The following is a 64,048-nucleotide window of genomic DNA, read 5'->3' on the forward strand; positions in this document are numbered from 1 at the left end:
CACACAGCGTCACACTGTTGTCCCATGTTTTGTTTATTCTAAACTCATCAAAATAACCATGATGTATCATATTAACAGGAATTTGAGATAAAACAAAGAATGCAGTCACAGTCACGAGACAAGCGTGACCCTCTCACGTCCTGTCAACACCCTCCCTTCAAACTGAGCCCAAAGGGGTCGTGACCTCTTAACTTAAACCGCCCCGAGGCAGAAGCTGCCCTTCTTCTGAACAGCAAGCACATGCCAATAAACACAGCCACAATGGAAGTGTGTTTTCTCTCTGAGATAACTGTGACAATAAGCTGCAAAAATGCTGACGCTGTTCAAGATCTACAACAAACAGTTGAGATCATAAAGTCAGCACATGCACAGATCGTTGAGTCAGAATGTTAATGCTTTAATTTACACTTTCTCATTAACTATTCATAGTTCTGTCCCGTTCCAGCAATTTATGTCTGACATCCAGAAATTAGATTATCAGCGTGATATGCTCAGAATTTGTCAGAGACAAATCAGTGGCTGATCTGTGGTGTACAACATCTAAATAGGATGCCTGGGATAAACCCTTTTGTTGAAGCTTTTTCCTAAGAGCATCCAAATGAGCTAACCACCGCTTTCTGCTGATAATAATCTGTGTTAGTCAGACACTTTTGTTGTGTTCCCTGGAGGGAGTGAAATACTGATGGTGAGGACTGTTATGCGATGATCTGTCTTGATCTCTTCCCTCGACAAAGATAATCCGTCTAGTTCACTGTGTACTGTGCCTGTTTGCCTGGGAGCCTCAGTCTGCGGGCCGGCGGTGGCACACTGGAGCAGAGCTGCAGGGAAGTAGGTAAAGGACAGGGAGGAATCAGCGCTCACTGCGCCTGGCGGTGCCAAGGGCGATCTGCCGACTGGGAAGCACGCCCAGAATATGTGTACAGATAGAAAACAATCTGAGGGATCTTTTCCCCCACACAGTAAGCAGGAAATGAGGGTGATGGCGTGGTGTCTCTGCAGGTGAGAGGAGGCAATGCAACTGTTTTTGTCAGAGCACAGAGGATTAGTTCAGTCTGGGCGAGCTATTAATGCTGCTTCTATTACTGCAACTCTTGGGAGGACTTTGGCAGCCCAGTGTTGCTGTGTTTAGGATGAACCTCCATCCTGTAGACACTCATGACAAACATGCATGAAAGACGCATTCATGTTCCTGTTTCAGTAAACTGCAGCTTGATTCTGATGCTGCTATTTTTTTGATAAAATGTTATTGGTTTATGCAAGTTTAAATGACATTAATTTCTTCTGCTTCCAGAAGAAGACATAAAAGAAAAGGGTTTTTTTCATATGTAAGAAGTTGCTGGTTTTCTTATTATTTATAACACTGTCAATTGAATAGCTTTGGGTTTTAAAATTTTTGTTGCACAAAGAATGAAGGGTGACATCCTGCAACCTGTGCTCTGAGTACACACAATTTAGGCTATGTATTGAAACCTCAGTGCTTTTTGAGTACCGTCTCCCTTGGATCAAGTATCAAAACCTATTATTAGCCTTTTATTATCCTCAGCCTTGTATCAAAAGTTGGATTCTTGGTCTTGAACCAAATATTTCATGATGTGCCAAAAACATTTAGCTGAGCCACTTTCTTTTTGTCTGGTCATAAAAAGAAAAATGTAGTTGCAAAATGAGTGTGTTCTGCATTGACGTAGAGCCTATGACAGACCCTGTGCCGTAGCCTGGCGTGCACCTCCCAAGAGATGTAACTACACGTCACAGCGACGCAGTCCTCCTGTTCAATTTTGTAGGCTGAAACCATTTCCCTCAGTAGCTTTAATTTAATTTACAGATTAGAAACAATAAATTGTGAAGACAATAAAGCCTCCACAAAATAGCATTTTAAGTCCTGTACATGATTTATCCTGGCTTCATATGAGCAGAGGAAATTTAAACAATGTAAAATGCCTAGGCTAAAAACGTTAGCATTTTGTATTTGTTTGGGAAACATGTTTAGTATAAGATAGTTGTTTTGTCAGTGAACCTTGTGAGTTGTAATGGAACCAAATTTTGTAACGTTACCTTTGTTAAATGTTGCTGTTATCCCTGGCTTCACAAGTGTAGAGGAAAAATCTGCTAGCCGCTAAGCTAATTTATACAATGTAAAATGCCATAGGCTTGTGCTAAAAACATTAGCATGTTGTATTTTGGGGGAAAATGTGTCCAGATAAAGACAAGTTCTTTGTCTGTGAATGTTGCGAGTTATGGTGAAGCTGATTTGTGCGCTTGTGTTTGAAACTGTCTCGATTAAGCCATGTTTAATGTGTGTTTTGGGTGTTTTGAATCAACTCAACTTTACAGTACTTCGCAGAAACCCTGCCGCTAACTAGTTACAAACTCTCATACAAGTCGGACAGTATAATCCAAGTCTCATATCTAGTCGTATATTCCATACATCCCAAACACATGGCATTTTTGCTAAAACACCTTTGCATAAACACTCTCATGCACGAATAAGTAGTGTGCCTGGCAAGCTCGTGCCTCCCAGCTCGTTCACTGGCAATGGGTTCTGCTGTCAGTCACTCACACCTATCACTTCCTGGGAAACACAGGGTGAGTAAAGCCCCGTTCCCACTGGACAAAAACCCACTTACACCTGGGTTTTGTATTTAGCAGGAAAGGTTACAATCAGCATTCACTCCCAAGCCAAATGACTATGCAGCAGTCATGGGTATTCATCAGCTACAGCTCCGATCAGTAGTGACAGAAATACAACACCCGGGTGAACGCGCTTATTTTAGCCTCGTTGCCAAAATACTGTCTCGATCCAAGCAACACTCGAACGTTGTCCGAAATTTAGTCTGCACTGAATTTGAGACACAGACTGAATAAATAGGAGATAAAAAAAAAAAAAAAAGTAACCTCCTTAACATGGCCTACTTGCTGCTTTCTACTATTTACTAGTCTATTTTCCAGTGTCAGGAAGAAAAGAGATTAAGAAGACATACTCGTCTGCAGAACCGTGTTCAAGGCTCTGGTCTACTGGTAATTAGAGAGCAGCCTATCCTCTATTTTTGACAGATTTTCCTACGTTAAAAAAACTGCATACACATGCTAATTTAAGTGTAAAAGGGTTGATATACAAATGATCATTTTGGGGGTGAAGTATTCCTTAAAGTGAAATTAAAAATTATTCCACTATTGATGCAGTTGCCAAATATTTTTTCAATGGAAAACGGTTTTATAGGACAAAATGTTTATATTCTTTAAACTAAGATACTGAAAAAAAGGTATTACGTTGGTATTTGGTTGTAAAAAAAAGTAGGTATTTCCACCAGTATATCCAATAAGCCCTACGTGCAGAGAGCACTGTTCCTTGACATTACTCACTAACAATTAGTACATTACATAATGCAAAAAATCATTAGCTGCAGCCCTCAGATTCTGCCCTAAAAATGTTGTATAACAGTGTTAGAGTCTCTTTCACGAGTGCACATAGTCACTACTAATGTGATTTTTACTATTAATTCTAATCCTCTAAAATCCCTTTTTTTGAACTACTATGAGTACTACATACAGCTTTGTGTTACGTCCCAGGCAGGGCTGGCTTCCAGGCAGCCAGTTAGCTGTGAATGTTTATCTGAGTGCGCTGCTTACAGCACAGAGGCAGCATGGGAGTCTGGCACAGATACAACGCTGTGAGCTGAAACTGTGACCGTGACGTCATGTGGGTGGCCGTTCCTATGTAGTCAGCACTTTGGACCCCTCCTCCTCCTCCTCCTCTTCGCCCTACAGCTGCACATCACACACTGACCTCTGGCGAGCCTCCATGAGGCCCAGGGGGAGGGGGCTCAACCAGGAGCCGTGCACACAGGTCAGGGGAGACGGGGGAGTTTTAGGGGGGGAAGGGTGGCGGGGTCAGTTAACCTCTTTCCTCTGCAGACAGGCTGACCAGAGAGCACGGCGATAAACGCTCAGTGTGTCTGGATGTCTGTGTGGTAGACTCACAGTGCCGTCCAGAGTGAGTGAGAGACAAAGGGGTGGGAAAGAGCGAAAAGTGGCAGCAGCAACAGAGAGTCTCACATGCTCCCCCATGTGAGAGTGAGCCAAGCAAGAACGGGAGCTGCTTTATGTAAGTATCTCCCAGCAGCCTGTGGGACTGCTGGAGAGCCTCACATGTTTGTGTTGTGGTCATCCCACATGGGTGGACGGGCAGGGCTCGGCTGGACCGGACCACAGTGCGTCCTGTCTCGAACCAGTTATCATTTGTCTCTGTCTGCTGCTCTGTTTGCGTGTCCATTCCCTGTCTGTCCTCTCTGTTGTCTACCCCTCCCGTCGTCATCTTTCCATTCCTGCTGCTGCTCCCTGCTTCACCCCTGGCTGCCAACGGCTTGCAGCTGGGGTGAGCAGGCGGAGCCAAAGAGAGAAGGGAGGGCGAGGAGGACGGATCAGAGGTGCTGATTCTGTTTCCCTCCGGACATAGTAGAGTTCAGAACCAAAACATAAACAGAGGCCGAAATCTACTCTATCACATAGGACTCTCAGTCCTGTACCATAACAGACACCGCTCGCAGTACTGTGTGTACTACGGCACACACCAAAAATATCTTAACTCATCAATTCCCATCCTATAAATAACACTGAGTGCACAACATCAACCACACACCACACACATTCAGCCTCGCAGCCACCCCTCTCCCCTCCCTCCTCCTCCTCCTCCTCCTCCTCCTCCTCCTCCTTCTCTCAGGGCAGCTGGCAAAATACAAAGGAGAGAAGTGTGCAACTGGTGCGATAAAGCTGGGAACATCTTGCTATTCAAGCGTCAGCATAATAAACTGGAGGCACAATTAAGGGGGGAAAAAAATCCCCTAAACCGCAAGAACAAGTGCTCAGTGCTGCAGCAGTGCTCAGCGCCTCAGTCCAGCTGCGGGTTGTCTTTAGGACACAGGAAAAAAAAGGACAACAGAGCTTTTCTGTTTCCCCCTCTTGGGAATGCAAATGATCAGACAGTGACATACTGAGAGACTACAAAGCATGTGTGTTTTAAACTCAAATGTGCTGCTATGATTCTATTAGGGAGGTCTGATAAATCGGTGTGTGCAAACATTGCTCTCTTTGTCCAAGATACCCAAAAGCACACAGTGGGATATTCATATAAAGTCGATTGTTAAAAGGTGTTTTAAACTTTACAGCTTAACAAAACAGAACAAAGAGTCCTTATTAAATCCACAGATTAAAAAGTTGCTGATATCTTCAAAAAATACACAACTCCTGTAGAATTAAGAGCCCTAAAAAAAGCATTAAGTTTGAAGGTTTTTCCCTGAAGCTTTTTTTAAAGACCCGGAGAGATTCCTCGCCCTTAAACCTCCTCTCTGTTCTCACAATCCCCTGAGGAGGCTGGTGCAAAGTCTGCCGCTGTCTGGCTGTTCCCATGGCAACCACCAGGTGAGCAGACAGGCTTGGAAAGCACGGCGAGGAACATGTGACTCCCTCCACATGCTCAGGCAGAGCACACACGCTCCGAGATAACAGGAGGCGAACTCCCTCCTTTATTCAAACTTGCAAGTACACAGTGTAGTCGCAAAAAAGGCAATGTTTGGTGAGTCTGAAAGCAGACAAGCAGATGACCAGTCTGCCAGTCCGTCTGTTTACCACTCTCGGTGTCTGTCTCTCTCTGTGACACATGCGCACACACACACACACACACACACATACACACAAACATACACACTGTATTGTGGAGTGCAGAAGAAGAGGAGGAGGCTGCCCTGGAGGGGGGCAACTGAGATGTGTCATAACTACTGAACATCACGTCCAGTTCTGCTACAGCAGCAAAAGGAGAAGGAGATGGGGGAGCAGCAGGAGGAGTTTGACATGGAAAAGTCACACGAATGGCTGAGGAGGAGAGGAGGATCACATTTGAAAGCAGATAAATATCAAGCTCATGTTGGCACTACAAGAAAGCCAGGCGGTCCCCCATAGGGTTAGATATCACTCACATTTAAACTGATATAGGTACTTGACAAAAATATAATTTTAGTTGTAAAAAATATCTCCAACTGCTGGGCAAAAGTAAGAGGAGAGTCTGTGGGATTACAAACCGAAGCAGAATGTTCTGCTCTCTGACTCTGTCCAGAAACAGCACACTGCTCCTCCTAAGCTGCAAAATGTTGAAATACATATTTATACAGTGCCTTTTTTTATTCAACCTTGACTTTACACGAATATAGTTGAAAAGTTAAAGAAAACCTCAGGGATGTGGTTACGCCCATGAGATGTAGCTGAGACGTGAACCTGCTTGAGTCGGTGCAGTTGCATAGCTTAAAATAAGCATGAATCTGCTGTGTGATGTGAGATTTACACTTCTACGTCCAATCGAAAGCGTACCTACGCAGAGCGTACGCCGTACCCTACATCATAGCCTGATGTGCACCTCCTCAGAAAGGTCACTGCACTTTGCGGCGATGCAAGACCTCCTGTCTATTTTTGTAAGCTGAAACCAGTTCCCTGAGTGGAAATGAAGCTTTTATTTACTTTAATTTCACAGATAAGAAACAATTAATTATGAAGACAATGAAGCCTCCATAAAAACAGAATTTTAAATCTTGTGTGTAATTTATCATGGCTTCATATGAGCAGAGGAAATCTGCTTGTCGCTAGGCTAATTGATACAATGTAAAATGCCATAGGCTCGTGCTAAAAACATTAGCATGTTGTTTTTGTTTGGAAAACGTCTTTAGTATAAGACAGTTGATTTGTCAGTGAACATTGTGAGTTGTAATGGTGCAGAATTTGTAACGTTACCTTTGTTAAATGTTGCTGTTGTCCCTGGCTTCATATCAGTAGAGGAAAAGTCAGCTAGCTTCTAGGCTAATTTATACAGTGTAAAATGCCATAGGCTTGTGCTAATAATATTAGCATGTTGTATTTGTGGGGAAAATGTGTCCAGATAAAGACAAGTGTTTTGTCTGTGAATGCTGCGAGTTACAGTGAAGCTGATTTGTGTACTTGTGTTTAGAGTTGTCGCTATTAAGACATGTTTAATGTGTGTTTAATGTGTGTTTTGAATGAACTCAACTTTACAGCACTTCACAGAAACTCCGCCGACGACCAGTGTTTTAGAGGTGTAACTGCAGAGTGACACAGACACACCACCACACATGTATAAATGCTCACAAAAGGGTAGGCTGCATAGAGGTGATGCATACGTATAAATCCTGCTTGAGATGTGCAAATGAAAAACGTCTTAGAAAGCTTGCGGTCTAGACACTGGTGCTACTGCACAGAGTTTTATCTGGGACCTGGTTTTGTTACATCTTCCATTGTCTAGAGTAGCCACGATAAGCTCAGACAGCAGCGTCGAGGTCAAAACACAGCACACTGTGTCATGGTGCAGCCCCAGTGTGCACAACCAATTTGCATAAAATCGCAGTGTCAACCCAGCTTGGTCTGCACTGCAGGTATTCCATCATCCTGAGTCCAGGTAATCAGTCACTTCCCATTAAATATGAATGTGAGTGAATTTTGTTGCCAGTGTGCTTGTGCACAGAAAATTTGGCACGGATTGATTTAACATGAATCGGTACTCAGTAGTAACAACATAATTTGGTCTGTACCCTTAAAAGTTCCAAGTTTGGTACACGATCCCCCAGTAGGCATCATCCTCTGGGGATCATGAATATAAAAACTTGATGTCAATCCATCCAGTAGTAGTTGAGATATTTCACCCTGGACCAAAGTTGTAGATTGATGGACCAACTGTAAGGCAATAATACATGTGCCATTATGTTATGCATTACATTTTAATCATTAAAAACTAAGTGTTGCATAGTAACATGTACACAAAGGCGTGTGTAGTTACTGGAAGGGAGAAGTAATTGACTGTGTTGATCACTAAGATATTGCCTGTGAGTAATCTGTGCTACCTGTTGTATTTACTCCTGCTGTACGTGACACTTGTAGACAGTGACAGTGGCTTCAGCCTCTGGTTCATATCCAAAAATACAAACCATCATCAGGCTGTAAAACTGTGGGCTGCCAAAAAACAATAAAATACGTCCACCGTCTGGCAGCCAGTTGTGATCAGGATGGTTTTGGAATGGAAAGATTCCCAATTAGCCAAATCAAATTGTTTTGTTGGGAGACAGCAACAAGCCTCGTGTGTGTCACTCCCACCTCTTATTAAGATGTCACCAGTGAAAAAGGAACCCAGTAGACATTGCTATACTGTACCCCTCCCGTCTTTTGTCATAGCTATGTCTGTGATTCCCATAATCCATCAGGTGACAGAGGTCAACATGCAGTCATGCTGCTTTTCATTATTCATCCCTGCCTCTTCGTTTGTGTCCAAATTCTCAGGAAGACACAGGATGCTTATGTGCCAAACAAAGGTCAATCCACCCAGCTGACCTGCCTCTGACACTCTTCTCTTCATTCTGCTGGTGTGTCATCTTTTACTCGTGTCTGATTCAAATCTAAATGTGGACTTGATTAAAAGCATGTGTAATAATAGTAACATGAACACACATTCCTCAGAGACTGCATCGCTGTTTTAAACACGTACATACTAGAGGTGGGGACTTGAGTCACATATTGAGAACTTGAGACTTGCTTGACTAAAATTAATAAGATTTGAATTTGGCTCAGTTTTCATAACTTGAGATAGATGACTCAAAAGGACTTGATATTTTAGCTGTAGCTCTATAGGTCGTCCTGTCAGATGGATTACAAAACTTCACCACCCTTTGGCAGACACAGTTTGCACCCTGGGAGGCTACAATTGGCATGAAGTTTGAGTGCATGTAGGTGTCTGTTAATGTTCATGTTAGTTGGCTAAAAGGGGGCATGGAAATGGGAGGGGCCTCTTGCAAAACGCACATAACTTCCAAAAGGAAGACTTGCACAAAATGTTGTGGAAAGATTGATCACAAACTAAACCACAACTGGTTAACTGTTAATGCCAACTGGCAAAAAGGAGCAGCACGTGGATGCATGCGCGTCACTGGCTAAAGCTATTGCTAACTTGCACTTGTTTCTATGAAATATTTGCATTTTTCTACATATTGCAACGTTACACTTTGTTTTTGAAATGTAATTGGGTGATTTCTGGCACCATATGGCAAACCTGGCAACCCGTTAGGACACAGGAAAGGCCAACAGAAAAGGCAGCTATCATGGCGGGGGCTAATCCAAAAATTAATAAAATTAAGCCCTGCACTGGCTAAACAACCAAAACTGGATTTTAATCATGTAGTAATGAAGCTTGTGGTTGGATATGTTGTAGATGAAATGTTGCTCCACGAGTGACTCTCCGTATTTCAGGCAGATCTTTGGGAAAATACTGGTCACAGGCAACTGAAGACCCCCAGGTAAAAAAAATATATATATATATATTTGCAAGCTATCTAGCCTCAGCTACACTTATGGCGATTATCCCAACATTCACAGAGAGGCACACATCTGAATTTTGGGGAGATATGCAACTACCAATTTTGTGGGGTGTAATGGAGAGGTAATCCCAGTGATGGCAGTGTAGGCAGCGGGAGTCGGGCCAGCTGATTCAGCCCAATTCGGGGGCATAATTCTAGGCAAGTCTCAGCCGAGTCAGGCAACCGGGTGCAGCCAGGCTAATTTCATCCGTCATGCTGAGTTTGGGCCGATGCTGGGCCAGGTCATTTCTGATAACGGCCCAGTGATGGCAGTGTCGGCAGCTGGAACTGGGCCAGCTGATTTGGCCCGATTCTGGGGCGTCATTTATAGTGAGTTTCAGCCGAATTGGGCAACCGGATGTGGCCCCACTAATTTCATCCGGCATGCCAAGTTCAGGCAAATTCTGGGCCAGGTCAGTTTGGCTACCTGGGATATAATGAGTGTAAAGAATTACTTATGGCAGGAGGTAAAAAGTAAACTTACATTATTTTTGAGAATAGTAATTCATTTTTTAAGTAATGAGCCCAACACTGCTAACAGGAAACCCCACAAATAAAGCTAGGTAAACGTGTGGTAAACTTATTTGCTAATTGGCAGTTCAAACGTTAGCTTGAGAGCTTGCCTTTGACCAGATCATGAGAATTTCATATGACTAGACTTGAGACTTGCTTTATTCTCACCACAGTAACTTGGGACTTGAAGGTTCAGACTTGACTTGCACATGTGTGACTTATTCCCGCCTCTGGCAGTGAAGCCCCTCACCGGGTTTGTGTGTGTGTGTGTGCATAGGCGCAGGAGAATGACACAGAGGGAAGCAAAAGTGCACACCTGCATGAATATTACATTACATGTGTTTTTGCTTTAACAGCCACACGTGTGCCTCTTTCATCTGTACAGTATTCCCCTCCCATGACAGCCACCGGCATTCTATAAGAAAAAAAAACAACCTCTCCCCACCACGGCCAAGATGTGATGCCGGCCCCTGGGCTTTGCAGCTCCTTTCCGCCGAGGCGATTTCTGTGGAACACGACTCCAGAATAGGCTGGATCGTGTTGCCGTGGATTCCGCCTGTCCGCCTGCAGGGTCTATAAATAGTGCCTGTCAGATATTTTCACTCCTGTGCTGAGCGCACTCAGTGGCAGAGCAGTGTATTAATATCCACGGTGACCAGAGTCGTGCCTCGGGAGGGAGAGTATGGTGCGGAGGTGTGTGTGTGTGTGTGTGTGTGTAGTGGAGGGACGTACAGACACAATTCAGCAGGACTACACACAACCAGCAGGCTGTCATCTTTCCTTCCAACCTCCCTCTGCAGACTGAAGCTCCAACAAAAGACCTCTTTATGTCCCACTCTCTGACGTCTCTCCACAATGTGTGCATACAGTTGACTTCAGCTTAAGGAGGACGTGATCTGAGTCACATTACCTTTTCACTCTGACTACTTTATGTTTTAACTGTCTCCCAGAGCCACGGCGCTTTCACTAACGTTTCTATTACGTAATCAGATGCGATAAACCACGCGAGTGAGAAAGGCCTATCATTTTGATCGTGAGAGTAAACAACAGGTCACAGATTGCAGCTGGATTCTGCAGCACATGAATTACATTACAGAAGGCTAATATCCCCGGCTCACTTTGTTAATCAGCCTTAAGATAGATAACCCCGGAGAGCTTCAGCTGTCAGGATTTAAACATGAAAAATAAATCAGAGGAACAACCACAGGGGTTAAGCAGAGGCGACACATTGAGTAAAAATGCAATAATCTAATATAAAATGAGTTGATTAATATGCAAAGAGGATTTTTAACCAGTTTGTGCAGCACGCGCAGATGTGCAAATAATAGTCTTTTACAGCTACAGTAATTAATCATTTCTGAGCTGGTCATGTGCATGCATACTCCCAAACACATGCACACATCCAGTGATTGCCTTGTGTAACAGGGGAGGACTCTGCATGTGCAGTTGCAAAGCATCACATGTGTGACTGAGCAACCTGAGGTCACATACAGCATTCATACCAACAAGAGTGCAGCTCAAAGTCTCCACACGTTTCAGGCAATTAAGAAATCATTTTAATCTACATGTATTTTTCTCCCACTGTTCTTCTCTGTGAAAGGAACAAGCACTCTCCTTCTCCGTACAGTCAGACATTATCACGGCCTTGATCATTAAAATCATGCACGACAAATGCATATCAAAGGAGAGCAACTGCTGCAACAGTGTGACGATATTCAACATGATTGCATCATGTGTCTACAGTAGCATCCTGCCCTTCATGAACAAGGACTGTGTGCTGAGAGCCTGCAGGACACTGCCTCCAGTGGAGAGGGTCGGTATAACCAAAACAGGTCCTCATGACAGTGGGTGGACAAAACATCAGCACCTGAATGTAATACAAGCCAATAGAGTTTAAAGTTCTCACACACAGTTCTCATTAAAACTGTTTCATAAGGGTTATCTGTGAGGCTGTTTGTGGTATTTGTGTATTGAATCACAGGACACTGCAAGATAGTCCTGTCATTATATCCACCCCTGAATGTTTGTAAAATGAGTATTGCAGTGAGTCTATGCTAATTTAACATGGCTCTAAAGCAGAGGTGTCAAACATACGGCCTGTGGGCCAAAACCTGCCCGCCAGAGGGTCCAATCCGGCCTGCTAGATGACTAGACTAAGAAGTGCCAGGTTTCAGGAGCAAGTTAAACAATGCTTAGCCTACTTCATTTAAAATTCTGCTTCAGAGGCTTTTCCACTAGGGCTGCAATGATTAGTCGACTAATCGATGACTAATCGACTATTAAAATAATTGGTGACTATGTTAGTAGTCGACTTATCAGTTTGAGTCTTTTTTCATAGAAAAGTTCTATAAAAATACTCTTATTGCAGCTTCTTACGTTCAGATATTGGAAGCTTTACACACTCTCTCTTTGGCGTGAGTATGACACAAGACATTAGATGACATAATTTTGGGGTTTGGGAGAGACAGACCGCCTTTTTTAACATTTTATCACATTTTTCGATAAAATGAGTAGTCGACTAATCGATGAAATAATCAACAGATTAGTCGACAGTGAAAACAATCATTAGTTGCAGCCCTATTTTCCACCCTGACCAGAATACAGTAACAATGAATACTTACTGTGACCATGTTTAAAGATATTGAACATTATTCAAAATACTGTCAATCAGCAGCTTCAGTTCAAAAGAATGTGTATCACGAAATGTGTGGATAAAGGCACATGTAATGGCAGTGAGAAGTCGACTGACTGAACGTGGAAAAACTGAGACATATGGTTGAAATTGCACTTATGTTTCTTAAGACATCTCAGGCCGTTCATCTGTTCTGTAAAAAGATGACAGAATGTACTTGTAATTCTTTACACAGAAAAGGCAAAATATTTGAGCTGATGGTACTTATAGGTCATTGTGCGATGGTTTTATTGGTTCGGCCCATCTGAGATCACATTGGGCTGTATGTGGCCCATGAACTAAAATGAGTTCCTTTTCAAAGCAAGTTCATATTGCACTTCATTTAAATCGGAGGACTTTCAAAAAACAAAAGGTAAAACTGTGTGCAACAGGCAGAAAAGTCACTGCTCCAACCAGCTGAAACTTTGCTGAAAACTGTGCAACACAACCCAAACTTTTTGTTACCACATATAGACTGTATCTGCATGACCTCACGCTAACAACTCATTTCAGTTGTAGAGCTATGTGAAATCTACAAACTTCTTTACTTCTGTTGTTGTTGCTATCATGTTTTGTAATCTAAATCTACTGGCATGGAGGCTAAATAATGTACTGTTGTAGACAGGGGACACAACAAAATGTATTTCAGCCACCAAAAAAAAAAAAAAATTTTTTTTATATAAATCAATATAATTTTAAGTATACGCTATATTTCGGGTATTTTCTACACTTAATCTTACACACTGACCAATCAAGGCAGCAGTAGACCAACAACCCCAGAAGTAGGTACAGTTTTTGTCAAAGGAGTCTGGTGGCTTTATGATAGCGGCTTAAATCCTGAGTCGCAAAGGACTGTGTGACAGCAAGGCAAACCGAGCTTGATTATTTTAGGTGAGCCTTTTTTTTTATGTGGATAAAACTAACAAGTTGAGGCAGCACTGTTTCATTTTATGTACATGATGCGGGAGGTTTCTATCTGGAAGTTATTATAAAACAAACATTGTGATTTGGTCTATATTGAGGTCAAGCTCCAAGAACACTTGATCCGACACTTCCTGAATTGTAAATCATCTTTTTGTTAGACTCTTCCTGTCTAGTAAATCCTTTAAACCCAACACCTTGTAAGCCAGAGTGTGTGTTAAACATGTGTTTCCAAACCTACACTGAGATAAAACCGATGACATCAGTAGGGAATATATATGTTTACAAAGCGCACACAGCTGTTCGTACATCAGTAGTGCTTCATATGATCAGTTAACTTATCTTGATTGGGAACTTGAGCATAAATACCCCCTTGACTTTAATCTAAAGTACAACACTGATGAGTACAGAGATACACTGATGGTGTCGTCACAAACTCTCATGGCATATTCTTTAAATGTAGGTTGGCATAAGTTCACTCCTGCTATGAGACGTCAATATTGTGGCTTCTCTCAGATAAACGCAGCAGATATGATCCCATTTGACGGTACTGCAGTACAAAGTGTCACAGCCAGAGATAAGAGATTACAGTTGGCCTCTGTTTGAGTTTGCTCTGTCTCTACGCAGGACATTCCAGGAGCCGCGCTGTGTGACGTCTCACATACACGGGATCACATTTCAAAAGGCACGGCTCCAGCGGCCCACAGTCAAACCACAAACCTCTTTCTGTTGCAGGCGATTACTCGCAAGCATTAAATAACTTCGGGACTGGCTTATTAGATAAAGGCGAGCGTACACACGGGAGCAGTTCATTCCTCAGAAACTAGCAGGAAACTTTGCAGATACACCCTCTCTTTCCTCTCTCTCTCTCTTGTGTTGCATGCCACGCTGCAGTATGTGCCTTTTCTCCAGCTTCATAAATTTACTCTAATATCCTCATATACTTCACTTCGCTCCCTCCGTACCCTCCTCCCCTTTCCTCCTCCTCCTCTTCCTCCTTCGCAGTGCCCAGCCTCTACTGGCGCCACAGCAGGGTCATCTGGGGTTCCACAGCAGAGGGGAATGCGTAGAAACAACAATCGTACATTTTCACAGAATGAAACCATGAATGAACCACACACAAAGCACAAAATATCTGGCCAGCAAAAGCCTGGCAGCGCTGACCAAGAAATTCTCATTAAACACTTTTAGGATTCATTGTTGCTCCTCTGCTACCAATTATCCAAATGCATACAAAGGCTGTTTTAACTCCCCATGATAATTATCTCCTGGCAACCCTAAAACCACTGGTGACAGAGTTTGCCAGCGGTTGGGCTGGTGTATCCTCAGAGAGCGGCAGAGTGTCCTGATGCGGTGCTGCTGTGTGCTGACAGAGGAGGAACAAAGGTGAAGCTGTGAGTACAAACTCTGCACAAAGGCAGGAAACCTGATATTCCAGCTCTCAACATGGACTGAATCTGGAGGGAGGGAGTGTGTGTGTGCTTGTGCGTGATATCAACAGCAGTGAACATAAAGTCCTGGAGCACACACTCTCCACAGGCACTGAATGTGTGTGTGGGTGTGTGTGCTTCCTTTTTTTTCCCTACAGTACATCTGCACTACAATTAATCATCCTGGACTAAAGTAAGTGGAGAAACTGTGTCAGTGCAGAGTTTAGCCTGCTTTCCCATGCACTCACACTTCAGATCTGAGGTGCAGCAAATATTTAAACACATGCAAATCACTAAAATACATCAAATTAATCGCATGCACTGTCAAAGCTATTCCTCCTCAATAAAAAGCAGCTCTTTCTTGCTTAATCAAGCAGGGAAAGATAAATACGTTGAGTTCCATTGACAGATTAACGCTGTCACTTTCATTGACTGTTGAACAAGAGCTGTGTTTGTGACCACGTACAGTTCAGTGCAGTGCCTCTGTGGGCTGCCCCTGACCCAGCATTGTTATGTGAAACCCTGGGCGCCATGCTCCAGTGCTCAGCTATGCCGTCACCCCCTCTAGGCATGTAGCAAACACAGCCCTTTGAGTAGCCAGCGAGCGGCTGCCCTCCTAAGCCTTCGCAAAGCAGCTTAGAGCTCCGGCCGCCTCCACGGTGGTCACACGTGTGAAACATGCACTCTCACTGACACACAAACACATGCACGCAAGGCTCGCTGCAGCCTGTGCGTGGCCAGAGTGAGAGGGGCGGGGACTTTTCAGCCTCATATGGACACAGAAGGGACGGGTTAGGTCATAGTCACTCCCACTCAGCTGTACCGGAGCACGTTCCCCCTGAGGCACAACACACTGCACGCACACACCTGCAGGAAAACATGCAGGGGTAAAGGGACACACAATGTGCTGCTGCACACCACGACTCATGTTCTCCCTAGGAAAGTGGGAGTGCTCCAACAAATCATAGCCATGTGCTGGGAGAAGCTGACAGTGTGTTCCTGGACTTTTTTTAGAGCTGGAAAGAGTACACTTTCCCAATGACACATAGATTCCCACTTAGAGCCTTCCATCAGGCACGGAGAACAAATGAGCTGAGAAATACTTTGGTGAAACTCAGCTTTAGTTTTCATCTGTTTTCCCTCACTGTTCTCCAAAACATGATGTAGCCCGGGTGAACTGCTCCACCTAATTAGAATTATGGGCTACGAAAACAGCCAAACAAAGTAGTTTCTCTGACAACAGAACAAAAGCGTGTTTAACTTGCATTATCTCTTTGTGGACATGGGAATATTACCAGGGTTTGTGTCGACTCCTGCTATTGGTTGCTTGTGATTTCAGTGATCTTAGAGTTTAAGCTTTTTATAGTCTGTTCTTATCCTCAATGAAAGTCAATTAAATCACTAAAATCTTACTTGAAAACGTGCTGTAAGCTCAGCAACCGCACATCAGAATCGGGGCTTCTTCTTGCATAAAGTAAGCTTTGTGATCCCTTTAAAGCTTTGGCTTTCCTCCAGTTGTTTCTTTGATTTGTGACTCAGCTAAAGGATAAATATATACACCTTTATCTTGCTCCTTTCATTCCTCCTCCTGTTATTTCTCCACCTCCTCCTCACTTTTCTCTGCTCGGGGAAGAATGAAGAACCAGCCAGTGGCGACCAGTAGCAGAGGGATTCACAAATATGTGAGGGTCTGAAATGTATCCTGAGCTGATATACCTGTCTTCTCTGCTGTCACAAATATTAATATCACAAAGTTTTTGTCTCAAATATTTAACAGGTTTTTCAAGTGTTGAAAGGACAGCTCAACCCAAAATCAAAAACGTATTTTTCCTTTCACCTGTAGTGCTATTTATCAGTATAGATTGTTTTGGTGTGAGTTGCAGAGTGTTGGAGACATCGGCCTTCTCTCTGTCTGCTTTCTGTCAAATATAATGGAACTATATGGCACTCAGCTTGTGGTGCTCAAAGTGCCAAAAAAAAAAAAAAAAAAAAAATTTAAAGAATGTCTCTTTGCAGAAATCATGGCGTAATTCAAGATAATCCACAGACCTTGTTGTGAGCAGTTTCATGTAGGAACTATTTTTCTCTCTATCAAACTACACCCACCAACCGTATCACCACGCGAAAGGAAGTGTGCATCTACTCATGGACGAGAGGCTCATGCAAACATTGATGGCGTCCTCCTCAGCTGAGCTGTAAGTTAGCTAGCTCAGTGGAGCTAGGTGAGCTAGCAGTAGATGCAGCTGCCTTCTGCACAGTGATACAGTTGCCGGGTGTATTTCAATAGGAAAAATACTAGTTCTCAGCGGTACGGTGGTGCAGTGGTTAGCCTTGTCGCCTCACAGCAAGAAGGAGTTTGCATGTTCTCCCCGTGTCAGCGTGGGTTTTCTCCCTGTACTCCAGCTTCCTCCCACAGTCCAAAGACATGCAGGTTAACTGGTGACTCTAAATTGTCTGTAGGTGTGAATGTGAGCGTGAATGGTTGTCTGTCTCTATGTGTCAGCCCTGTGATAGCCTAGCGACCTGTCCAGGGTGTACCCCGCCTCTCACCCAATGTCAGCTGGGATAGGCTCCACGATTCCCAACAGGATAAGCAGTTACGGAAAATGACTGAACACTTTCAATCGGCCTACGTGTTAAAATGTGGCGCACTACAGGTACCAATAAGCATCAGTTTTGGACATTCAGGGATGGCGTGTTAGTTTATGCTTGTTACATGCATTGTGTCTTTTCAAAATAAACTTTTATTTTCACAGGAAATGTACAGCTTCTGCCCGTTAAATGCATACAATCTCTTTTTAAAATATACTTAGAACCTGAGTAAAAATCTTAATTTTTGGGTTTACTTCTTAGGTTTAGGTAACAAAAGTGTGTCATTAGGTTTAGAAAAAAACATCATGGTTTGAGTTGAAATAAATAAAGTCAGGTGACAGACATCACTAGCATACTATAACTTGATTGATTTTGGTTTCACACGGGACACAAACAGCAGGCTCTTGGGTGAAAGTCTTGAGTTTGTTTCACCCGTCCACCTCCCCTTCTGCCCACTGTATGCCCAGGGTGTCAAAAAATGCTACCTCCCAATGTGTCATACAGCCACTAGTCTCACTCACCAGACCTTTCTCAAGAAAAGAAAGGTCTGGCTGGGCCGACTCTCACTTTGAGACTGGAGGAAAAAAACACCCTGGCTGCTTGTACTTCTTTCAACCAATCACAATCGTTCTGGGCGGTGCCACAGCAACGGTGCGCTTGCAAAAATATTGCCGGGGGGAAACAGGTTTTGGTGTAACACGCCCACAAAAATATCACCTACAGGATGCGAACCATGGCAGAAAAATGGCTACATCCCCGCAAGATCAAACACCGCAAAAGTTAGGACGTGTTGAAAACGGTTGAAAACTGCTACACAACTGGAGGTGGTAGGGCGGGACTTCAGCGGGTGGCTCGTTCCGCCCAATGAGAGGCTGATCTCTGCAGCAAACTTCTGCCCACTCACACTATACAGCCACTAACGGGTGCCTTGATGTCTGACACTGAGGGCTACTGACAAAGCATTGGTATTTGAGAAGTTGGGAATGAGGCTGGAGTCTGTGGATCATCTTGAGTAACTGGGTCATGATATCTGGAAAGAGGAAAGAGACATTGTTGTAATGTTTTTCAAATGTTGTTTTTTTTTTTTTTTTTTTTTTGGCGCTTTGAGCCCCACAAGCTGAGTGCCATCTAGTTCCATTATACTGGAGAAAAGGCAGACATCTCTGTGGCCGATATCTCCAACACTCTGCACCTCACACCAAAACAATACAGACAGATAAACAGCACTACAAGTAAGAGAACTGTCCCTTTAAGTTTCAACGTCGCTTCGATCAAAAACGAAATCATCATGCAATGCATCCTCTATATTTTCCCATTTGGCAGCAGGGACACGTTTCATCTGTTCTCAATGCACCTCTCATACAATGAACATTTGCTCTTGCGTCAAACATGTCGTGAGAGACAGATGAACGCATATTGACCTGGAGCCAATGTGCTCATTCACAACTGATAGTGTGTAGTATCTGACGTCAGGGATGCTGAACGATCTGATCATCTACGCCACTGTTTCTATTTAAAACACTGAGATGAGCTGAATCGTGTATGTAATGCATATGTATGATAGTCAATCAATGGCTGTACACACAGAGGAAAATACACTTTTACATTTCATCAGCCTGAGACTCCCTCTCTAAAATGTAAAGACTATCAAAGTGTATTTAAGTCCGACCTTCAGACTGCAAATTAGTACTTCGGACTCATAATATTCAGGCAAAAGAGTAATTATATTAAAGTATGCTTCCTCATTTGCTGGTTTTGTTATACGCTTCTTCCTCTGCAAGGGTGGTCTGATTCTGAAAGATCTCAACTACAGATAGGACATTTCTAACTAATTGGGCTTCATCTTGGCATCAAAGTACGCTGGCCAAGAAACGACTGATGAATAAATAAGATATTCTGTCATGTGCCAAAACTTATTTGAAGAATTGCTTTTGCTGTGTGATCACTGAGCAGCTAAGCTACACTGCACAAGTTTATTATTAACATTATCTCACAGCTTAAGAATTAAACCATTTAATTAACAATGTGAATTAAAAACAAAACATGTTTTCTCCCACAGTCACGAATGACAAATGTTTTTCTCCAAAAGGCTCTGAATGAACAGGATTACCTCAATTACATGTTGGGCAGTATCACTAGAAGCAGCAGCATGAATCACACACACACTGCTGAGTCACACACACACACTGTGCCTGCCCTCTGCGTCATGATGCGTGCATATTATCCACCGTGAGGCAAACTCATGACCACTGGCCCTGTGAGGTGCGTGGTGTGTGTGTTTGTGTGTGTCTGTCACTCACATCCTACAGGCCGTCCAACCAGTATCACACGCTCAGTAAAGCACTGCAGACCTCACATTGACCATTCTGTGATGCAGACAGGAAGGAAAAATAGATTAACTGCAGCAGGGTTAAACGAGGCAACGCCACTGTACGATAACAGAATACTCTGATACACGATGAGACAAATTAGTTCTGCATATGAATATATTTCACTTTGTGTGATAAAATATGCTTATGTATGCGTCAGTGGCCAAACATTATTAAGCAGCGTTGACCTTATCTTCCTCAACTGTCTGATCTCTGCTCTCACTGCTGTACATTCTGGGTTATTTTGGTGCACTGAAATAACCTAGTTTGGCCTTGAATAGCCCCACTGTAATGTTCCCACATAACCTCAATGTGGGTAAGACAATACAGAGCAGTGTGTCTTAGTGGTCTTTAACGCCCCCTGCTGGAGTATCTTATAATTATGAACAATATGAATCCATTCTCACAGTTGTTTCTACTCATTCAAACACAGGAAGACGCATAGATGTGTCTATGAGTTTTTCTCCATGCATCCAGTCATGGAGCGTAATCTGCAGGTATTTAAGCGTCCTTCCAGCCAGCCACAGATTGTCCCTCCAAAACAGCTGGCTGGTGTAAGCAAGTGTGTTTAAAAGGCAGACAAGGCCAGTAAACTTCCCCTAATAACACTGCACAGTTCACAGTTAAAGGCGGCGCATCGCATATTCCCTTTCATCTCTCCAGTGCCTTTGAGACAGAGACAGGAGTGGGGTTTTTGAAGGGAGGGATGAGGGTTGTAGTCAGAGGAGGGGCAGAGGAGGAGGTGGTGGTGGTGGTGGGGGAGACAGCCAGGCTGAATCTCTCATTTTTTGCCCCAGGGGTGTGTGCTGCTGCTGTTGCTCCCTCTCTTTGTCTGAAGACTGATTAACAGAAAGCAAGACTAAAGAGAGTGAATATGAATTGTGCGCGCTGACAAAAGCTCCCATTGTCTCAAACCTCTGCTGCGTTTTACAAGTGTGTGAAAACGAGGGAAGCCCAGATAAAGGATACTACAAAGATGGGTAAAAATAGAGATACAGCAATGTAGAAATACGCTCATTAGCAGCTAAAGCCAAAAGGAAAATTAGTCATTAGGCACAAAGACTCTTGTATGTTGTGATGTTGTTCATGTTTTAGCTGGTTGAGGTGACATTTGCTTTAGTATACTCTTTTCAATCAAGTAGTGGAGATAAAAAACAACCGGAAATATGTAGAAAATTACCTCAAATTTGTAACATCAAAAACTGTATATGGTGATGTTATGTCCATGTGTTTTCAGCTTGCACCACTGCACCCAAGCTGCCAAAAATTAATCACAGCGACAGAATCTCAAATGCAAAACCCACATGGCAAGAAAGCAGCATAGCAACTCTGATGGTCTGGAGGGAAATGGTATATGTACTGAGAGGCTGAGGGAATGAGATACAGGTGAGCAGGTGGGCGGGGACAATCAGGCAGGGCTAATGAGGAAAGTGTAAACAGGTGTGTTAGTGGGTGGGGAAGTCAGGTGATGGGGACAGGAGCGGGTCTGAGGGCATCTGGTAGATGGATGGAAGATGGCAATGAAGGGGGCTGGGGCTGTGGTGGAATGTAACTGAGTAGGGGAGACCGGGGATGGTTGTAACGTTTTTGACATTTATGACTGTTTCATGGAGCTTTTTTGAGCTGATGTGTTTAAAATGTGTCTGCTATTAAATGGTGTAGCTGTTGTCTCTGCAACACTCACAGAAAAATGCATGGTTTCATCTCAAATACAAGGAGTGAAATGTACAATTCACCCCATAGTCCGAGTTAAGGCTCATTTATACTCCCTTTACGTATGAAAATAGATGTGTCTGTTTCAAATGTTGTAAATGTCAATGCCCTCATACCTCAGTGTATCTTTTATGATGGCATAGTCTACAGATGGCTCTAGAAGGCGGAGTCAAAAGTTTCACACAACAAACGAGGGGAGAGTGGAGGAGGTCATCATTTCATACTTTTAATGAAGGTGGCATTGTAGACGGTGGTGGTTTGTGTGGCCATTATATATATCCCAGCATGTAGAAGGAGACATGTTTTCACTATATGACCAATTCGTTCTGTTACGCCATCATTTAAATTTCCCTGATGTCTCCTACTGTCATATCTCGCTTTTACAACACCAAACTGCCTCCGCAATTTTCAGTGGTACTGTTCTATTTTATCCGTATCCGTAAGCTTTCAGAAAACGAGCACAAATATGGATGAAATGAATGCAGAGTACAGACAGAAGGCTCCGTCCGTCTCCGTCACCATATGTAACATGGAGCATGAATGAACCCTTACTGGTAACATAACCCAGGGGGAAATGTGGCATTATGACCTGAGGATTATGACAAAAACTAAAGATACTGAAAGCTTTTTGTTCAGCAGTCAAATTACTTTTTAACATAATGTGCATGCGTGTGTAAAGTCTTCTGACCACTTTACACTATGAGTCACATTCACCCATTCACACACACATTCAAACACTGGTGACTGAGGCCACAGTACAAGGTGCCACCTGCTACTCAGGTTTTTACACACACACACACACTGATGGAACAGCCATTGGGAGCAATTTGGAGTCTGCCTCTACCTCTGAGCCACAGGCACCTGAGTCAGGTGCGTGTGAGTCAAGTGTGTTAAAATTTTGGTTGGGTTGGGTTGAATCATTTTTTCATGTTCACATGTTGTTAAAACTAACCCAGACTCTTGTAGCCATGAACTAGCTTAACTTACAGCTAACATAAACATTAGTATGGGCAACTTGCATTAAAGATATCCACACAGACACATAATAAACCTGATTTAAGTTTTTTGAATTTAACTACAAAGTAAAATAAAAATTACTTACCTCAAAAGTATTTTTTTTCCTTATATACTTGCTGTGTCTGCCACAGGGTGCTACTTCCTTACATGAGGAATAAGGACTAAACTGAGCAAGTGCAGAGTGAACCAGGTGATTCATAGCTAGTTTCTGATAGGAGAATTGAAAGTGTTACACTTATCCCATGTTCCAATCATCCCCGGTCTCCCCTACATTTACTCAAGTACTGTACTTAAGTACAACTTTGCTGTACTTGTACTTTACTTGAGTAGCTATTTAAAACTTTTACTCCACTATATTTTAGAGGCAAACATTGCACTTTTTACTCCAATACATTATTTAATAACTTAAGTCACTAGTTACTTTGCAGATTTTGATTAATACAATATAAAACAATTTATAAATTATGATATATTATTATAGATTTAGTTACTCCGCAGTGTATAAAGTAGTTCAGATCAGCTCCACCTTTACCAGTTTACTTTAACTTTCATTTGAGTAAGATTTTGAATGCATGACTTTTATTTTTAGACTAAAGTATTGTTACTTTTACTTGAGTAAAATATCAGAGTACTTCCTCCAGTGCCTGGGAAAAAGGTACTATAGCAAGAAAGGAGGGAAACAGAGACAGACTGTGACAGTAAGATCAGTGTTTGAGTGAATACACAGTTGCCATTTAGTCAGGTTTATGAGGTATACAATTTATTTCATGATGTTTCTAACTCTGATTTCCTTCTTGTATTTATTTATTGTTTGTTTGTTTTCAGTCATTGCAATAAATGGTGCAACAAATGCAATGAATATGGTTTTACTGTAGTACAGATATTTTATCACAAGATGGCATTATTATTTTAATCACCCTCATCTATCATTTCATTTACTAAGCAGTACCAGCCACAAACCTCAGATCACTGCAGGACTGGTATGTGCCTCACAAAACCAAATGTCATGATTAATAATGTTTTATTAATTTGTTTGTTTCAACAAATATTTAAACTGCATTTCATAATTTACTGATGGAAAAGCTGCCATAGGGTACACATTTCTTAATTAATGCAGTTTTTCTATATGATCAGTAATATTTTTTAACAGAAATAACCAACATCAAATAGGATACATCATATGACTGTATAAAAACTGAAAAATAAGATACAAGGACTCAAGAGGTTATACTATTGTACAGTTAGGACAGAGGACAAGGCTGAGACGAACTGACAAAAAGAAAACCAACAACACTAAGCAATAAAAAATGATAAATAACTAAGAAAATAATTGAATTGAATTAAATAATTACTGGCAGATGTGTAAATAACATGCTGCAGTTTTGCTGCTGCGTGTGTCACAGGGAGTCTGGTTAGTGTCGTAGTCAGCAAGGTCAAGAGGGAGCAGAGCTTCCTGCTGCTCTAACTTGATCCCCGAGGGTCGGCAGGTCTTGGAATTCCTGGGTGGAGATGAATTTCCACAACACTTGTTACTCGCTAGCTGTCTAGGACGACCTAACCCCAGCCAGATGAGATCTAATTTAAGAGCTAAGAACCTTTAAAAGAAGCAGTAAAAATATAATTGTTCCATTTCACTGGTGTTTCCAGGCGACTTTAAATGAGGCGCTCATAATGGGTTACAGACTTAAAAGAGGGTTGCACCAACCATGACACTTTGGATCCTCAAATTTTTGTGGTGAAGCAGTTTCCAGTAACGTGTGCCAGATTTGCTCTTTATTTCTTGTAGCTGTGATTTATTAGTAAACTGCTATACTTAACAGATACATGTGTCTCACAAAATCTTTGTTATTATCTTATATTGTCATTGAGTATTATTTTCTTTTGATACAGTGGAGTAGTGGTCAGCACTGTCGCCTCAGAGCAAGAGGGTTCCTGGGTGGGGGAGCACGTTCTTCCCGTGTCAGCGTGGGTTTTCTCTGGGTACTCCAGCTTCCTCCCACTGTCCAAAGACATGCAGGTTAATTGGTGACTCTAAATTGTCCGTAAGTGTGAATGTAAGTGTGAATGGTTGTCTGTCTCTATGTGTCAGCCCTGTGATAGTCTGGTGACCTGTCCAGGGTGTACCCTGCCTCTCACCCAATGTCAGCAGGGATAGGCTCAACTTAAAATGAATGAATGGTTGAACAGTTTTTGCTCATTAAATGCATGCAGTCTATTATTATTGAATGGCACTTGACCGTCAGGGGGAAACACAGCGGGACAACAACGAAAGTTAAGGCGGCTGAAGTCTGAGTAAGGGCCGTAATATACTTGCTGCAAACAACGTGACCGCATCATGGCTGCCATGCGTGATCTGCTTCGTTTGATGCGTTGGCTGCACACCTCACCTCAACGCAAGATGCAATATTGACATGACCGCTAGAGGCGCTCGTGCAAATGAACATGAAGTCGCTGTCGGAGCAATGGCGGAAACCTTTGAAGAGAGGCTGATAGACCTGGTGCAGGACTACCCGCATCGCTATGATGTTTCCACGCTGTTACATAGTGACATAGTTCTTCTTCCTCATCAAGCATATCAAGGCCATCCATGTTTGTTTACAACACCCGGCATGCACTACCCGATTTCCAGGTTATATTTCTGTTGTCTGCCCCAAGTGGAGACCACCAGCAAGTATATACACAGACACGGCGCATTGTGTACGCTTACGTTCGATCAAGCGGCAAGTCTATTACAGTCCTAAAGCAGGCAGGACAGATGGTGGATGGGTCAAAAAACCACCAACTTTCACCCGGGAGGCAGGTGTTCACTTCCCATTTGATTGTTAAGCCAGTTGTTTTTTCATAAACCCAACCACATGCTTTTGTTGCCTAAATCCACACATGCATGTGTTGGCAAAACGTAACCATGTGCATTTGTTGCTGAAGGAAAAAAACATTAGTTCATGGTGTTGCACTGACATAGTGCATTTATTTTGAAAGGGACTGTACGCAAACTGTACATTTCCTGTGAAAATGGAGGTTTACTTTGATAACACACAATGCATGTAACAAGCAGAACTTGACACGGCGTCCCAGACCATCAACAACCAAAGCACCCGGGGTACTTTGCACATCATATCTTGATGTGGGTGGGCCAGGACAAAAACGTCAATATGTGGTGAGGTCGGAGTGAGAATGTGTTGGCTTTTTGGGAACTGTCTAAGACTGCAAACATTACAACAACTTTGTTTGCATGGTTGAACTGTTTACATGATGCATGCCATTTCTTAATCACTGCTGAAACAATGGACCATTGGTCATTTGTCCAGTAAGAATCTATTCACATGCAATTGTTTACAAATGTTTAATTATAATTACAAATATAGCCATATTTCTCCAAAATAATGGAAGCATTTTGCCAGTATCTCCTGTACGCGTAGGAGTACTACAACAATGCACACTTTGAACATCTCCACTGTAAATTAATGATAGTGGATAGACAGTATTGCACATTTTACATCGCTCATATATTCCTTTGTTGCATTGTAAATCTGTAAATCTGTAAATCTGTAACCTGAGAGTCTGTGTTAATCAGTAGCTCCCAAAACTCAGGCCACACAAAATGCTGCCAAAGCAATACAACTGCACACAATCACAACTCTCTCATTTTCAATACATTCTATTTCTTGTTCCTTGTGTTTGTCCCACTCTTTGCTGCTGTAATGACCCAACTTCCCCTCAAGATCAATAAAGTTAATCTCATTTTATCTTAATGGACGCTGTGTTGTTGCTCAAAGATCAAGTAATTACATCTGAGCTTTAGGGGTTTGACCCATCAAGGGTTCTCCTGAAGACTCACGGAGGAGCCGAAACACACAATAACAACAAAAGATGCTCGATTTCTGAGTAAAAGGAAATGTTGGATAAATTATTTCTGACTTGACAACATGAGATTTTGAGTTTCAGATGAAAGCAGCAGCTGTGCTCTGTCTTACTGATTGTTCGGGGATTTAGATCCTGTTTGCTACTCTCGACATTTTTACAGATCATTTTACACAGTCTGTTGCAATGAGGAAGAAAAAAGGACTTTGCTCGGATATGCTTCACATCGTGTGCAGGTCTTGTGATGCTGCGGAAGTGTCTCTGATAGTGACAGGGAACAGACACTGACTGACGCCTGTAAGGTAACGATTCTGCTCCACCTTTTCTTTATATATATCCCAAAACCTTGCTCTTATTTCTACAGCGAGTAGTTATTGCACTCTTTTATATTGCTCTTAAACAGCACGTCAACCTCATAATCTTTGCATTATTGTTAAAACCTGGCATTTCTACAAGTTAGTGGGAAAATGTTTAGCTTTACGAGTAGATAAAACGCTAGTGTCGGTGTTAAGATGATGGTTAAAACTGTAGAGAAAGCTTACTGGAGATTATGTCACTGATTTTTCATCATGTATATTAGGTGATAAAGCTATTTGCAAACTGTTGTGTTGCTGTGACGTGATTGGTCATGGACTGGAAGAGTAACCTGAGGCGCACCCAGTCACTGAGGAGCGTCCCCTCGTCATGTGACAAGCCCACCTGGACAGAGGCAGGGCTTCGGGACAAGACAACATCTGTGTCCCAGCTTGTTGCAAGGTGAGGGAAACGTCATCTTCCTCACTCTTTCTACATATGTGACAACTAAATAGTACAACCCTCCATAACCTTCTACATGCTGTACTTGTATGTTAGTAGATGATTAAACAGCCCAGTTGGCAGATGAAAATATTGGCATTGTACATTTCTGCAAATCATGTTACATTTCTATGTTTCATCATATCATGTCAATGTTTCTAAAGTGATATGGCTTTGATTACGTGTATATGAGCTGATTTTGTCATGGGTAGGTGGAGGAAATGGTGGCTGGCACGACAGCTGCCAAGCTACAAACAAACAAACAGCAAAACAGGTTGATTTTTTTGTGAGATCTCACTGCATTTTCAGCAGAGGTGTTTTTTTTATTTGTAAGCCATCACTGTGTTTCCAGCAGTGATTGTGATCTTTCTTAACTCCTCCGATACGATACAATACGATACGGTACGATACGATACGATACAATGCAATACGATACGATACAATGCTGTGCGATATACTTTATTGTCCCATAAGGAAATTTGTCTTGGACTCAGGAGCTGCACAGGTGTTGCTGCCTTACAATAGTAGTCCAGAAGAAATGAAAAGCATACACCATAAAAAAAACCAAACATAACGTATACTATACATAACAGTATTGCACATCAGCCACTCATGTGTTGCACATTACACAGAGCACCATAAGCAAAACACAACCTCTAGGCAGAAAGCAGCAGCAACAGAGTCCGCGTTGCTAGTAGAGTAGCGCCACTGGATGTAAACATGTACACACATTAACCACAGCATTGTTGCAATGTAAATAAACACAAAATTTCAACATTAACACCTGCAGATCAACAAACAAAACCAGCTGATTTCAGCAAAACGTCATAGCAGTTCCAGCGGTGATTTTTCCACCAAAGGTTGATTTTTTTTTTAGTAAGCAAACACTGTGTTTCCAGCATTAACTGGGATCTTTTCCTAACCTTGATAAGCATTTTTTGTGCCTAAACATACATACATGTACCACAGCTTTGTTGAAACATAAAGAAATACAAAGTTTTCAACACTGACACCTAGGCGTGACAGCTGCCAAACTGCAGAGCAGCAGGCAACAAAACTGGTCAATTCCAGCAGTGATTGTGAACTTTTCCTAACCATAAACAAGTGTTTTTTGTGTTTGAGCATACACACATTAATCAGAGCATGAAACAAAGAAACTTGAAAAAACTCAAAATTTGTACAATTACACCATGGTGCGACACCTGCCAAACTGCAGACCAACAAACAACAAAACCAGTTGATTTTAGCAGTGTGTTACTGTGTTTCCAGCAGCCATTGTGATCTTTTCCAAACCCTGAACAAGTGTTTCTTGTGCCTAAACATAATCATAGAGGGTTACTGAAACACAGGGAAACATAAAGGTTTAACATATCCGCCACGTGATAATGTCCAAATGTCACAAATCTGTGGTTTTCAGAAACGTACCATGCCAACATTTATCCTGCTGACTGCATTGTGATTAAAAAACCTTTTGTATACATAACAGGTATCAAACTACAGTGAAGGGAAGCGCATCTATTCAAGAAACTTCAGTAAATAATGTTGAAGCAAAGACAAAGCAGGAGTTCAAAGAGGTAACCTCTGACTCAAACACAAAGCATCTTCAGTGTGGAAAAAATAATTAATACAGCTGCATGCAATCGTGTTTTTTTGTGTGTATCACTGTTAGATAACACCATCCCTTCTGGAGAGTAAAGAAACTCTGGAGTCTCTGATGAGGAGAAATGAGATGAGAGAACGGTCTCGAGACAAAACCAATCTGACCCGCAGTAAGTCAGTGGGGAGCCTTCATAGCAGCGCAGGGTCCATCGGGGCCCTGAAGGCTCTGTTTGAGTCGAAGGCAGCCACACAGAACACGGTGAAGAGCAGTGTCAGAGCTGTGAGTTTCACGTCACCTTACAGGGAAGCAGACATCATGCCAGTGGTTAACGGAGACGTTGAAGAGGCTCCAGCTGATGATGCTGAAACTGATGCAAAAGATCATGTGACTCGAAAGGTAAAGACAATCACTCATATTGGCTTAAACGTCCGATTTCAGGCCATTTCCATCATGCTACTTCCATAAATAGAATACATATTGTCACATCGACAGACGTGTGGCTACTTAGCTGCAGTGACCGTTTATTTGTCTCTCTCCAGGTGGTGAATCAGACCCGGATAGAGAGGAGAAAAACAATAGGGGGTATTGATTTTGAAACAATGGTATCCTCTCTAGCTGGTGAGTACCCGACAACTTTCATCAAAGTGTGCACTGAGATGAACCGCCGACTTGACCATTATGTTTTCCTGTCTACTGCCCAATAAAGCTGGGAAATAAATCTTCAAAGTGTATTTCAACATGACAGAGAGATCACTAAAGCATCCCTCTATTGAGTAGCTATCAATAACACTTTGACTGAAACTTTTTATTGTTCAGTGAGGGGAACTTGATCGGTACAGAGAGTTAACAATTTAAAAACACAACATAAACACATGATAAAATGTAACATAAACTACATATAGCAATCATAAAAAAAAATCTTAAAATCTTAACACAAAAGATACACTTCAAGGATAAAGACCAGTTGATGTGACTAACTACAGCCCTGATCAAGGCTGTGAGGAAACTGAAACTGGCATCATGCCCTTAGGCTACTCCAGACCTTGATATGCTTTAAAAGCTCAGATACTACTGAGCAAAGAAGTCGAATAACAAAAATATTTTTAAATGTTTAAAAGAGACTGGAATTTCTATTGAAACAAAAATGTAATTCAGTACTAATTACACAGAAAACTGAGACAGTGTTTGAATTTTATAAGCACACAAGATGTGATTAAAAACAGGTATATTAAAAATAATGATAGGGATTTTGCGGGAGAAGTAAGAAACACAAAGCGGCTTATGGTAAAAACTTCCCGTCCAGACTTTCAAATCTATTAACAAATAATATTTCTCTCCTAAACATGAGAATATAGCAGACAAAACAAGAAAGTATAATAATCATAAATGAAATGATACATAAACATGACTAATATGTTAACTACTACTACAGGAGTTTTGTAATATTAGATTTAAATGAGAGTAATGATGGACAGGTTTTAGTGAAGTGATGACTGTTGTTTCAAAGTACTGTAATGGCCCTCTGTATTTCAAAGCATATTGTCCAAGTGTTGTGCAGTAATAGGGAGGGTAAATATCTCCTGCTTGTTTTGTTTGTTTGATAAATGTTAATATTAGATTTAGATTTAATTTCTTGAACAGAGGAGCTGATGATTCCCAACGATGTGCTGCAGTTGCCAATTGGATAAATTTCTTTTGGATTAAAAGTAATTTTTGCAGGGACGAAGGATATGCACTGGCCCAAATGATGTTACAGTAGGATATGTGTGGATACATTAAACTATGGTAGAGTGTTAGTAGACAGGAGTGATTCACCATTGACTTTTCTAATGATGCCAAATGACTTCAAAATTGTTTTACACACCAACTCAATGTTGTATTTCCAAATAATTATATGAAATTCATCGCAAATAGAGAGTCGGTGCACAGGAGGTCAGCTGCAAAAAATGTATTGTGTCGACTGGAATGCATTCAGTTCAACGTACATAAGAAATTAAGTGTGCATACAAAAATTAATATTGTTTAAACAATCATTTATTTGGGTAAGTCATGATTTGCCTATGATTAGTGTCAAATTACATAGATCTATTTATAAAACATCAAAGGACATTATCAGGGAATACCTGACCTATAAATTAGGTATTACCCAATCATCTTTTGCTTTCGATCTACCACAATAGCAAATATCAGCCCAATTCAGTGTCTAAATCTTCATGCAACTGAAAAACCCCAAACAAGATGCCAGCTCCTGCTAAACACGCCTTGGAAAGCTGTCTCCGAGTCCAATGACTCAGGTCAAAGCTGTGGACGGTATGAATGAAAGGGACGAGGTGAAATGGAGATGAATATCAGCACAGTGACTGTGCAAGAAGCTGTGATTGACTCAACCTGGTGCGGCTATAGTAAACCACTCCAGAACAGGACAGAAATAGCCAGTGAGCTGCAAGTCCGGAATAGGTGCAGGAGGGTGAAAGGGTCAGCTGTCACCGGGGCAGGAATGAGGCAGAGAAGGGGAGCGACTGAGAGTGGCAGAGGCTCCATTAGCAGACACAAAGCAACAGGAAATCAGACCTGACTCGCTCACAAAGACTGAAAGAGAATAAGAAGAAAGGCAGGTCAGAAGGAGCTGGGAGCTGTTCATTTTCTGTGAGTATAGATTTGTATTTGAATGGGGCAAAAAGAGAATAATCTGTGTGTCTGCTCAGGAGTTATATGGCTTGGACATGCACTTAGATACTTCAAACCTTATGAAGCTTAAATAAATAGAATATACTGAGGCAGCTTATAAGACCTATGATGGATAGTTTTTGTAGCTATGTAAATCTTGAAATATTAGGAAGTTGAGACTAGGGGCTGACTTAAATGTTGCAACAAAATTTTACCAAATCCTCACACTAAAGAGTTCGGTCCAAATTGACAGCAGAAAGCAAAGGTGTAGGTTTTGTTTAATGTTGGGGGTTTGGTGGATCTTCATCAGAAAATTTTGAGCATCAAACACTTAATTTTCTGCATTCTGGTAAATTTCGATGCATCAATTTGTGTTTTTTCTGCATCAATTTATGATGTAAATGTCCTCTGCTACTTTCATATTTCATTTCATGGGGCAGCTACTGATCTATCAATTTATCATCCTTAGTTCTACAATGAATTTTACTAGATATCAGTGCTTATTTTGCTCTTGTATGCTTCGTCAACTGCAGCTGCAGTGACTTGCCTGTCCGTTTAACGCTCAGTATCTGTGTCAGTGGAGTCAGGTGTCTGTCCCTCTCCACCACAAGTGGTACATTTATAACTCGACCACATGCCAGCTGCTGAATATCAGCTCAGGAAGTGTTATTACCAGTGACCCTTGAATTGCAAACTATTGACACACAGTTTGCCGACATGGATGTGACGCTGAAGCCACTGAGTCAATTGTATAAATTCAGTTTCTCTCAGTCACGTGATGTTATGAAACTCTCCAAATATAGCATTTATTTTGATCCCAGCTGCCTTTTTAACAGCTGATATTAACAAGTAAACAAAGTGAGACAAAATCAGGCTACTTTTGTCTTTTCCCTGATATCCCATGCAGAGAATTTAATTGCACATTTGAACACAGCGAGTACTTAATTCCGTTATCAACATGGATCTCAGCCATCTTAGATTAGGCAATTATTCTCAGTACTACAGAGTATAGCTTGTGTCATGAATCAATTTAACACATTCAAACTGGTGTGTGTGATGTCTCTGCAGATGAAAAGAGGAGGTCAATTGCAGATTTTAGAGACAGCTCCTTCATCCAAACCAAGGAGACACTGAGCGTGTCAGTCAAAGCTATGTCTGCTCTCTATCTGTCAAAAGTGGCACCACAGGATTCGACACACAGCCCTTTAAAACCGGTGAATACCCGTCTACAACGTCTGTGTTCTCTCCTTTCAATCCTGTCTCCTAGAAATGTAATTGTAAGTTACTAAACTGCTTTCTTAATAATGTTCTTGTGGCAACCTAATCGCTGCCTGGATTATGATCAGAGATGTTTCTACTACATCCATGTACCATGTAGGCTTTGGAAGGAGGTGGTTGGGAAGGATGGTGGGCGTACACAGTGCAGGCTCCTGGCACGACAACTTCAGATTAGCGTCCAGACTCCTGTTTTAGGAATATAGATAACAAAAGTACTTTGGACCAGGTTAGGAAAAGATTGTGGTTTTATTTACATTTTAACAAGAAACATTATAAGAAAAACTTGTCTGGAGTTTCAAATATGTTCTTCTTCAACATTTTATGAATGACTAAAATGCGTTTTTTTAGTGAACATTTTGTTGATACATTCAGTATCACCATTAATGCAACTTGCCAGGTTCGTTAATCATGAACATTTCCTCCTCAAGTTAATAGAAAACATACTTAACTCAGCATTACGTTTCCCTCAAAAGAAATTTGCTGTTTCAAATTAGTTATATATAAGCGTAATTTCTAGGAGACAGGACTGCTCTTTTTTCTTCCAGGATTTTATTTCCCTATTTTATAAGTTAACTCTCAAAGATATGCACTGGGCTAAAGCTAAATCTTACAGACCAGTGGTTCTCAACTGGTAGGTCACGGTCCAAAAGTAACTTGCATTCTGAATGGACCGCAAGTGACTCAAAAACATACTTTATTTTGAAGTACAGTGAATTTCTAGCACAGACCTTTTATTTTGAAGTGCTGTTTCCTGCTGAAGAGTGAGTAACCAGCATATAACTTCCTGACAGAGACAGAAAACTAGCTCGACAACATGGCGACATCCAAGTATGACACTGAATATAAATATAAATAATATAAACTGTTTGGACCTTGGGCTAATGAGTAAGGAGCAATCTGGACCCCGCGGCTGGACTAGCTGGGAACCACTGTGATAAAGCATGACAAAAAAGACTACAAATGTATTCAAGCAGTTTCATCTTAAAATTTAAATTACAAGATTTTATTACACATATTAAGTAAGATAAGTCTATCTCAGCATTTATACAAAATGATGTATGATTATCAGATCAAATAACTAAATATGTTTTTGTTGTGACCTTTAAACTTCACTGTGGCAACATATTTTACGAAGTAGATTTATAGCTACACACTGCAGCTTATTATCTTTTTCAGTATCATGTAACACACTATAAAGTGTAACAACATATCATTTAATGACTCTGTCAGCCAACATTGCTCATTTCAGGCTAACCTGAACTGAAAAATATTGTTTCTGTCTAGGCACAAGGTCAGTCATCTGAATCTGGGAAGAGGGTCAAACAGGTAAGGTGTCATTTTACTAGATATTCTGCATGACAATGTGCATCTGATTTGCACTGCAACAATAACATCTTCAACACTGTCATACCCCATACAGCTCAATAACTAACTGCTTGTTTTCCTAAGAGATGAACAATTTTCTTTGAAAGAAATAAACAGATATTGGATGCCTTCCAGTCTACATTTCATTTTACTGTATTTGCCACTGTGGTTGCATTTGCTGGTTGCTTTGGAGCTCATCTAACCCACTGACACCTGGCGTGTGGAAAGCAAATATACTGGTATGATCTGGATGGTAATGTACCCCTTTCATTGCTGTAATCATGTCTGCATACTCTGGAGCATGGGTTTCACTGAATAGCTCACTTCTGTTACTAAGAACTCAATGATGAAAACACTACTTTGTTCTTCTAAGATGGCTGAAGACTCCCAACATACAAAAGATGACATCCCTCCACCTCCTTCTGGCAGACATCAGCCAGGACCAGAAAACATCCATGGAGCACATTACCTACAGTCCATGCCGGCCCAACTGTCCAAAGAAAAGCTACACCAACAGCGGCAGAAATGTGAGCTGAGAAGGCTCCTGAAGCACACGCACCCTGAGCTGAAGATGTTGGACGAAGTTGTGGATGAGGAGCTTGCTGAGGTTTTGAGCTCAGAGGCTGAGGTCACAGCTGGCGAAACTGGATATGAGGGAGAGGTCCTTTCAAGATGTTTGATATTTGAGAACTGTGCCCTGACCAACAAAGTATCTCCTTACACCCCCAAGATGCACACAGCAGAGGGAACAGCAGAAAGAGGCGATGTCGGTAAAATGTCAGCTGTATTTGGGAGACATGAAAACAGGCCTTGTAATGAAAGTGAGAAAGGGATTGTGGAGGATGAGAAAACACTCTGTTCTAGTCCAGATCCTAACAGAGAGTGTGAGGAGGAAATGAAAAGAATAGATGTTCAGGCTACCAGGAGGATGTTTGAGAGTCAGTCTGTGAACACGTCTGCACTAAATTCAGATAATAAAGTCCATGGGAAAGTTTCTGTTTCTGGGGATCAGACAGGGGTAGTCCAAAAACATAAACAGGTTTTTGACATGTCTAGCACAGAGAATGTACACAGCGAAGACAAAAGCAATACATGTACCAAAAGTCTTGATTTGATAGATCCGCCCAATGAACAAGACGAATGGGTCAATATCACTGACCAAAGCTCCGACCATGACTTTTCTGATTGGGAAGAAGTTTCTACTGGTGAAACAGTCTTTGAGGGTGAGCCTACGAGCTCTCCAGATCCAGAAGAAGTTGGGAAAATAATCAAAACAAGTACGGACCTTTTCCAAAACAACCCATTTATCCCAACAAACATAGAAAGAGAGCATTCCAGTGTGCATGCCTCAAATTCCCAAAGCCCAGCAGGAGACAGTGGGGCAGCTGAGGACTATATGATAGCTAATGTCAAGAACAGAGCCCACTTGTTTGAATCAATGCCATTTGACAAAATCAGGCATCAGAACAAGGACGAAATTGAGACGATGGTGGAGAACATCAAGGAAACACTGAATTCCCTTTATCATGTCAACGCCATACATTCAAATGGCTCAATCATTGAGGTAAATGAGACTATGATAGCCAAAAAGGCAAAATTCTCACTATCAGAGAGTGGGCCTGAGATAAAATATGATGAGGTGGCTGAGGGTGGTGCACAAAACTTCATACTTCAGTTGCTGCCACGGACAAACCTAAAGCCTCAGATCATTTACCTAAAGGAGGGTAGCAAAGGAAGCATGGAGGCCACAGTAGTGACTGTACCCTTGCACCAGCACCACTTCACCATCAACCAAGACACAGAGTTTAAAACTGCCAATGTGGTTCAGGTTGTTGAGGATATTCTCAATCAAGATAACTCTCTGCGGAAAGGAGTGATTATCCAGGAGGATGCAGACAGATATGCTGAAGTCATTGTTTACTCCCTCTACTATTACTTTGATGAGGATGATGTAAAAAGTTACTGTCCCCCACAAGGTGCAGAGTATGATGAACCAAAGCTAGAGAGAGGTGATGTGTATAAACCAGACAATCAAGAACTCAGAAAAGGCATTATCAAGTCAACCATAAGCTGCCTCTCAGAAGCTTCTAAAGATCAAACCTGCCAAGGATCCTTGAGGCCTGAAATCACAGTAAAAGGGAATGTAAAACTGTTCAAGAGTTGTATTGAAAAGGGAGATTTGGAGTATTTGAAAACTCTTCAGGCCGAGCCAACAGTGCAAGAGCAAGACCTTCCTCTTGATCAAAATGTGGCTGGACAAGAAATAGGTGTTCATCATGAACAGAGAGGTGATCAAGAAGAGGACAGTACTGCAGAGTGGGTCCCAGTGGATGTAAAGAGACTGAAAAATATGTTCTCTGGGGACCAAAGACCAGTTCAACCCAAGCAAAATGCTCCTGAAAAGAAACAGTCCTCTACAAAATGCAATGTTGGGGTTTTCTCCCATGGGCAAGCAAAGAATGCTTGTAGGGAGTGTGGTGGCCAAACACAAGAAGAAGCATGCAACACTGCAACTGCACCACAGGGATTATATCTACACCTTGATACATGGGATGTTGGCAGGATCCACCAGGCTGAACGAGTCGAGGTGGTGGATGACGTTGAGATCTCTAACCTCCAAACTGCGATTCATAGCCTCCAACAGGCAACAACCAAAGCCAAATCTTTGCATCAGTCATCACAAGAAAAACTGAAATTCCTTGTTCAGGAATCTTCCAAGGAACCCGATGTCTCAGTTACAGCAGGTGATGTCAAGAATTCAAGAACAAAGGCAGAATTACCTCGACAAAATGAGAGCCAAAAAGAGGACTTGTGCACTGAGCCAAGGTGTCATAAAATCCCATCTGCCTCCAATATCACCTCAGAACATAAATCACCCCCCCAAAATGAGACTACAGACACACGCTGTATAGACACTAACTCTGAAGAAGTACAAACTACTGAGACATGCATAAGAAAGTGTCAAAAAGGCACAGAGGTTGTCTCGAAACAACACTTTCAAGCTGCTTTGGTGTCTGCACAGAGTCCAGAAACATCTGCTACACAGCAAGAGGATGAGGAAGTTGTTTTTCAGGGTAAACTTCAAGCAGCTTTGGACTCCCTGGAGAGATCCAACATCAATGTCAGTAAAGGAGATTTCAGAGCAGCTATGATATACAGAAACTCATCCAAACCTCACACAGAAAGATCACAAAATGTGGATGCAGTGTCTGTTCAAAAGCCCACTAAGGAGAAGTTTTGCCCTGTGTCTGAACCTAAATCAACTCAAGCACAACTGAGACAAGAGGTCCCCGAAGAACAAGTGACTGCAGTGAATGCACAGCCCCAAAGCCAAAGTGAAACCCTAAATAAATCAACTAAAAGAGCTGCCACAGAGAAAAGCAAAAGACCTGTTGGTCCAAAACCAGCCCTTCCACCTAAACCTGAGCATCTAAAAGTGAAAGAAAGAGACACTGAATCAGCCAACACAAATAATCCAGAGGCACCACAAACTAATACTGTGAGACCCAAAGAAACAGTTCCCCAACCACTGCCAATGAGACCGATGTCACATAGTGATTCAGTGGATCATCAAAGAAATAAGCTTTTTGATGAAGCTACACAGACGTCTCAGGAAATTAAAGTAAGGCATCAAATCCAAGGTTCAGCTGTTATCTTGGAAAGTGATAACACAGATAAGAATACCATTAAGCAACAACAGGAGATAAACGCCACAGCTGAAGAGAAAAGCCCACAGGATTTCCCAATCAAAGATAATATGAATGAAACAGATGAAAGCCATGTAGATTTTCATGAAGCTTGTAAGAAATTTGGAGGTAAAAAGGCAAAGAATTCTCCTGCAAAGCCAAAAAGAGTAAAACTGGCCCATGCTCACAACAAAAACCAAAAACACGTGTCTAGGGATAATTCCTCAGCTCTTCCATGTGTGGATGGGGAACCACAACAAACTCTAACTGGTCCAACGTGCAATAATCCAAACACACGTGGGCAAACTGCTGACAGCAAAGACAAGCATGGGAAAGACAGCAAACAAGAAAGCAAAGTTGAGATGAGGGAAAAGAAAGGACGAGCCGAGACAGAGGACGAACGCCGACAGCGGCTGTCAGTTCACATGGATGAGATCATGAGAGGGAACATAACAACAGCCAGGGAAATTTTTGACAACCTGCGAAAGCAGGAGGAACTGCAGAACATTCTCAGTCGAGTTGAAGAAATTGAAAAGGACACGAGCGAGGTCGACGTAAGATCCCTGAGGGGAGTCTTCGAGAACGTTCCTGACTGGGTTGTCAGCTCTGACAAAAGGAAACAAAAAAAGGCAAAAGCAGAAAACAAAGAAGAGAGGCTGCCATTAACAAGAGGCAACACTGAAAGCAAGTCCTCAATGGCACATGTTTTTGGAGATCTTGAGCGAGCCAGTGAGGAAATCATGAATCTTAAAGAACAGACTTTAGCTAGACTCATGGACATAGAGGACGCCATAAAGAAGGCTCTTTATTCTGTCTCTACCTTAAAGTCTGACTCAGATATTGCTGGGTTATCATGTCTGTTCAAAGAGTCATTAGGGACAGGGCAACGATCCCCATCATCTGGTAATATCAGCAAAATAAGCATCGGGTCAAGCAGAATGAAATCACCGCAGACACAGGAAAGCCCTACAGCACAAGGAAACACAGCTCTGCCAGTTAGCCAGAGCACAAACATTAAAGTGGCCTCTGCAAAACAACGAGCAAGTCCTCCATCTTCGCCTGCCTTTATCTCCATCCAGTCAGCTGCTAGAAAAGCAGATAAAACAGAGGTGCTACCACCAGAGACCACAATCTGCCCAACATGTCAACACAGCACAAAGACAGAGGAGACATTCCGGACCACTAAAACACTGACATGCAACAGCCCTGCTCAAATCAGAAAAAGGGACCCCAGAAAAGGAGGTCAAAAGCAATCCTCCCACAGCCCTAAACGAGAGCTCAGTGTACTCGAGGTGCAGACTGACCGTGATGGGAACAGTATCACGGGCACCAAAACAGTCACAGAGAACTATGAGAGGACTGATAACTTAGGAAACCGGTTTTACTCTTCTAAAACCTCCACTGTTGTCACTGCTCAGCCAGAAACTACAACATCCACAGGTCAGACCAGTCCAGCTACGTACCAGGTCACCAAGTACCCAGAAGTTCGGCTGCCAGTCAATCAGAAACCTTAAATCATTCATATACAGGTGCAGTTTGTCACCTGTTAGCTCAGTGTTTTCATATATTTTATGACAAAGTTGTGTACATAATTTTACTCACAAATATATGAATTATGTTGGTTATTATTGTTTGTTTGTTTGTTTATTTATAAGAGGTTATTGGTTTAAGATTTTCTTATCTATCTTAAGGATTTAATTGTAGATCATACTCTTGACTGTTCTTGATTTTCATTTGGAATTAAAGATGTGTTATTGGTTTTCACTTATGTGTTTGTTATTATTAATAGTTAATGTAAGTCTTTTTCTTTTAATCAAGCTCAGTCTCATTTCTCTCGTCAGTTTCAACCAGCTTGTCGAGAGATGTGTTCAGCGTGCGTGAAGCCGGTTTATCCCATGGAAAAAATCACTGCTGACAAATACATTTTTCACAAAACCTGCTTTTGTTGTAAACAGTGCAAGAAACAATTAAGGTGAGATACTGAATTACTTTTTATAGACAAATCACCTGCAACATTGATCAGTGATTTCCAATACTGACTTCTTGTCTGTGCCAAAACAAGTTAGTTACTTTTATTACTTTAATATTGATAAACTTGCATTGGCCTGAATATAAGATAGCGCTAACTGTGAGCTGACCACAGCTGTTTGTATAGAAACACTACTTACATATGTAAAATAAGAGCAATATTCCATTTTTAACACATTTAAATGCATTATCATATTAAGATTATATAAGATATGGTTATTTAAAATACGAAATATGAAATAATAGACTGTCACATTAATGTTGACAAACATGACAATATGATAATAAATCATTTTAATTTTGGTCCAGGTTAGACAAACTGAGGCAGAATCATTTACAGCTACCATCTTTGTTTAGACTGATGAAAATTGTTGCAACTTGGGGAACAGGTTAAACATCTTTAGCATGCAGCAGTTAAAACATATACTGTACATGAGTAGTGCAAACAGAGGCTAGCTGACGTCCTGCTTCACTGTAGCAGTGCTTAGGTTAGCAACTGGTCAGACTTCTGTTGTTTAGACAGGACACTTACATAAATACACAGGTATAAACATATATTGAATTTCCATATATGAAATATGTACATATGAAGTAAAACATATATGTACATATATGCACAAACTACATAGGAAGCCCACTAGAAATTGGAACAATTGACTCATATGTGTAGCCCATACAAATATGTGTGTTTATGTGTGTGTAATACAGTTATTGCTATATATGTCAAATATACAATTATTTATTCATAGCATATATGTATTTGTATAAATGTGTAATGCATAAACTTTTCCAAGAGTCAGCACGAATGCCGGTGTTCTTAGCTGCTGATATTTAAATTGATTAACGATAAAAAAAAGTAAGCATACAGACATTTTGCTGTTTTCATAAACTTGCATATGTAGATTAAAATACATTGTTAACATATAGCTGCAATATATAATACTATATAAAAATCCATCAAAAAATATTTTTTTTTAATATATGTACAAATATATGCTTATACTGTGGACATATACTGTATATTATGGACATATATATATCCATCCCAAAGCCCGTAATTATGTTAATATTTTATATGTAAATATAAAATATAGACATGTCAAAAATTGATAAGAAAAACATACAGCAGCGTACAGATTTTTTATGTTTGTTTAATAAACTTGGTCCTGGCTGCATCCTTTTCAAGAGCATCCACTGTGACAGAATATAATACAACCCAATTTTTTCAAACATCTATTCTTATATTATCTTACATTCAGGCCAATAACTATGATAAACTTCATGCATGACAAATATATTCTTTAATTTATTACATTTTTCATTGATTAATTGATTGACTGGTTAAATGATCAACAGAGGCCATACTTTTAACAGACTAAAAATGATTTATACGTCTTTGGAGCAATGGTTCCCAAACTGCGTTGCCATATAACTGGGAGACAAATATCAAAATTGAAGCTGAACAGACCTTTTTTCACAACAGATATTTTGAGTTGTAAAACACAAGTGTAACAAGTGATGTTGGTAAATGCTGCTTTGCATTGCAGTACTGTCATCGCTGGAACCAAGTCATCATGATATTAGTAATTACACCTGTGCTTTTCCTGCTATGACAAGTAAAAATCATGACAGAAAATATTTGGGAACCACTAGCCAAGAGGTTTAGGGATATGACAACTTTTGTAAGTCAGTTTACAAAATGAAATACACATGGTTAAATAAAAAAGTTGTAGTTTGTAATTCGTAGTAAACTCTAAATGTGCCACACAGCTACTGCAATGACAAAAGTACTCTGACTGCCTCTTACCAAATGTGGTCGTTGAAATAACCTTTGACAAATTCTGCTAATTTGTAGCATGTACAATTATGCACCTTTATCCGGGGAATTCTACTGCATATTTCACTACAAACAACTGTTCAGAAGAAAAGGGAATTACGATGAGGGTTTCGGACGTGCTCAACACAAGAACCGATGGCTTCTAAGGAGCACTGCTGACGTGATGTCCAATGAGTCTGAGGCATAAACACTAATGTGAGTAGCAGCAGGCAACGCCCATCTTTATTACACATCTTTGATCGTCATATGCATGGTCATTCATTAACCTGACTTCCCTCTATTAAAACTGTGGTCTGTGTTTTTCCTCAGCTGATCTGATGGTGACAATGACAACATGGAAAATACTGAAGATGAGTTTGAGGCGCCATGCTGTGACCAAAGATTTCACAATATGTTCATATAGTGATTGGTATTTAATCACACAACACACAACCTAATTGCCACAATGGCAAAATCATATACTCAGTTTTACAATATCACCTTTTGCTTTTTTTAAGTTAAGAATTACTGCAACAAATTACAGTAAATATTTTTGTACAATCCTTTCCTGTGGACAAAGCGAAATTGAAAAAACTGTAAATGTGATTTTAGATGGGATAACAGAGAATCAAAAAACACTATAATTTTGTTTCAAGTACTCTGGGTACCAGGGAAATTGATGTGAAGAAAATTCCCACCATTAACAGATTATTAATAGTTTTTTATCGAATAGAGATATAGTTCAGTAATGATTAAATGTAAAGGCAGAATGCATTAGGATGGTTATGTCTACAGACAGAATAAAGAAGCTTATTCACTTGGTATCTACTGTGTAGTACTGCTAAATTGTTCATATCAGTAGTATTTCGTGTGTTTGTCAGTGTGTGTCCCACCTGGATACCATTTGCCTGTACTTTTGATCATTTTCTTCATTCATTGGAAATAATCGTTAATCATATCATGCATCTGCATTATGTCCAAATATGTCAAAATCAAAGCTATTATATGGCTGAACTGCCTTGTGCTAATTAAGTATATGCCTAACACTGACTGGTGTAGAGTTTGTGGTGAGCTTCTATTAACAGGATGCTACAATCATTAATGAATAAAAAAACTGAAGAAGAATGAAAAAATCATTCTTAAGATGTCTGGTCAGACCCAAAGTAGTCTGCATTGCTTCCTAAACCAGTTTAAGATAATAATATATGTTTGACTCTAATAATGATAATAACTGAAATACATGTTGGAATAATTACATTGAAATTAATTTGACTTTAAGCCAAACAACCTGTGGGTGTGAATCAAACCAAACCAGTTCTGAAATACAATGCAATGAAAATAAACTTAAAACAAAAGTGACAATAAAACCTCTTCTCATTTATTCTCAGTTTTTATTTTAAATGAAAAGCAGAAGGATTAGTGTTGAATTAAAGCACTTAAATACAGTAAGTGTCTTTTATCCTTAAAATTATGAGACGTTGCGATCGAGAGAGGCAGTAGATTCACAACTTCTTTTTGATGCTATTGGGTGCCTTTTCTTCTTTATATCTTTACAAACATATTGCACTGAAGTAGTTATCCATCTGTTCCATTAGACTGTCTACAGCTACTGAGATAATGCAGTTCACAAAATTGGGACCTGAGAAGAAAAGTTAAAATGTCCATTTAATATACAATGTTGTACTGCTGGTTTTCCCTCACTATATCACCTCTTCTTAGCTCTTCTGTGTCAGTTTTTCTGCAATACATATAACATTTCTCAGTTCTCATAATAAAGCCTGGTATGTACGCCACTACAGGGTGTTTACAGATATAAGACACTGATTTCAGTTCAAAATGAACAGAAAGGAAAAATGCTAACAATTGGAGAAATTTTCATGGTAATGTGGCTGAAAATATTTAAGATCCATTGAATCTTAATTTAAGACAATTTAAGACATTTTAAGGCCTTATGTTAAGAAAACTTACTTTGAGACAGTTAAGGACTTTTTAAGGACCTGTAGACACCCTGCGTGACTAAGATCATATTCATTATGATGACTCATCTATTCATTCCATATTGTGTGTTGAAAGAGTTCATCAACTCACTTGAGCTCAGTGTGTTGCTGCAGTTCAACATTGAGGGTTTCAGGCAGTAGCAAAGAAAAATCTGCAGCATCAATGGGGACGATGACGTATCAGCATGGGGATGTGTGGTTGTAGAAATCCAGGAGGCTGATCAGATGCCCGCCCCATGAGCACACATGGAGTTAAATGTACAATGGATTCAACAGCAATCCCGTACTGGTTAATAGTTAACGTGGATATTTTGTGCAATCATCTGTATAAATATAGGATGTGCCAAAAGAGGCAGTGGCAGCAACTTTACCCAGATAAAAATGTTCCCCAAAGATGAAGTGTGTGAGGGAGATTGTCAGACCACAGATACCAACATTAAAGCTAATAATGTTGTTTACAAAGCCTTGTTGCAAACGTAGGTAACAGTAAAACAGACTGCTTTCCTGAGTACTAACTCTGACACAATGCTGGGAGCACCTCAGGGGTGCTTCACAATCCCATCCATCTATACATCCTGTTACAGTGTTAATCCCATACACTTCAGTGGTTTTCAAATCCAAATCCCCAGGTGTTAATATTTTACAGCTTTCACTCTGGTTGACTGGGATGGTGAAACGTCTTTGTCACTTATCTATCAGGTTTGGTCCATGCTCCAAGATCCAGTCAGTGTTACAGTGATGTTGAAAGCAGAGGTTGACCAATTCATCGGTTTGGCCGATTCATCGGCAGCGATAGGACTTTATATAAACTATCGTCAATGAGGGAACAGGGCTATGATAGTGGCTGATAACTGTAACCTCCACTTGTTACATGGGTACGACGTAAGGCTTTTGCACAGGGTAACCCACATGCAAATAAAAGGTTATGTGTGCTTTGGATAATTTGTATGATTTGAATTAAAGTTAATTAATGTAGGATGACTTTACTTCTTTATTAGGGGCATAATAATGCTGCTGGTTGCTTTCTCTGATTTGCTAGCAAGTATGGTCACTATAATTTTGCTAGAATTAAGTCGCAAGCCACTAGCAATGTGTGTGAATTAAGTTCTGATAATCTAAACTACTATTAATTCATTATTACTTTGAGACCGGGAGGGGCCGGCACTCAGTGTGCTCCAGCTCATTTCTCACCACACATCAGATATAATTTTCTCAGAAAGCAATTATCCTGCATTTTTCTGGCGATATAGAAATGTGGCTTTGTCCCAAAGAACAGCTGATTTTACCGCAAGGCTGTTGAGTGGCGTTAATGTCATAACAGACCTGTTCTCAGTCAGTAGTTGTCTCTTGAAGCTGTTCTGTGATTATCTGCTTTGCTCGATTTGTACAATTTTAATGCTGTTCTTATATTGTTGTATTGTTGTTATATATATTGTTATATACATTTAAACTCCCTGTAGACCTACACAATACAAGGATGAATTTTTCAGCTCTACACCCAGTTTGGCATCAGCCTGCTCTCTTCCAAATAATCCAGCCAAGTAATTATCCATTGATTAAATTCAGTTGCACAGTTTGATCCCCCCAAAACTCCACCTAAAACTACCTCGGTGCAACATGTGCCGATTCTGGGCTTTGGGGCTCAAGCAGCCATGGCAAAGTTCGAGCACTCATATTCACCAGCATACAATCGGGGTCCATTGAAAGCAATTCCAGATTAACTTCCTATGCGTAGCCTTCGTTCCGCTTTGTCCCGCTGTACTGACGAGCCAATTTTACCACTGTACCAAAGCACCTTTTGGAGAAAAAGCATGCGTGGCAACTTGTTAAAGGCTACAGCGCACAGCTGCAATTAACAACAACACTTTCCTCTTCAACAAGCAGGAATTATCGGCCGATTAATCAGCTATCAGCTTTTTCCTGCTCCAAACTGTTGTCGTTTTATTGCCCATTAAAAATCCACCATCTGTCAACCTCTGGTTGAAAGCCTGCAAATACTTGACCAATCACATTACTGAAAGTTGTAAACATGTTGGGCATGCATAATGCAAGCAATAACCTTTTCCTAAACAAACCAAACTCCTGCAGAATCTGCCCAACATTGCCCAATACCCAAACCCAACTCAAGAATGTGATATGGCACTTAAAATGTCTTTGGATTTATGTTCCAACAGGGAAGAACTGCAACAGTTTTTATGGATCAGCCAGTTGTAAAACTGTTGTAAACAGCAATAAAATGTGTAATATCACAGTTCAAACAAATGGAACTTTATTCAGTTTAACTTTATTTATTTAGCACTTTAGACATTACACTGTGGAAGGTGCTTCATAATACAGACAAGAACAAAATAAAGGGGAAGAAAGGAAGTAATATAAAAATTAAATTTAAATAAAAGGTACAAACAGACAACAAATACCTACTATTACGGCATATGGCTAGACAACCAGAGGAGGTTCCCAAATATGTAGTAAGAAAAAAGTGAGAATAAGTGATGAGTGATGATGAGTGATCGGCCCTATGGATGAGATTGGAGAGATCTCATGCCACAGCATCAGGTTCATTTTTTTTTAAAAAAAAAATGTTATTAGGCAATTAGACATCTCCTGAAGGAGAGAAGACCTCCTGCTCCTCTTTTTGTTTTGCACATATAGTATAGTCGCCTGTAGGCCCAGTCTTTGGTTTTCTGAAATTAAAACAGAAGCAGCATTATAATAGATATAAAGTTAATACTGTATCATTTGTTCTTGAAATCAGATTAAATATTATATTTGCTCTATTACAGTATTTTACATCTGTGTTGGAAGGGTTCATCAACTCACTTGAGTTCAGCGTGGTCCTGCAGTTCAACATTGAGGGTTTCAGGCAGTAGCAAACAGAAACCTGACGTAGCAATGGGGACGCTGCCGTATATCAGCATGGGGATGGTGTGATGGTAGACGCTCAGGAGCCTGATTAGTGGAGCAAGGATGCCCCCCACACGAGCGCACATGAAGTTAAGACCTACACCATTCTGCCTGAAAGAACACACAATTGATTTATTTAGGAATCTTGTGCTCGTTGTTAATCATTTATGTCTTTTTGTATTCATCACGGGCACAAAATGGACTTTACCTTAAACTGGTAGGGTATAGTTCTGCAGTATAAACATAGGCTGTGCATAAGGAAGCAGTGGCGAAATATTTCCCCAGTACAGCTATGGCTGTCACCACCTCAGGAAGATCTGATGAGTAAATAATATTTTAAACAAACAATGGCACGTTGAAACCCCTGAAGTGGATATTTAAAGAAATTAAAAGTATATTCAAAATGCAGTACCTTTTGGGATAGCAAGGACCAAGAGAAAAGCAGCACCCCCGAAAAGCAAAAAGCCTGCCTGACTGATTCTCCTTCCAAAACGTTGAATTAGAAACAAAGTGCTGAGCTGTGCAGGAATTTCCACAGCACCAAAGATGAACTGTGTGAGGTAGATATTCAGGCCGAAACTGCCAACATTCAGGCTCATTCCAAAATACAGAAGACTTGTTGAAAACCTGGTGTCAGAGGTGGGGAGATGGAAGTTTCAGTTTACCAACTACTGTACGAGTGATGGCTGAAATACCCTTACCACTGTCCTGTGTTTTACTGGACATCCAACATGCAGCTGCTGGTTAAAGTACAGACACAGCCTCCTCATCTATCAGATCATTAATGCTTTATGTTAATGTTGCGATGGTTGTTCATTACCTTAACCTAATATACTGTATATACAAATGGATGACAAATTAAAGGAAAAACCTGAATAAATGAATGGGGTTCAAATAAACACAAGAAGTTTGTGCTCTAGAAAAGGATCAACACTCAGAGAATAACCTCCTAAGCCCTATGATAAGCGATTATGGCAAGGCTGAACTATACAGACCAGTGAGCAGTGATAACTAACATGTCTTTGGGGTCATCGGGTGGGAACCTCCTTTCACCGGTGTTTCGTCTAGTTGGTCCCACGACACCTTCAGGAGGCTAAACAGTGAACTCTGGCGTCCCAGAGACACTCCCCTAATGCCAGGTCTCACTGCTCCCCACACCAACCCAACAACCTCCTTTACCTTACTTACACATGGCTTTCTCAGCCCAAACAGCACTGCCACCTTCAACAAACCCAGGCTCTGTACATGCGAGCTCCAGGTAGAAACAGTGCTGATACTACCTTTCCTAGCACATTCACCATACTCTATTTCACACACTACATAGCATAACTACAGTATAAGCTAAAGTTAAAGGAGATAGATAAACTCACAGGATCAGCAAACACACTCACCTTGCAGCATGGTCTCAAACAAAAGGGATTCAAATAGGCCACTCCCACACTTAATAACCTTCGTCTTCCTGGATTTTCTTCTGGGAGGACTAGCTAGTGTATCTCTCCACCTGATCTCAAAGAGTTATGTACCCTGCTTAGTAGGTCCCCGTGCTGGCCCCCAACTGACATTATTTTTTCTCATCCAAATTCACTGACTAGCTCTGGCTGCTTCATCTGACATTTCCCTCACTGTCTTCCTCAAACTCTGTCCCCGCACTCCGAGTTTCCCCAGGAGCGAGACAGCTGATCTTGCTATGAAGAAACATGGCAAATTCACTGCATGGTACGACTGAGCAAGTCACATCCAATCGTGCTGTGTGGCATGTATAAAAATCCTAAGCAGGTCCATTAGATTCTGAGTTTTTTAAATTGAGATTTTGGACCGACCATTATCAAAACACCAAAATGAGGGAACATCTTTTGGAAGAAACACCTTACTAAGACACTTCATGTTGACTTTTTCTTCAAGAACAGACAATCCAAATACTGGCTTTATACTGGGCCAATTACATTTTTGTGTCAGCCAGTGCCACTAGAAGCCACTAAGTCCTACACACAAGGCCAGACTGAAAAGCAGTTTAACTTCTACATCACTGCAGCAATGTGGGAAGTTAAACCACATGTGATTAGCAAAAACAAGAATTTCAAGAGGTGTTGAGTTGCTTTTGACAACCTTATATAACGACTAAAGAGGTCTATAATATTACATAGATAAACATTGTGTATTTATGTAACGAATATTAGTGAATGCTCATTAACAGATACAGACAGTGGCATTAATCAATCATTGTAATTGAAAGAGAAAAATACACACCAGTTAAAGCCCATGAGCAGAGTACGTTTTCTCAAGTACGATACTCTGAAGATGTCCAACATGTTCTCTCTTCTGCAGGGAACCTCCATCTCTACCTAAACACACAATGAAAGTTTTTAGATAACATGACTGAGGAATTTAATTTATTATGCTTAAAAATAAAGTGTGATTGATGCAGCTGACCTGGTCTAGCAAATCTTCTGGTACCCTCCTCCCATTCACTCTGGCTGCCCTCTGGAGCTCCTTTAGTGCCTCCTCCTTCCTGCCGTGGGTCATCAGCCAGCGAGCTGACTCCGGGAGAAACCTGATGGAAATCAGAATCACAAAGTACGATGTAGATGTTATGTTTATAACTTCTCTGGCAATGTTATTGGAGAAAACATGTGTCTAGGATATTTTGCCCCTAGAGGCTGCTAACCAGTAGAGTATTCCCACAATTATGAGAAGAGGGCTGAAGAGCACCAGCTGCAGGATCCTCCAGTTGGAGATGAAATAGGCAACACCAGGTAACACCATCAGTCCAACAGGGACGAAAAGCAGGATTGCCATTGTACAAACAGCAGACTTGGAGGGACTTGTCCACTCCACACCTATAAAATTAATAAGCCAGATATTGCAACGGACTTTAGTCATCTATTTTTATCTACTCACCTATTACAACACATTTCATTCATCTGTCTCTCCTGATTGAATTGTCTTGACTCACAGACGAACAGTGTACCTACCCATCACAGTTGTGTTCATCATAATGACACCTCCTGAACTCCCACAGAAAAATTTCAAGACCATGTAAACATAGATGTTTGGCGAGAGAGCAGTAGTCAGATCTAACAACAGTACGAGAGAGAGGCAGAGTAGGATTGCAAAGCGTCGTCCAAATCTACAAACAGAGGAGAAGGAGCATTTGTTTTAAAGAACACAAAGTGAATCCACATATTTACTGATTGTTATTTACTGTTTGCATTTCATAGAATGGGGTACATTTTTGGGTATGTGTCCCTTCAATAGTTTGTCACAGAAATAATTGTTTTTTCATCTAGCTTTTTTAGATGACAAGATGCAACCATTTTTGGCATTGCTTCATATGTTTCTCCTTGCCCATATATCTTATTTTTAATTTATTTTGCACAGTCTTGCTGGACTTCCTTTTTGTAAATGTAAAACGTTAGGGTGATGGCAAAGCTTTCAACAAAAATAATCTTACTCTTGAACAGAAAGGTCTACCTCTATGTGTTTTTTCCATTACGTCAGTCATTTCAGATGATAATCTGCTGCCAGCTGCAGCGCTCTCCCTCCATTCTAGACCATTAACAAAAATTGTTGTGTTCATTAGTCAACTGGACACGAAAACATGAGAAAATAGTCTGGATTAAAAATGACCAAAATAAACCTTTAAGGTCTGTTTTTTAAGATTGAGGCATTTTATGGTTTTATTTGAGAGTCAGAAAAGGCAGAAGAGAGAGGGGACGCTGCAGCAAGGACTCAGCTGGTGAGCTACTGGTGCACCCCAACCTTAAAGTCTTACAAAGCCTTAGAACTATTGCATGCATCAGGCAGGTGGTCAAAGTGCATGAGTTACTGGTTCTTACCTGTCAGAAATTGCCCCATATGCCAAACCTCCAACCAGAAAACCTGCCATATAGATGGACAGTGACGCCTCAATCAAACCCTTCTGGTCACAAACTAGATCAAACTGAAATTAGAAGAGCACTGTGAAACTAAATGGAAGGGATACTAAAAGATCAAATAAAGAGAGCAGGGCCATAGCACTGAATTACAACCTCTATACACAGACCTAAGGGACTGTGTGAGTAGCATTTTGGAACCTGAGGGTCTTGTGTCAAGTAAAAACCCTGAGGTGTTTGCTTGCTTACCTCTGACATGATGCTTGAAGCACCTACAGGTGTCTCATAGTCCCATCCATCTATACATCCAGTTGTAGTGTTAATCCCATCCTCTTCAATGGTTTCCAAATCCAAATCCACAGGTGTGAACATTTTACAGCTTTCAAATCTTCCATCCTTGTTGATTGGGATGGTGAGATTTCTTCTTCTCTCAACTGTCAGGTTTGGCCCATGCTCCAAGATCCAGTCAGTGTTACAGTGATGTGGAAAGCTCATTCCTGCAAACACCTGACCAAACATGTTAAAAGCAGCAAATATGCTGGGGATGCATAATAAAGCCACTAACCGCTTCTGAAACAAACCCAACTCCCCAACATCCTTTAGGATCTGCCCAAAGCTGCTCATATTGACATGTAGCGAAATATGCAGAGGTTCCTCATCAAAGCTCAACGCGAGATATGGATAAGCTCAACTCTGGGTGCCAGGAGTCTAGCACTATATCTCATCTTGCCAATTAATGTTTAAACCAATTCAACCCAACAGTGTGTTATGGTAGTCACAGTGAACTTTGCTATTAGCTCGGCTGCCCTATCTGCAACTCTTGTGTCTGACATGGCATGACCTCAGTAGCTTTGGCTCTCGTACCAAATTGTAAAAAGCAAAACCAAGTAACTATGACTACTTTACTTTTGGTTATAATTTCAATCCAGATTAAAGTTTGTTTCTTCCAATAATTTGTTCAGCACTGTACCAGTTCCACATAGGTTCATTTACTAGTTTTCTAAAATTACAAGTCGAGTATTTATATCGACAAAGTCACTTGTGACCTCTGATGACCGTCATCAACAATATCATTCCTATAGATTCTTTTCATGGGTTCGTGAGATCCCATGTGACCAGGAACACTGGCGGTCATCCAGGATTCATAGAACTGCAGTTACATCCATAACTTTTGTTCCATTTCATCCTTCCTGACCACAAGAGGCAGTGCTTCAACACTGGATGACTTGTAACTACCTAGTCGTGAGGAATCCTGAATCCAGAAGAGGGAAGAAGGCTAGGATGTCATCTACAGGCTAAAGCAACAGACATGCCCTAATAGCGACCACCTTCAGGACCACATGAGAAGAAGGAGAGCCATGCCCTGGGCTACCTGAAGCCAGGACAGCACACAAATCAACCAGTTGTCTGTCAACAATTAACAATTAACAATCCAACATCACGAGTGACTTTTGTAGTGCAACTGCCCCTGTTATACTAATAATCACAGCACCCTGAGATCTTTCTATGCCTCTTTAACTATTGTTTTGTAACTTGTTGTGTTTTGTTTTTTCCTTGCGCTCTAAATAAACCAGTGAGTAACTAGAAGTTATTTACATAAACTTTATATTGCATGCACCTCCTCTTTAAATTTTCATGTAACTTGCTACTAACCTTTCCCTCTTTCCCTTGCAGGTACTGGGTTCCTCTCAGGTAAGTGTAGGTTTTTCCCCAAAGTAATATTTCCTTACCCTCAGGTATACAAGCTCAATGGATTATCTGTCACATAAACACATAATCTTAGCAGGTAAGTGATTATAGCTGAAACACACACAAAAACCCAGGTAAGCATGTACGTATAATGTGGTAAAATTTACTTAACAGTTTGAAATAACATACAACTGAAAATGGTTTTCTATGTTTCCTCTCATAACAAAATAGGTTTCTTTAAGTTTCTGACATACCAGTCCTTTAAACACACTCAGTCTCTTGAGCTGCACACAAACAACACATTCAAATAACAATGATAAAATTACTAATATGTGGGCCCACACACTATAATCACCCTTTAATCTATGCTGGCACCAATCCCGCTCCAATAGCAGCATACATCTCTCCCTCACAGCCAAAGGAACTCCAGGCCATGCACAAGGGTCTCAAAGTGCTATCTGGGGGCCTCCGTCAGCTTCCCAGGTTGATAGCTGTCCAAACGTAGGTCCAACACTTTCCAAACCTCTTTCTTGAGTTGTCAACTTTGGAAATTACAATAAACCTAGAATACGAACTGATGCAGTTTACTTCTTTCTCTCCTCTCTGCATGGCCTGTCTCCTATGCTGCCCTCCTCACACTCCTGCGACCCTCCCTAGACTGCCTGACTGATGCATGATTACCTTTCCTAATCACCTGCCTGGATTGTCTGTCAATCACATGATCACTGCCTGATACATCACATCAAGGTAATTTAAGTTAATTTTATCCAATGTCCAGTTATGTACATTGGCTTCACCTTTATTCCCCCCTTTTTATTCTTAAAATTTAAACATTATGGATCACAATAAAATAAACATGTTATTAAACATATTTACAGAAAATACATCCACAATACCTTTATAAGAGTAAAAGTATTATTTATTCAAGCTGGGATATACCTTGTTGACATAAATACTTGACCTGTGCATGTGCAAGAGAACATGTTCAGTGCACTGCCACTGGAGGTCAGTGAGAATGAATGATTTACACTTAATACAGTCTGCAAGTTGTGTGTCTGAAATTAACTGGCCTCAGTAGCTTTAGCTTTCATACGTTTTTATTTCAGTCCAAATTAAAGTTTGTGCTCTTCAATAATTTGCTCAACACTGTATCTGTTCCTTGTAGGTGCATCTGCTGGTTTTCTAAAACTAAAAAACAGAAATGAAGGATCATTATAGAAAATTATTTTAAGTTAATACAGTTGACTTTATATATATGTACGTTTTCAAATCCAGCATTTATACTCAACTCACTTGAGCTCAGCGTGGTCTTGCAGTTCAACATTGAGGGTTTCAGGCAGTAGCAAACAGAAACCTGCAGCAGCAATGGGGACGATGCCGTATATCAGCATGGGGATGGTGTGATGGTAGACGTCCAGGAGCCTGATCAGAGGAGCGAGGATGCCCACCGTACGAGCACACATGGAGTTTAGACCTAAACCATTCTGCCTGCAAGAACGCACAACTGATTTATTAGGAATCTCGTGCTTGTTGTTCATAATCAACATTGCTTATTTTCACCTCTATTAACTGTAATAGCAGAGTTTTTGTACATATGTCGTCATTCATAATGGGTCCAAAATGGACATTACCTTAAAATGGTAGGGTACAGTTCTGCAGTATAAACATAGGCTGAGCTGAAAGAGGCGGTGGCTGAATATTTCCCCAGTACAGCTATGGCTGTCACCACCTCAGGCAGATCTGATGAGTAAATAATATTTAAGATAAACAATAGCACATTCAAAACCTCTAGAGCAAATAGCAAAGGAACTAAAATACTAAAATGCAGTACCTTTTGGGATAGCAAGGACCAAGAGACATGCAGCACCCCCAAAAAGCAGAAAGCCTGCCTGACTGATTCTCCGTCCAAAGTGTTGAATTAGAAACAAACTGCTGAGCTGTGCAGGAATTTCCACAGCACCAAAGATGAACTGTGTGAGGTAGATATTCAGGCCGAAACTGCCAACATTCAGGCTCAGTCCGTAATACAGAAGACTTGTTGAGAACCTAGTGTCAGAGGTGGGGAGATAGTAGTTTCAGTTTAACAACTGTTGTAAAAGTGACAGCCGAAATATATGGGGTTCCCATTTAAATCAGTCAATCAACACATCCATGATTTTGTAACAATCTAGTTAACAAATTCAGTATCAGTAAATATGGCTTATGCTTTCAAAACCTGCATAACCAGTGGCACTGTTACTTGGCAAAACTCATTATGCACACAGTGAAGCTGGTATGCATCCACATACTACAGAGATGGAGCCTTAGTAGTAGGTTAGAGACCCCATTCTTCATGCATTAATTATCCTAATTAAAAGAGAAAACAAATACACACCAGTTGTAGCCCATTATGAGAGTACGTCTTCTCAAATATGATATGCGGAAGATGTCCAGCATGCTCTTCTTTTTGCATGTAACCTCCATCTCTATCTAAACACAATAACAAGACATTTTAGATAATAATTTGACTGACATTTTTAATCTATTATGCTTAAAAATAAAGTGTGATTGATGCAGCTGACCTGGTCTAGCAAATCTTCTGGTACCCTCCTCCCATTCACTCTGGCTGCCCTCTGGAGCTCCTTTAGTGCCTCCTCCTTCCTGCCGTGGGTCATCAGCCAGCGAGCTCCGGGAGAAACCTGATGGAAATCAGAATCACAAAGTACGATGTAGATGTTATGTTTATAACTTCTCTGGCAATGTTATTGGAGAGAAACATGTGTCTAGGATATTTTGCCCCTAGAGGCTGCTGACCAGTAGAGTATTCCCACAATTACGAGAAGAGGGCTGAAGAGCACCAGCTGCAGGATCCTCCAGTTGGAGATGAAATAGGCAACACCAGGTAACACCATCAGTCCAACAGGGACGAAAAACAGGATCGTCATTGTACAAACAGCAGACTTGGAGGGACTTGTCCACTCCACCCCTGTAAAAATAATAAGCAAATATTACACTGGACTGTAGTTATGTATTTTTATAACAACATATCGGCCTATTAGTAAACATAGTGCAGCCTATCTGTATAGACTAAGGCTAAGTTCTCATTACAAGCAAATGTGACCAAAATCCGATTTGTTTGCTCTCATGTGTTTGTATTTTTGAAATCATGCTTTTTTCCATGCCTAAACCGTAAAATATCTACAAGTAATGAACATAGCTACTGTGACGTAACCCATTGGTTTGTCGAATCCCATTTGAAGCTTCGAGTTTGGCGTTTCAGCCATTACCATCGAGGACTTTTGGAGCCAGAAGTGCCCGTATTTAGGCGAGAGGCTGACTCTGTGGAGGAGCGAGAGGTGGACCTACGCGAGACACTGAAGACAGCATTGGCAGAAAGCTTGTCACTCAAAGCGGCCTGCCTTTGAATATGCATAACTCTAATAAAATGTAAATGGTAAGTTATATAAACATTAGGGCATCGGGGAGACACTGGTAAGTCATCCATTTTTCCATTTTTCATCCATTTTTCCCCAAATGCCTGTTTCGCAAAAGTCATGCTGTGAGGTGTCTTAGGGCAGAGATCTGTTCACACTGATGTCAGATATCGGTCACTTCAAACATAAATGTGAACAGTCGAAAGATTGGGTCTGGGGGAAAAAAAAAAAAATCGGAAATTCAACATTAAGCCCTGTAATGTAACGTAGCCTAATTTACCGTCTTATTGATGCAGTTTTATGCTGCCATTACTGTAGCGATAGAGCTGAACTGATCCATTTTCAATTCTTCACTTCTACTCCTGTTTTTACTCACAGACAAACAGTGTACCTACCCATCACAGATGTGTTCATCATAATGACACCTCCTGAAGTTCCACAGAAAAATTTCAAGACCATGTAAACATAGATGTTTGGTGAGAAAGCAGCACCCACACCAAACAACAGTAGGAGAGAGAGGGAGAGCAGGATTGCACGGCGTCGCCCAAATCTGCAAACAGAGGAGAAAGAGCATTTGTTTTGTTTTAAAGAACACAAAGTGAATCCCCATATACACTGCTTGTCATGTACTCTTTGCTGTCATAGAAAAGGGTACATCTTTGAGTAGATGTCCCTTCAATGGTTTGCCACAGAAATAACTGTTTTTGCATCTAGCTCTTTTAGATGGCAAGATGCAACCATTTTGGCTTCATTATTGGTTGATCCCTCTGTATGTTTCTATTTGACCATATATCTTTTTCTTTTTTTCTTTTTTTTTTTGCAAACTCTTGCACTGACTTCCTATTTGTAAATGCAAAACCTTTTATTGAGACTCTGAGGACACGTTTCTTCCAGTTGGTGATAGCCATAACATAAATTGTACTGTAAAAACACAACACCCTTTAAAACCCTTTAATGACAACTTGGATATTTCTCAATGTGGACCCTATTTCCCCATGTTCTCCTCACTTAGTGACTAATGGGAGCAACTATTTTTGCAATTGATCTAGTATTGGGTGAGCAATGGGCAGCAGTAGCTCAGTCCATAGGGACTTGGGTTGGGAACCAGAGGGTTGCCAGTTGGCCCTGTACGGACCAAGTATGAAGTGTGAACTGGTAGCTGGAGAGGTGGCAGTTCACCTCCTGAGCAAGGCATTGAACCCCAACTGCTCAGGGCGCCTGTGCATGAGCAGCCCCTCACTCTGACCTCTCTCAGTTTAATGCATTTGTAGGTCCTGTTTGTGCGTGTTTGCATTTAGAGCCTGTGAGAGTGAAAAAACTGAATTGATAAATGATATCTTCTTCAGTACTGCAGCAGTGTATGGCGGCAAAATAGACTGCAACCACTAGGGGCAATCTGTGCAATCTTAGTTTACGTCCACTAGAAATGCCTATCTTGCCACTGACAAGTCAGATTGTAATGCAGTTTCTGACAACATTATGGAAAGGATCCCTACAGAGATAGACCTTTTTCTTAAAGAGTAAGATCCATTTTGTTCAACCAGAAACAGCCCTGAAATCACTATCACCAAACCCAGCAGACCACATTTCAATTAACAGTAATTTTAGTGTGTTTAGAGCTGATGATTTTACATCTGACTGGGTGAATTAAATGTTTATTTTAACTAAACCATTGTTGGTGATTGTTGAAACAGTGGAAAGACAAAGAAAGACATTTTTTGTGGTTTCTGTTGACTTTAAATGTAATGTGTTGTATTTCTTTTTATTTAAATAACAATCTGAGCCTGTCAGCGGCAAAAACACGCTCTTTTAGTGGACATAATTTGACGGTGCCCAATTTGACCATTAACATTACATTGCAGGCTGCTTAATCGCTGCAAGCTACAGTGTGTTTGCTCAATACTGGACCAGTTTTAAAAAAGGTTGTCTCCATTAATCACTTGGACGCAAAAACATGGGAAAATAGAATCAAGGTTAAAAACAGATAAATTACCCTTTAAGCCTTACACAGTATTAGAACTTTCATGTGCATTGAACAGGTGGAGGTGCATGTGTTGTCACCTGTCAGAAATTGCCCCATACACCAGTGCTCCAACCAGAAAACCTGTCATGTAAATGGACTGTGATGCCTCAATCAAGCCACTCTTGTCACAAACCAGATCAAACTGAAATTAGAAAAGGATTGTGAAGCTCAAGGGAAAGGGAGAGATCAAAGACAGAGAGCAGGACCACAGCAAGTAATTACAGTCTTGATACACAAAACTGAGAGACCATGTGAGCAACAATTAGGACCCTGAGGGTCTTGAGTCTAGTAGGGACCCTGTGATGTTGCCTCCTTACCTCTGATGAAAGGCTAGAAGCACCTACAGGTGTCTCATAGTCCCATCCATCTATACATCCAGTTGTAGTGTTAATCCCATATGCTTCAATAGTTTCCAAATCCAAATCCACAGGTGTGAACATTTCACAGCTTTCAAATCTTCCATCCTTGTTGACCGGGATAGTGAGATTTCTTTGTCTCTCATCCGTCAGGTTTGGCCCACGCTCCAAGATCCAGTCAGTGTTACAGTGATGTGGAAAGCTCATTCCTGTAAACACCTGGCTAATCACATCGAAAGCAGCAAACATGCTGGGGATGCATAATGCAGCCACTAACCGTTTCTGAAACAAACCGAAGTCCCCGACCTCCTTCAGGATCTGCCCGAAGCTGCTCATATTGACATGTGGCTAAATTTATAGTGGTTCCTCATCAAGAACTTAGCTCTAAATACCATGACTTTGGCACTCTGCATATCATCCTGCCTATTAATATTTAAACCAATGCAACCTAAAAGTGATAGAGTGGCACTCACAGTTCCTACAACCTTATCTTTCAGTCATTTTTTTATCATACCAGTTGTAAACTTTGAACAAAGTGTCAATAACTCAGCTCTGATCAGTTCAACTTCATCTAAACAGTATAGTATTCGGAAAACTACAATACAAACTAATACTAAGAGCTTTGTAGTGCAGAGAAAAGACTACTGAGAATAAGTATCATGTGTTCAACAGTATACATGACACCAGCTAACACCTGCACACAAACAGCTTCAAACAGACAGCAATAAATGTAAAGTCTAGTATGGCCTTTTTGGATTTGTGCTGACTGTCTGGTGCAGATATTTGTTATCATTAAGGACTCAGTTTGGCATTAGGTGACCTCAGTAGCTTTAGCTCTCGTACCTGATCAAAAGCAAAAAAAACAACACAAACAAACAACAAAAAAACAACCTTTGACTACTACTGATTATTATTTCAGTTCAAATTAAATTGTTCAGCACTGTATCTGTTCCTAGGTCCATTCGCTGGTTTTCTAGTATTAAAAAACAGGAAAAAAGGATTATATAGAATTGTTTAAAGTTAATAGTTAGTGTCATGGGGATGGTGTGATGGTAGACATCGAGGAGTCTGATCAGTGGAGCGAGGATGCCCCCCACAAGAGCACACGTGGCATGGAAACCATTCTGCCTGAAAGAATTCACAATGGACTCGTCATCAGAAATCACACAGATGAGATGATTTTATTAATGCTTTAAATTACAGCCCATGAATTACAGTGTTATTATCACGAGATAGACACATGTTGGGTACCTATGCCCATAGAATTATTTAAAATAAAGGAGAAAGAGAAATGAGAACAAGACAATTGTTTGTTTAAAAGAAATTACACACAAATACACAGACATGATTTCTATATAACAACAAAATTGGGAAATTTCCAATTATTTGGGAGACAAAAGTGTAAAACGTTTTTAAATATGGAGAAGTCATTATTAATATAGTGTCCAGTGTTAACCCTTTGTTAAGGCTTTTGCACACTGAGACCGTTTTTTTAAATGTCATCCTGAAAAAAATGGTTACTCAAACCTTGCACAATAATTCCGATGTGTTTTATTATTGTATAAGTTGCAAAAATTTGCAATACATGACAAAATGAAAAGACATATTCCCTCTTTTGCCTCTCCACATTCTCCTCCTCTTCATCATCCACCTGAATTTTACCATGTGACCTGTTGAAAGTAGCTATCTGAGTTATTAAATGATTCTGTGAACCCTGTTCCCCTGTCCTGTTGTGGCTGTGTCCCGCTGCCACATTTTCTCCACTGATTCTTGGTCAGACATCTCAGAAAACTTGTTCCAAAAACTTTAATGATAGACTGAAGTTTCGGACTCAGTGTGCAGATGTGATTGACACAATGTGAGGTCATAATTATTTTTAGACATGCCACAATTCGAATGAAAAAGACTCAGACTCAGTGTGTAGCAAGCACGTGCAACTGAAACAAAATATCAGATAAGGAGATCGGTGATTGGAAGCCCTGGGTGATGATGCCCCTCCCATACCGCATCTAACGTTACAAACATTTCTATAGAAAGCGAAACTTATCTCTGGATGCGCAAGGGCTCTGTGGATGCGCATTCAGCACCAGTAGCCTGGTCCAATTGTGACTTGTGAGTCGTGAGAGTGACGTTAAATGTTTGTTTTCTTTTTAAATCTTACACCAATAATATTTTCAGTAGTTTTGGAGGGAGGGGTGAGATAAAGGAATGTTAAATGTTAAAATCTTTGACTTAAACCAGTTTTGAAAAATAAAATAAAAAAGTGTTTATTATTGCTTCTTAGAATTGTGTCTAAATTCCAAGATGTCTTCCAAATCTCGGTATTATGATATGACATGAATTATATTAAAGGGCCAGTCAGCGGTTTCTGGCAGCATCTGCTGGTCAACTAGTGTGTTGCAACTCTTCCCATAGGGTTTCAATAGGGATTCTGGAACATCCACGAAATTCGACCCATGCTTCTAGGTATATAAAACGTCTCATTCTAAGATAAAGGAGAATGCAGAAATGATCACTTCTGATGTATTATGTGCTATTTGATTATACTTATGAATATTATATTCAGTTTCCTCAAAAAAAAAAAAAAAAAACATTAGGGGCGTCAGTAGCGTAGTGGATAGTCCCGGTGCCCCATGTACAGAGGCGATGCCTCACTGCAGTGATTGCAGGTTCGACTCCGGCTTGCAACCCTTTGCTGCACGTCAACCCCCACTCTCTCTCTCACCCCATTTCAATCTGTCCTGTCCATTAAAGGCACAAAGCCCGAAAAAATAATCTTTAAAAAAAAAACCAACATTATATTTAACATTATATTAAGAGCATTTTATTTTCACCACTAGATGCCGCCAGAAACCGCTGACTGGCCCTTTAAACTAATCTGTTGCAGCTAGGTTGTTAGCTAACTATTTATGACTAGTAGCCTACTTTATCAATTTACATTACATACTGTATTGTGCTAGACCCAGTGCCCTTTTCTGCCTTTGAGCCTCTGCCTCTCTATTAGCCTGTGCACAGCCCTGGTGTGCAGAGGCCTTTACATGGTATACAGGATGTAAAATAACATCATCTATTGTTAACAATATTTTAACAGTATATGCCACATAGTAGGCATGCTGTCAAATAAAGCAGTCTCTTGTCCACCCCACCCCCACAGTAAATATGGACTTTTATATGTAGCATTGCTTTTTTGCAGTTAATTACACAGTGCAGTCTGTCAACACAATAAATACCATTACACACAGAATGAAATGTGTCAAACTCAACATTTAACAGAATGTTACCAAGATTTATTAGGTTATAATCACAGGCAGCAGAAAAAGTGACATTATCTTAAAATGGTTGGGTAGAACTCTGCAGTGTAATTGCAGGCAGTAGTTGCATTTTCCCCAGTACGGCTATGATTGTTACCACCGCAGGAAGATCTGGTGGGTACATAACATAAGAGAAGCATGTGCTGTACTTGTCAGAAAAACAGTGAAAAATTAACACCTTTTACAACAAATGTTTTCAAATAACAACATAACAAAGTTCTGAAGATACCATGTGGGATAGGAAGGACCACAAGGCAGGGAGCTCCCCCAAAGAACAGGAAGCCTGATTGACATATCCTAATCCAAAGTGTTGACTTAGTGTGGCTAAACACAGTATGTAAGACCGATGTAATGTCTATATAAACTTATGGGTCATTCTCGAACGCAACTTCATACATGTCGACACAATACAATTTTATAGGTCCAGGGAGAGCAGGATACTAGTAAATATCTGAAACCCTTCACATCTAAAAGTACAAACTACATTATAAAATAGAAAGCCAGTATTCAATGTAGCAAGTAAGTAGGCAGGGTATTTACCACAGGGAGATTCTATCACAGACCCCAATAATTACCACCTTGTGAGCCCACTGTGAGCCCTAACACTGAAATCTACACTGCAAGGAGAGGCAAATCTCAAGTGACCACCACCATTAGGCCGACCACATGGCATTTAAGGTTGAGGATCCCATGCGTATTCCCTGCAGCTTGTCCCGCTACCTTTAAACTATGCAAGAAACATCTCCTAGATGCACTGGGACGCATCATCAGTGATGTATCCTGGGATAATCGGGTGTTTCAGGTCTCACAACATCATACAGCAAACGATGTGGGTTTCGTTAATAATTGGCAAACTTTCTGGGGAAAACCTGGTTTTATTAGGAGAGACGGTATTCATCCCACTTTGGATGGAGCTGCTCTCATTTCTAGGAACCTGGCAAACTTTATTAGTAATTTAAATCCCTGACAACCCAGAGTTGAGACCAGGACTCGGAGACGCAGTCCTATACGCCTCTCTGAGCTTCTAGTTCAGTTACCCAGCCATAGTTTTCACAGTTTTATACAAATGGTGTCTGTCCCCTGACCACCTAAATTATTTAAATCTAAAATTAAACAAAGAGGAGTTGTGCATAACAACCTCATAAAAATTAAAACCTCTTCTGTGACAGAAAGACAAAACAGGAGAATTAAATGCGGACTGTTAAATATCAGGTCTCTATTGTCTAAAGCAGTGTTAGTAAACGAATTAATATCAGATAATCATATTGATTTACTCAGTCTCACTGAAACCTGGCTGTGTCAAGATGAATATGTTAGTCTTAATGAGTCCACTCCTCCCAGTCATAATAATACCCACATTCCTCGAGGCAGCAGCCGAGGAGGGGGAGTTGCAGCCATTTTTAACTCTAGTCTGTTAATCAGCCCTAAACCTAAACTAGATTATAATTCATTTGAAAGCCTCGTTCTTAATCTTTTACATCCGACCTGGAAAACCTCGCAGCCACTTTTATTTGTTATAGTGTACCGTGCTCCTGGCCCGTATTCTGAATTTGTATCTGAATTCTCAGAGTTTTTATCCAGTTTAGTTCTTAAATCAGATAAAGTTATTATTGTAGGCGATTTTAACATTCATGTCGACGTTGATAATGACTCCCTGGCTACCGCGTTTATCTCATTATTAGACTCCATTGGCTTCAGTCAGGGTGTACATGAACCCACTCATTGTTTTAACCATACCCTCGATCTAGTTCTGACGTATGGAATTGAAATTGATAACCTAAAAGTCTTTCCACAGAATCCCTCGCTATCAGATCATTATCTGATTACTTTTGATTTCATTTTACTCGATTACACGCCGCTCAGCAACAGTTACTATACTAGATGTTTATCAGATAGTGCTGTCGCAAAATTTAAGGAAAAGATTACGCCGTCGTTAAATTCAATACCAAGTCCCTCAGTAACAGAGGTTTCCTGTACCGACTTTGATCATTTTGTCGATAGCACCGTAGGCTCGTTGCGAACAACACTTGACTCTGTAGCTCCTCTTAAAAAGAAGCTAAAAAAGCAAAGAAAGTTCACTCCTTGGTATAACTCTCAAACCCGTAAGTTAAAACAAATATCGCGAAAATTTGAAAGGAATTGGCGATTAACCAAACTGGAAGAATCTCGTTTAATCTGGACAGACAGTCTCAAAACTTATAAGAGGGGCCTCCGCAATGCCAGAGCAAACTATTACTCAGCATTAATAGAAGACAATAAGAACAACCCCAGGTTTCTTTTCAGCACTGTAGCCAGGCTGACTGAAAGTCAAAGCTCTATTGAGCCTTGTATTCCTTTAGCCCTTAGCAGTAATGATTTTATGAGCTTTTTTAATGACAAAATTCTAACTATTAGAGGCAAAATTCATGACCTCCTGTCCTCAGATAGTACCTATCTAACCTCAAACACAGCTGTAAGACCTAATATATATTTAGATTGCTTCTCCCCAATTTCTCTTCAAGAATTGACAGCAGTGATTTCTTCATCTAAATCATCAACGTGTCTCTTAGACCCCATCCCAAATAGGCTACTTAAGGAGGTCTTTCCTTTAGTTAACACTCATATATTAGATATTATCAATCTATCCTTATTAACAGGCTATGTACCACAGTCTTTTAAGGTAGCTGTAATTAAACCTCTACTAAAAAGCCCACCTTGGATCCAGAGGTGTTAGCCAACTATAGACCAATATCTAATCTTCCCTTTATGTCAAAGATCCTTGAG

At 40.8% G+C, this 64,048-nt stretch overlaps 3 protein-coding genes across 7 annotated transcripts; 1 reads left to right on the forward strand and 2 right to left on the reverse strand.

The window, feature by feature from the left end:
- Positions 1-26,467: 26,467 nt before the first annotated feature.
- Positions 26,468-43,101, forward strand: LOC117264807 (xin actin-binding repeat-containing protein 1). Of its 5 annotated transcripts, XM_078162633.1 has the most exons (10): positions 26,486-26,787; positions 27,066-27,241; positions 28,767-28,854; positions 28,950-29,276; positions 29,420-29,498; positions 32,616-32,761; positions 34,110-34,151; positions 39,718-39,848; positions 41,760-41,936; positions 42,051-43,101. In XM_078162633.1, the coding sequence occupies exons 2-9, from the start codon at positions 27,114-27,116 to the stop codon at positions 41,926-41,928; spliced, it is 1,110 nt and encodes a 369-aa protein (XP_078018759.1). In that variant the 5' UTR covers positions 26,486-26,787; positions 27,066-27,113; the 3' UTR covers positions 41,929-41,936; positions 42,051-43,101. The 5 variants fall into 5 exon arrangements, with proteins under 5 accessions (XP_033494965.2, XP_078018759.1, XP_033494966.2 ...); XM_033639074.2 differs by lacking the exons at positions 39,718-39,848; positions 41,760-41,936; positions 42,051-43,101 and adding an exon at positions 34,564-39,644 and having other exon boundaries at positions 26,468-26,787; XM_033639075.2 differs by lacking the exons at positions 26,486-26,787; positions 27,066-27,241; positions 28,767-28,854; ... (3 more) ...; positions 41,760-41,936; positions 42,051-43,101 and adding exons at positions 29,510-31,526; positions 34,564-39,644.
- A 2,868-nt stretch (positions 43,102-45,969) lies between these two features.
- Positions 45,970-51,117, reverse strand: LOC117264555 (solute carrier family 22 member 13-like). Its single transcript, XM_033638584.2, has 10 exons — positions 50,743-51,117; positions 50,458-50,561; positions 49,594-49,748; positions 49,287-49,458; positions 49,052-49,172; positions 48,869-48,963; positions 47,034-47,248; positions 46,830-46,938; positions 46,538-46,732; positions 45,970-46,401 (listed from the first exon to the last, which is right to left on the reverse strand). The coding sequence occupies exons 1-10, from the start codon at positions 51,115-51,117 to the stop codon at positions 46,311-46,313; spliced, it is 1,632 nt and encodes a 543-aa protein (XP_033494475.2). The 3' UTR covers positions 45,970-46,310.
- Positions 51,118-53,471: 2,354 nt separating this feature from the next.
- Positions 53,472-58,400, reverse strand: LOC117264872 (solute carrier family 22 member 13-like). Its single transcript, XM_078162686.1, has 9 exons — positions 57,936-58,400; positions 57,657-57,760; positions 55,991-56,145; positions 54,972-55,147; positions 54,744-54,860; positions 54,557-54,651; positions 54,014-54,228; positions 53,814-53,922; positions 53,472-53,670 (listed from the first exon to the last, which is right to left on the reverse strand). Exons 1-9 carry the CDS (start codon positions 58,308-58,310, stop codon positions 53,472-53,474), a joined length of 1,545 nt encoding a protein of 514 aa, XP_078018812.1. The 5' UTR covers positions 58,311-58,400.
- Positions 58,401-64,048: the final 5,648 nt, after the last annotated feature.

This window comes from Epinephelus lanceolatus, chromosome 20, assembly GCF_041903045.1.
Source record: "Epinephelus lanceolatus isolate andai-2023 chromosome 20, ASM4190304v1, whole genome shotgun sequence".
Taxonomy (NCBI): domain Eukaryota; kingdom Metazoa; phylum Chordata; class Actinopteri; order Perciformes; family Serranidae; genus Epinephelus; species Epinephelus lanceolatus.

Bases quoted from the DNA above. Each gene is read 5' to 3' on its own strand.
- LOC117264807 (XM_033639074.2), top strand. From the start codon at position 27,114: ATGGACTGGAAGAGTAACCTGAGGCGCACCCAGTCACTGAGGAGCGTC. The intron at 28,855-28,949 runs GTAACCTCTGAC...TATCACTGTTAG, and splicing joins CAAAGCAGGAGTTCAAAGAG to ATAACACCATCCCTTCTGGA. The intron at 32,762-34,109 runs GTGAATACCCGT...GTTTCTGTCTAG, and splicing joins CACACAGCCCTTTAAAACCG to GCACAAGGTCAGTCATCTGA.
- LOC117264555 (XM_033638584.2), bottom strand. From the start codon at position 51,117: ATGAGCAGCTTTGGGCAGATCCTAAAGGATGTTGGGGAGTTGGGTTTG. The intron at 46,733-46,829 runs GTAAAGTCCATT...GTGTTCTTTCAG, and splicing joins CTATACCCTACCAGTTTAAG to GCAGAATGGTGTAGGTCTTA. The intron at 46,402-46,537 runs GTGAGTTGATGA...TTTTAATTTCAG, and splicing joins CAGGACCACGCTGAACTCAA to AAAACCAAAGACTGGGCCTA.
- LOC117264872 (XM_078162686.1), bottom strand. From the start codon at position 58,310: ATGAGCAGCTTCGGGCAGATCCTGAAGGAGGTCGGGGACTTCGGTTTG. The intron at 55,148-55,990 runs GTAGGTACACTG...TTATTTTTACAG, and splicing joins GATGAACACATCTGTGATGG to GGGTGGAGTGGACAAGTCCC. The intron at 54,229-54,556 runs GTGTGTATTTGT...CTCTGACACTAG, and splicing joins CTCATAATGGGCTACAACTG to GTTCTCAACAAGTCTTCTGT.